The 72,089-nt window shown below is 45.5% G+C and overlaps 2 protein-coding genes and 1 pseudogene across 2 annotated transcripts; 1 reads left to right on the top strand and 2 right to left on the bottom strand.

Moving 5' to 3' along the window:
* Positions 1–29,000: 29,000 nt before the first annotated feature.
* LOC123128716 (dehydrin DHN4) lies at positions 29,001–30,184 on the bottom strand. The gene is made up of 2 exons (XM_044548796.1): positions 29,919–30,184; positions 29,001–29,825 (listed from the first exon to the last, which is right to left on the bottom strand). Exons 1-2 carry the CDS (start codon positions 30,090–30,092, stop codon positions 29,334–29,336), a joined length of 666 nt encoding a protein of 221 aa, XP_044404731.1. The 5' UTR covers positions 30,093–30,184; the 3' UTR covers positions 29,001–29,333.
* Positions 30,185–39,961: 9,777 nt separating this feature from the next.
* Positions 39,962–46,214, bottom strand: LOC123128714 (protein DETOXIFICATION 19). The gene is made up of 7 exons (XM_044548795.1): positions 45,717–46,214; positions 41,382–41,926; positions 41,202–41,288; positions 41,059–41,115; positions 40,730–40,968; positions 40,460–40,578; positions 39,962–40,329 (listed from the first exon to the last, which is right to left on the bottom strand). Exons 1-7 carry the CDS (start codon positions 45,990–45,992, stop codon positions 40,201–40,203), a joined length of 1,452 nt encoding a protein of 483 aa, XP_044404730.1. The 5' UTR covers positions 45,993–46,214; the 3' UTR covers positions 39,962–40,200.
* A 9,861-nt stretch (positions 46,215–56,075) lies between these two features.
* LOC123132819 (uncharacterized) lies at positions 56,076–56,223 on the top strand (annotated as a pseudogene).
* The last annotated feature ends 15,866 nt before the right edge of the window (positions 56,224–72,089 follow it).

The raw sequence follows: 72,089 nt of genomic DNA, 5'->3' as shown, positions 1-72,089 counted from the left end.
GCAGCCCTTGCCCCTTCCTCCAAGGAAGGGTGTGGCCAAGGGGGGAGGAGTCCATCCTCCCCAAGGCACCTCGGAGGTGCCTTCCCCCTTTAGGACTCTCCCCTTTTTTCTCTCTCTTGGCGCATGGGCCTCTTGGGGCTGGTGCCCTTGGCCCATATAAGCCAAGGCACACCCCCTACAGCCCATGTGGCCCCCCGGGGCAGGTGGCCCCACCCGGTGGACCCCCGGGACCCTTCCGGTGGTCCCGGTACAATACCGGTGACCCCGAAACTTGTCCCGATGGCCGAAATAGCACTTCCTATATATAATTCTTTACCTCCGGACCATTCCGGAACTCCTCGTGACGTCCGGGATCTCATCCGGGACTCCGAACAACTTTCGGGTTACCGCATACTAATATCTCTATAACCCTAGCGTCACCGAACCTTAAGTGTGTAGACCCTACGGGTTCGGGAGACATGCAGACATGACCGAGACGTTCTCCGGTCAATAACCAACAGCAGGATCTGGATACCCATGTTGGATCCCACATGTTCCATGATGATCTCATCGGATGAACCACGATGTCAAGGACTTAATCAATCCCGTATTCAATTCCCTTTGTCTAGCGGTACGATACTTGCCCGAGATTCAATCGTCGGTATCCCGATACCTTGTTCAATCTCGTTACTGGCAAGTCTCTTTACTCGTTCCGTAACACATCATCCCGTGATCAACTCCTTGATCACATTGTGCACATTATGATGATGTCCTACCGAGTGGGCCCAGAGATACCTCTCCGCTTAGACAGAGTGACAAATCCCAGTCTCGATTCGTGCTAACCCAACAGACACTTTCGGAGATACCTATAGTGCACCTTTATAGTCACCCAGTTACGTTGTGACGTTTGGTACACCCAAAGCATTCCTACGGTATCCGGGAGTTGCACAATCTCATGGTCTAAGGAAATGATACTTGACATTAGAAAAGCTTTAGCATACGAACTACACGATCTTTGTGCTAGGCTTAGGATTGGGTCTTGTCCATCACATCATTCTCCTAATGATGTGATCCCGTTATCAGTGACATCCAATGTCCATGGTCAGGAAACCGTAACCATCTATTGATCAACGAGCTAGTCAACTAGAGGCTTACTAGGGACATGGTGTTGTTATGTATCCACACATGTATCTGAGTTTCCTATCAATACAATTATAGCATGGATAATAAACGATTATCATGAACAAGGAAATATAATAATAACTAATTTATTATTGCCTCTAGGGCATATTTCCAACAGTCTCCCACTTGCACTAGAGTCAATAATCTAGTTCACATCGCCATGTGATTAACACTCACAGGTCACATCACCATGTAACCAACATCGAAAGAGTTTACTAGAGTCAATAATCTAGTTCACATCACTATGTGATCAACACTCAATGAGTTCTGGGTTTGATCATGTTGCTTGTGAGAGAGGTTTTAGTCAACGGGTCTGAACCTTTTAGATCCGTGTGTGCTTTACAAATCTCTATGTCATCTCCTAGATGTAGCTACCACATTCTATTTGGAGCTATTCCAAATAACTGTTCTACTTGGAGCTATTCCAAATTGTTGCTCCATTATATGTATCCGGCATCTCTACTCAGAGCTATCCGGATAGGTGTTAAGCTTGCATCGACGTAACCCTTTACGACGAACTCTTTTACCACCTCCATAATCGAGAAAATTCCTTAGTCCACTAGTTACTAAGGATAACTTTGACTGCTGTCCTGTGATCCATTCTTGGATCACTCTTGTACCCCTGACTCATGGCAAGGCACACTTCAGGTGCGGTACACAGCATAGCATACTGTAGAGCCTATGTCTTAAGCATAGGGGACGACCTTCGTCCTTTCTCTCTATTCTGCCGTGGTCGAGCTTTAAGTCTTAACTTCATACCTTACAACTCAGGCAAGAACTCCTTCTTTGACTGATCCATCTTGAACACCTTGAAGATCATGTCAAGGTATGTGCTCATTTGAAAGTACTATTAAGCGTTTTGATCTATCCTTATAGATCTTGATGCTCAATGCTCAAGTAGCTTAATCTAGGCTTTCCATTGAAAAAATACTTTCCAAATAACCCTATATGCTTTCCAGAAATTCTAGGTCATTTCTGATCAACAATATGTCAACAACATATACTCATCAGAAATTCTATAGTGCTCCCACTCACTTCTTTGGAAATACAAGTTTCTCATAAACTTTGTATAAACCCAAAATCTTTGATCATCTCATCAAAGCATACATTCCAACTGCGAGATGCTTACTCCAGTCCTTAGAAGGATTGCTGGAGTTTTGCATACTTATTAGCATCTTTCAGGATTGACAAAACCTTCCGGTTGTATCACATACAACCTTTCTTAAAAAAAATGTCGTCGAGGAAACAATGTTTTGACATCCTATCTGCAAGATTTCATAAATAATGCAGTAATCGCTAATATAATTCCAACAGACTCTTAGCATCGCTACGAGTGAGAAATTCTCACCATAGTCAACTCCTTGAACTTGTCGGAAAACATCTTAACGACAAGTCGAGCTTTCTTAATGGTGACATTTACCATCATTGTCCGTCTTCCTTTTAAAATCCATCTCCACTCAACAGCCTTATGACCATCGAGCTGTTCTGTCAAAGTCTACACTTTGTTTCCATATATGGATCCTCTCTCGGATTATATGGCCTCGAGCCATTTATCGGAATCCAGGCCCACCATCGCTTCTCCATAGCTCGTAGGTTCATTGTTGTCTAGAAACATGACTTCCAAGACAGGATTACGTACCACTCTGAAGCAGTACGCATCCTTGTCATCCCACGAGGTTTGGTAGTGACTTGATCCGAAGTTTCATGATCACTATCATAAGCTTACACTTCAATTGGTGTAGGTGCCATAGGAACAACTTCCTGTGCCCTGCCACACACCAGTTGAAGAGACGGTTTAATAACCTTATCAAGTCTCCACCATCCTCCCACTCAATTCTTTCGAGAGAAACTTTTCCTCGATAAAGGACCCGATTCCGGAAACAATTCCTTATTGCTTTCGGATCTAAGACAGGAGGTATACCCAACTGTTTTGGGTGTCCTATGAAGATGCATTTATCCGCTTTGGGTTCGAGCTTATCAACCTGAAACTTTTTCACATAAGCATCGCAGCCCCAAACTTTTAAGAAATGACAGCTTAGGTTTCTCTAAACCATAGTTCATACGGTGTCATCTCATCGGAATTACGTGGTGCCCTATTTAAAGTGAATGTGGTTGTCTCTAATGCCTAACCCATAAACTATCATGGTAATTCGATAAGAGACATCATGGTATGCATCATATCCAATAGGGTGCAGTTATGATGTTCGGACACACCATCACACTATGGTGTTCCAGGCCGTATTAGTTGTGAAACAATTTCCACAATGTCTTAATTCTGTGCCAAACTCGTAATTCAGATATTCATCTCTATGATCATATCATAGACATTTTATCCTCTTGTCACGACGATCTTTCAACTTCACCCTGAAATTACTTGAACCTTTCAATAATTCAGACTCGTGATTCATCAAGTAAATATACTCAACATCTACTCAAATCATCTGTGAAGTAAGAACATAACGATATCCACTACACGCCTCAGCACTCATTGGACTGCACACATCAAAATGTATTACTTCCAACAAGTTGCTTTCTATTTCCATTTTACTGAAAACGAGGCTTTCAGTCATCTTGCCCATGTGGTATGATTTGCATGTCTCAAGTGATTCAAAATCAAGTGAGTCCAAATGGTCCATTTGCATGGAGTTTCTTCATGCATATACACCAATAGACATGGTTCGCATGTCTCAAACCTTCAAAAACGAGTGAGCCCAAAGATCCATCAACATGGAGCTTCTTCATGCATTTTATACCGATATGACTTACGTGGAAGTGCCACAAGTAGGTGGTACTATCATTACTATCTTTTGGCATGAACATGTGTATCACTACGATCGAGATTCAATAAACCATTCATTTTAGGTGCAATACCATTGAAGGTATTATTCAAATAAATAGAGTAACCGTTATTCTCCTTAAATGAATAACCGTATTGCGATAGACATAATCCAATCATGTCTATGCTCAACGCAAACACCAAACTCGATGGTAGAGGGAGCGTGCGATGCTTGATCATACCAACGTTGGAAACACTTCCAACACATATCGTCAGCTCACCTTTAGCTAGTCTCCGTTTATTCCGTAGCTTTTATTTCGAGTTACTAACACTTAGCAACCGAACCAGTATCTAATACCCTGGTGCTACTAGGAGTACTAGTAAAGTACACATCAACACAATGTATATCCAATATACTACTATCGACTTTGCCAGCCTTCTCATCTACCAAGTATCTAGGGTAATTCTGCTCCAGTGGCTGTTCCCCTTATTACAGAAGCACTCAGTCTCGGGTTTGGGTTCAACCTTGGGTTTCTTCACTAGAGCAGCAGCTGAATTGCCGTTTCATGAAGTGTCCCTTTTGCCCTTGCCCTCCTTGAAACTAGTGGTTTCACAAACCATCAACAATTGATGCTCCTTCTTGATTTCTACTTTTGTGGTGTCAAACATCGCGAATATCTCAAGGATCATCATATATGTCCCTGATATATTATAGTTCATCACGAAGCTCTAGCAGCTTGGTGGTAATGACTTCGGAGAACCATCACTATTTCATCTGGAAGATCAACTCCCACTCGATTCAAGCGATTGTTGTACTCAGACAATCTGAGCACAAGTTCAACAATTAAGCTTTTCTCCTTAGTTTGTAGGCTAAGAAAATCGTCGGAGGTCTTATACCTTTTGACGTGGGCACGAGCCTAAAATCCCAATTTCAGCCCTCGAAACATCTCATATGTTTCGCGACGTTTCAAAAAACCGTCTTTGGTGCCTCAATTCTAAACCGTTTAACTGAACTATCACGTAGTTATCAAAATGTGTATGTCAGATGTTCGCAACATCCACAGACAACGTTCGAGGTTCAGCACACTGAGCGGTGCATTAAGGACATCAGCCTTCTATGAAGCAATGAGTACAATCCTCAGTTTACGGACCTAGTCCGCATAATTGCTACTATCATCTTTCAACTAATTTTTCTCTAGGAACATATCTAAACAGTAGAACTAAAGCGCGAGCTACGACATAACTTGCGAAGATCTTTTGACTATGTTCAGGATAATTAAGTTCATCTTATGAACTCCCACTCAGATAGACATCCCTCTAGTCATCTAAGTGATTACATGATCCGAGTCAACTAGGCCGTGTCCGATCATCACGTGAGACGGACTAGTCATCATCGGTGAACATCTTCATGTTGATCGTATCTACCATACGACTCATGCTCGACCTTTCGGTCTTCTGTGTTCCGAGGCCATGTCTATGCACATGCTAGGCTCGTCAAGTTAACCCTAAGTGTTTTTGCATGTGTAAAACTGTCTTACACCCGTTGTATGTGAACGTAAGGATCTATCACACCCGATCATCACGTGGTGCTTCGAAACGACGAACTGTAGCAACGGTGCACAGTTAGGGGAGAACACTTCTTGAAATTTTAATGAGGGATCATCTTATTTACTACCGTCGTTCTAAGAAAATAAGATGTATAAACATGATAAACATCACATGCAATCAAATAATAGTGACATGATATGGCCAATATCATATAGCTCCTTTGATCTCCATCTTGGGGCTCCATGATCATCTATCACAAGAACATGATCAATCTCATACATCACATATATCATTCATCACATCCTTTTGGCCATATCACATCACATAGCATACCCTGCAAAAACAAGTTAGACGTCCTCTAATTGTTGTTTGCATGTTTTACAAGGCTGCTATGGGTTTCTAGCAAGAACGTTTCTTACCTACGCAAAACCACAACGTGATATGCCAATTGCTATTTACCCTTCATAAGGACCCTTTTCATCGAATCCGATCCGACTAAAGTAGGAGAGACAGACACCCACTAGCCACCTTATGCAACTAGTGCATGTCAGTCGGTGGAACCTGTCTCACGTAAGAGTACGTGTAAGGTTGGTCCGGGCCGCTTCATCCCACGATGCCGCCGAATCAAGATAAGACTAGTAATGGCAAGCATATTGAACAAAATCAACGCCCACAACTACTTTGTGTTCTACTCGTGCATAGAAACTACGCATAGACCTAGCTCATGATGCCACTGTTGAGGAACGTAGCATAAATTCAAAATTTTCCTACGTGTCACCAAGATCTATCTATGGAGTCATCTAGCAACGAGGGAGGAGTGGATCTACATACCCTTGTAGATCGCGCACGGAAGCGTTCAAGAGAACGGGGTTGATGGAGTCGTACTCGTCGTGATTCAAATCACCGATGATCCTAGTGCCGAACGGACGGCACCTCCGTGTTCAACACACGTACGGAACGGAGACGTCTCCCACGCCTTGATCCAGCAAGGAGGAGGGAGAGGTTGATGGAGATCCAGCAGCACGACGGCATGGTGGAAGTAGCGGGATTCCAATAAGGCTTCGCTAAGCGCTGCGGGAGGAGGGAGATGTGTCACGGGAGGGAGAGGGAGGCACCAGGCCTTATGTATGGTTGCTCCTCCTTTTCCCCACTATATATAGGGCCAAGGGAGAGGGGGAGGCGCAGCCCTTGCCCCTTCCTCCAAGGAAGGCTGCGGCCAAGGGGGGAGGAGTCCATCCTCCCCAAGGCACCTCGGAGGTGCCTTCCCCCATTAGGACTCTCCCCTTTTTTCTCTCTCTTGGCGCATGGGCCTCTTGGGGCTGGTGCCCTTGGCCCATATAGGCCAAGGCACACCCCCTCCAGCCCATGTGCCCCCCCGGGGCAGGTGGCCCCACCCGGTGGACCCCCGGGACCCTTCCGGTGGTCCCGGTACAATACCGTTGACCCCGAAACTTGTCCCGATGGCCGAAATAGCACTTCCTATATATAATTCTTTACCTCCGGACCATTCCGGAACTCCTCGTGACGTCCGGGATCTCATCCGGGACTCCGAACAACTTTTGTGTTACCGCATACTAATATATCTATAACCCTAGCGTCACCGAACCTTAAGTGTGTAGACCCTACGGGTTCGGGAGACATGCAGACATGACCGAGACGTTCTCCGGTCAATAACCAACAGCGGGATCTGGATACCCATGTTGGCTCCCACATGTTCCATGATGATCTCATCGGATGAACCACGATGTCAAGGACTTAATCAATCCCGTATTCAATTCCCTTTGTCTAGCGGTACGATACTTGCCCGAGATTCGATCGTCGGTATCCCGATACCTTGTTCAATCTCGTTACCGGCAAGTCTCTTTACTCGTTCCGTAACACATCATCCCGTGATCAACTCCTTGATCACATTGTGCACGTTATGATGATGTCCTACCGAGTGGGCCCAGAGATACCTCTCCGCTTACACGGAGTGACAAATCCCAGTCTCGATTCGTGCTAACCCAACAGACACTTTCGGAGATACCTATAGTGCACCTTTATAGTCACCCAGTTATGTCGTGACGTTTGGTACACCCAAAGCATTCCTACGGTATCCGGGAGTTGCACAATCTCATGGTCTAAGGAAATGATACTTGACATTAGAAAAGCTTTAGCATACGAACTACACGATCTTTGTGCTAGGCTTAGGATTGGGTCTTGTCCATCACATCATTCTCCTAATGATGTGATCTCGTTATCAATGACATCCAATGTCCATGGTCAGGAAACCGTAACCATCTATTGATCAACGAGCTAGTCAACTAGAGGCTTACTAGGGACATGGTGTTGTTATGTATCCACACATGTATCTGAGTTTCCTATCAATACAATTATAGCATGGATAATAAACGATTATCATGAACAAGGAAATATAATAATAACTAATTTATTATTGCCTCTAGGGCATATTTCCAACATAGGCTTCCCAACGGATCCCTTCGTGAGGGGCTCATGTTTTATTATGGGCAGGAATTTCACGACTTAGCTCTGGAGTCCATCCTCCATATTTCCTTATTCACCGTCGTGTGTGAAGCCTTCCTCCGTATTACTCACTTCGGACTATGGCTCAAGACCTTCAAAGTAGAGCCGAAGAGGATCGAGGGGCGGCACGTGGAGTGTGGAGGTGCTTTTATAAGCAAGAATATTGGTGCTCCATGGCCCGAGGGCTCTTTTCAAGGGGAGTCCGGCTTATGGCAACGAGAGTGGTTTTATATCACAGCTCCCAGGAGCACCGAGTGGTTGGTGCTTCCTGCTTTCCGCTCGGGTCCCCCGCCACGACTAGCGTCATGGGTCAATAAGGGGCTGGACTGGGGCCCGGCAAAGGACATGCCCCTGTTGCAGGGCCGCATCCGAGATCTCCTAGAAAGAGACATCAGTCTGGTCGTGGTGACGCAGGTTATGTTAATTCGCCGAGTTCTGCCCTGCAAACGTCACCCCCTCCGCCTGTGGGAGTTCAACCCGGAGGGACCACGAGCTCTCCAACATTTTCTTGGCATGATGCCCGTGGAGATGTACAAATTATTATTTGGACCACAAGTAGTGTGTCCGGATTCTATGGAGGACGCAGGTCTGAGCTGCAATCGTCCAGATACTCAAGTAAGTAGCCTTGTGCCCGGACTCGCTATCCGTATATTTATCATAAAATTGCCCCTAAAAGAGATGTCCTTTAAGCAGGAGTGGATAGCGAAAGCAAAGCTAATCAGGTGTCCGACCCCCATCCCCGAGACCACGCCGGGTCCTGTGCTAGTCAGGATGTTGGAGGTTGTGCCTTCAAAGGAAAGCGAGGGAGGGGACAAGGAAGCTACAGCCTCCTCGAAGGAGGTTGTCCGGAAGGGAGGAATTGAAAATTCCTCTCCTCAGGGGAAGAAGAGGACCGCCTCTGAAGACCCGGAGACCATGGCCTCAAAGCGGGGGAAGAAATCTTCGCTAGAGGGTCCTGTGCTGGGGGATACTTTGGCCGAATTATGCCCTCAAGGGGACCAGCCCTCCACCGAGCCGTAAGTAGAGAGGAGTTTTCTTTTTAAGAAACAAGGGAAATCCTTGCTTTATATCTGAGAAAAGTAATCGAAAATTTACCTTGTAGCTCGGGCCTTAGCCCTTCTCAGCAGAGCTCGTCTTCGGGGGATCTTCTTCCAAAGATGATGGAGAGCGGAACGCCTCCCCCTGCTGTACCGCCTTGTGAGGCGGGCGACCCTGAGGTATTGTCGTGGAGGGTTTCTCCCAATCCGGCAGGGCTGGAAGGTAGTCATATGGCCCCCAAAGCCCTCCGCGTCCGGCCTTCGAAAAGGGCCATCGGACGAGTCCGGCGCCATCTGGTGGGCGGTCGGAGGAGCTGAAGGATCTTCTAGGGCGAGCATCTATCTCAGAGGAGCACCGTGCATTGATGGGTACGGTAATTGAGAGGATTTCATCCGCGGAGAGCGGATTGCACGAGGCCGTCAGGAGTTTACTGATAGGTTTTGAGGTACGCGAAATAATGTACCCTTGTTGGACAGTTGCACATAAATAAGATGTGCCCTGTGTAGATAGTAGCCCCTGAGACTCTGTGTGTTGTCAAAGGTGACGGCACGCAGAGGATCATAATCCCAGGTCTAATATGCCGCCTTCATACGTAGGTGGCGAAGTGTCCGGTGTCAAGCCGGACTGATGAATTTGCCGAGCTAAAGCGGCAACTTGACATGGCAGGTGCCGACATCACGCTTGTCAACAAGCGGCTTGACGAGGCCCAAGGTATGTAATTCCTCAGCGGCACCTGGTAAGAGGAGCTTTATGCCAGTATCTTACAATGTGTGCGCTTGATGCACATGGTGCTGCTGCCATGGAGAATCTTCGGGCGGAACTTGCCCGAGCCAAGGAGCAAGCCAGGAAAAGTGATGCGGCTGCCGGAAAGGCAATTGAAGAGCTGAAAGCCGAACAGGCTGCTCACTGCCGAAGCAAGAAGGAAATGGCCGAGATGGCCGTGAAGCTGAAGAATGCTGCTGACCATTGCAAGCTTCTTGAAAAAGAAGATCAGGCGGAACAGGCGGACCTGGAGAAGGCCGTTTCCGATGCCAAGGATGCTCGCTCTGCAATGAGAGCTATGAAGGAGGAGCTGCGTCGGCCGGAGAGATCGCGGCTGGAAAGCCCTTTATGCTGCGGAGGAAGTTCTGTGATCCTAAACATGCTCCGTTAGACCGGATGTGGAGTACAGCGGACACCTATCTGGATTTGGCAGCGAGTGCCGCGGATGCGGCCGAACACTTCCGAGATCAAGAAGATCGCGAAGTGGAAAAGCTCTTTTGGTCGCAGTTCCACAATCCGGAGCGTCCACTGTCATTAGCCGATCGTTTGGCCGAATGGGCCAAGCTAAATAGGTTGTCCGGACTCGCCATGAAGTATGTCATGAGTCATCTGTGGCCAGAGAGGCCAGAGCCGAAAAGTTATTTCAACTTGGTGTAGCAGTTCCTTGGTGCGGCGCCGCATATCAATGCGATGAAGAGGTCAGCGTGCATAGAGGGTGCGCGGATGGCTCTTGCCCATGTGAAAACATACTGGGCGGAAATGGAGGCCACCGCTGTTGCAACCCCAGACTCGGATGGAAGCCGAGTACCTGCCGAGCACTATTTTTAGGAAGTTCTGCAAGGCGCTCGTTTAATAGAGACGCAGTGCTCGAAGGATACTATATTCAAATAGCATATATTATTGTAAAACAATATTTTGATAAATTGTAGAAGCTTTTTATACTTGTGCCTGCAAGTATTATAATACCTCCTGTGCGGCCGTTTAACATATATGTATATATAATCTGAAAGATAGCAGTCGTCGGCTTCAGCCCCCACGCACATAATGCGGGGGTGTTCGCAGAAGGCGCATTTTCACACTTGATCCAACGTCTTGGTCCTACAAAGGAGGTGATACCACAGCGAACTAGGCAATCGGACTATGATGCTTTATCACTTTCACTTAGCCATAGGAGTTTGACAGTGAGGCTACTTATATAGCCCCTGGTGGCGCCTGCGCTCGCCCGAACTCGGGGCGCGTATGTGCCTGGCCAGGAAGCGGCCCTTCGTTAATGCGGAGGAATCCTAAAGATTCCGGTAAGTCATCGAGTGGTTGACCAATCTCACGCTATATCATGACAGTCAGTTTTCGGCTTTCTCTACTGAGGTGCTCGCCTGGCCGAACTGGGGCACAATCGCAGTAGTTCTCCTGGTGCCGCCTTAGTCGATAGAGCGGAACGTAAGGTAGCAAAACACAGGAGCCGGGCAAACCCAACATTTGACCAAAGACATGATTCGGAGCTGATGCATATAAGGCCAAACTCGCGATGCCGAACACTCCCTAAGGTATTCGGTCTTTATGAGGGCGGGCGGGATAACACCCTTAGTAATAAGCCCCTAGTGTCCAGGTACGCGCAAAAACTCTGGCGTGGCCACATGCCAAAACGCTAGCCTCCTCCTTGGTTATACCAAGAAACCAGGGGATGTGTATCAATAAGAGACGGTAAAAAAGGTTTACGCAGGGTCTTAATCTGAAAAGAATCCTTGGAACGGGTCCCTGCTGCACGTCTGCGCCTGTGTCTCCGTTGTGCCGTGTCCTGGACGGGCGTAGCACGGTGTTCATCTGTAAAAGAGAGGAACTTAGTTTAGGAAAGATCGTGCCGAACATGAGTTATACTAAATAAATGAACTATAAATCGAAATGGGTAAAATTAAGCTTTATTGTCTCTTGTTTTATATGCGCGGAGCCCCTAGTACAGGGGTATACGGCTATTAAGCCTTTATCAATTGTATGTTTATGTCGGACTCGTCTAGCCGTGTCTGTGGTCCTGACGACCTGTTTAGGTGCTTTGGCTGGTGAAGCCGTTTTATTGTGGGGCTGTCAAGGCAGCCGCACTGTCTTCCGCGCGGGGGGAACACTCAATGTTTTCCCTTTAATGAGATGATGCCTCGTGGACCGGGCATCTTAAGCGTGAGAGATGCATAATGCGGTATTGCGTTAAAGCGGGCGAAAGCTTCGCGTCCCAGCAGTGCTTGATAGCTACTTGAGAATGCACTACAAGAAATCAGTTAATACATGACGGAACCAAACCGTCATGGCTGGGCACAAAACCATCATGGATGGCCATGCGTGACGGATTCAAAATCCGTCATGTATATTGCATCATAATTTAACCACCGTGCACTCCATGACGGAGCTACCAATACCGTCATGGATCCATGACGGCTCTTGACCGTCATGTATGTCACTTAACTGACGTGCTAACAACGACGTTAACGCGCATGCCACATCATCATCCGACATGGCAGCCAACATGAATCCAACATGGCGACCCATCTAGTAATCAGCCCATAGACAATTTCGGTCCACTGTTTTCGGCTTCGGCCTATGTGATCATCAGCCCAGTTAAAATCTCAGCCCGCTGAAGTTGTGGCCCAATTAGAATTTTGGCCCACTCATTTCCATTAGATGCAACTTTAGCCCACCAATTATAGTATAGACCAATACCTATTATTTTGTGTTTGTTAACATTTCAAGCACATAATTTTTTAAAAGATTTTTGCTCACACCATTAAATTAAAAAAATCAGACAAACATAAATTACAACCAATAATAAAAAGGACAATGAAACCCACTAAAAAATTACATAAATGCAAGTTACAGCCAAGTCATGCTCGTTGATTTTTTTTTCAGAAAATGGAAGCAAGAGTACAACATCATGATGCTGAACTTATTAGGCTAGGATCCACTGGATTCAGTACCACCATCGTCTTCCGTTTGCTAAAAAAATAAAAAAAGCCATCATTTTTCCATCACGGAAGAACGCCTAGGAGGGGATCTTGCCGCATATGGTGCCCCTAGATTCTGGCTCCTCAAGCACGCATGGGAGGGGATCACATGCACGACGCCGCCTCGGTGCCCATCGCCATCTAGCTCGCGTCCGCTCCGCCCTGCACTTTGGACGCGTGGCCGTGGAGGGCCGGTCACGAGCCCGTCGGCGCCCCAATACCCATTGTCGGGCGACCTCGAGCACGCCCGTCGGGTATTCTGCCGCGCCAGACCCATCCATGTCTGCGAGCCCGTCGCCGTTCCCGTTCGCGGCCTGCAGCGACTCAGGCACAGGCCACACCAACGGTACCAGCGCCAGGTCGGCCTTTGGGGGCGTCGCTGCTTATATGGACGAGGCAGTCGTCGAGGCGGCAAGCGCCTTGCAGCGACACGGGCACCGATCGCGGCTGAACAGGAAGCCATCCCGCTGGCGCCATAGGCCCCGTCCGCCAACGCTCGGGAAGTGGAGGCCGTCGCACCGTTCGGCCGTGCGTCTGCCAAAGCGCTGCTCCTCGTCGACCGGTGGATGCAGACCCCTCGGCGGCCCAGCACGGTACACGCAAAGGATTCGATGGCGGCATGGGCGTCGTCGACTCGTGGGGGCTGTGCTTGCCTTCGGTGAGAGGATAGTGGAATGGAGATGCTGGGAGGAGGAAGATGTGGATTAGGGGAAGGAGGAAGGAAGGCGCTGCGAGGATAGGATCTGGAAGGATCGACGGATACGTCTCGTGGGTGGAGAAGAAACACAGGAGATGGGAACCAGTCTACCACCGTTGGATTGGAGAGGATCTGACGGCTATGACCGGCGATCCGCGTGAGGGTAGAGTGAACCAATCAGATGCCACGGTTTTCTTCACGTAGGATACATGCATACTGAGCTAGGAACCTAATGGGCTCTTGTTGACTCTCGGCCCAGCTGTGAGCAAGGCAGTCCAGATTTTGAACTTTTTTTTCCATTTCGCAAATAACTAAGTAAGGCACCGTTCTAAAATAATTTACAAAAAAATTACCATATGACCCCAGCACACCTTCTACATCTACATACTACATATATTTTATTTTTAAAAGTTTCAGTATTTTTCAAAGTGGTTTAACATATTGTTATCATTTCATTGGAGTTTCAATAAACTTTGAATTTGCTTAATACTTGTTATAGTTTAAATGAATTTATGTCTCTTTATTGATTAAGTTAATTTGAGCTGCATGTAAATCAAATAAGGTTAACATAAAATCACAAACCAATAATTAGGAGCATATGTGTTGTTCTTTCTCATAGCTGAAAATAGTTGAAACATCTCCCCTGTCATAACTTAAATTATGTTGGGGTAATTCAAAATTCTATTGGCAACCAATCAAGAATAATAATAATAAAATATCTAAATGTGGTCATATACTGAAAGCTATATTTCCGATCACAACATCTTTTTGAAACAAATTTTACAAAAACAATATTGAAGGACTTATGATTTATGTTAGCTCGTAACATCAAAATAAATGAAAATATCACATGATAGTTAGGGATAATTCAATCTTTACCTAATGAACCACAAAATATTTTTGTTAAAGTTGAGAAGCACTAAATAAAACATTTATTATACATATAGTATATTAAAAAGTGTTGTTTAGTTCTCTATCCAAAATAGGTTGAACAATATTATCCAATCATTAGAATAACCAAAGAACACTTTTCAAAAATATTTTGAGTTTTTACACATATTGTTTTGAGTGAACATCAATCAATTATGTTTTTTCTAGATTTAAAGTATACCATTATAACTGGTAAATATTTTCATATATTAGTCATATTTTTAGTGAATAATTATTTAATGTATGGATTTTACTTAATGAATAAATTTTTTCAACTCACTGGTGACCTAGCCATCGTCAACGATGTGCGGTGGTAGGAAACACTTGCTAGAAATTTAGCAATTTTTGTGTATACTGCTTGTGTGTTGTTACGTGAGAGTGGAAGGTACTACATGTACTAAGTTCTCTGAAAATAGTTAATTCAAGGCTAGTGGATGAAGCATATGTCTTTTCGCCTTCAAACATGGCTCGTTCCCTCTCGAAACATAGATTCTTCTTTGGAGATGGCCTGGTTTCTAAGCAGCGTATGTCATAGCTTTTGTAAAACCTTCTCAAATATTTACCACAACCTTAGGTGTCATATGAGGGCACGAGGGCAATTTTCATGTTTTCTAGACTTCGTTTGCATTTTCAGAATTAAAAACGAAATAACCAAACTCTATGCCTGGGTCAAGTCTAGGCAACCTCAGGTTTTGAACCCCCTTTTTTTACTAGTAATTTGTATGTGATTTGCATGTTAGATTATTATGTGTCATCACAATACTAGTAAATCATGAAAATTAAAAGTAAGATATTACATGCTATAATAAAATTATCATGTTGGGAACTTGTGGACTGTTTTATTACAATTCGTATCGAATCACGGTAGCATAACAAATTTCTATATGAAGAATTCTTTTGAAAATAGACTTTTATTCCAAAAGAAATGTTATTGACGTGTTTGCGAAATCTTTTAGCTTTTTCAAATTCAAACTTGGAAATACAGATAAAGTTAGTTTGATGTTAATTTTCTCCTTTTCAAACCGTAAACTTTAAATAACTTAACATCCTATGAAGAATAAATAAATTAAATCTATCTAAATTTTCTATAGGCTGTTTGCATATTTTCTACAGGTAGTATTGTCATGCGTACAATTTTTTCAACAGCGTACTAATTCTTTTGAGAATAATAAAAAAATGCTTTCGTACATGCATTCAACAGTATTCTTTTTTTTGCGGGAGCATTCAATAGTATTCATGCGAGGGCACCATGCCAAGTTCCATTTTTTTTTCAAAATTCGTTTGCATTTTGTAGAATTAAAAAAAATCAATAAACTCCATGTTCAAGGTTGAGTCTGTCACCCTCATGTGTGTAACTCCTTTTATTTTCTTGGATAAGACGCAAATATAGACTCAGTAAAACAAGTAGGGTTTTTCAAACCAAATTGGCCAACTTTTTCATGCACTTGCAATTCAAAATTGAATTGTATTCATTAAATGCCACAAAAATGCATGAAATGACTTAATATGGCAAACAAACCCCGAAAAATCTCAATTTTTGACATGGATCATACAACGGGGTATATTAAGTGTACGGAACATTTTAAGGTCAACATATGATGCAATGGTCGCTTTACCTTCACAACTGACCTCTTCCTTCTCGTAACATAGATTCTTCCTCAAAGTGGCCAATTTGTAAGTAGCGGATACAACCACTATTGTGAAACTTTCTCAAATTTTTACCAGAGCCTCTAGGTATCATACGAGGGCACCATGCCAAGTTTCATATTTTCAAGACTTCGTTTTGATGTAGGGTGGAGACCCTAAGTGGAGATCTTTCACGAATTGGAGGGTGATCCACAAAAAACACGAAGAACACGAAGAACAAGAGGGGAAATCACAAGAGAAACACTCAAGAACAAGTCCGGGGGCACCGGGGGGTCTGGTCACTCAGGGGTGGATGGTGCGGGCACCTGGGGCGTGTCTTGGAGCTCTTCCTTCTCCCTTCTTGGTTGCTTGTGACTCCCTGCTAGCTTCCTACGGCCATCTCGTTGGTACCTATGAATACACAATATTTCTCTTTGAGGTTGAACCCAATTCTCATGTGAATTCCAATGAAGATCAAGAGGAAAGAGTTAACCTCGGTTTTGATGGCACGTGCGCGAGCTCTGGTCATTGGTCCTTCTCGAGGTGCTTGATGATTTGTAGTAGACTCCACGAGGATGATGGAGGGATGCTCCGCATCACGTTTGCATTTTACAAAATTAAAAGATTGCCAACGTGTTTGCAAAATGTTCGTCAAGCATTATTTTTTTGGCAAAGTGTATTTGAAAAAAATGTTCAACATATTTTTAGAAAATGTTCAACGTGCATTCAAATATTATTGTGTAAAATTCTTCTTAGATATTTACAAACATCTTTAACATTTTTAGTACATTTCTAAAATTTATTACTATTACACAATTATCAATGTGTTTTTAGAAATTGGTCAACGTGTTTTCAAAAAATGTTCAACGTGCATTAAAAGATTAGTGTGTAAGAAAATTACTTCATGTTTACCTCTTCAAGGTACAAAATAACAAAAATAGAATAGAGATTTAGAATACACAATAATTGTACAATAAAAATTGTTGAAACTTTTATATATAGGGAACACAAATTTAAAAATAAAAAGGGGAAATTAAACATGAACTTGCACAAAATAAAAAAGAAATCCAGTAGAAAACCACCCGCTTCGCGTACAGGGTGGCCCAAATATATGTGAGGTGAGCAATAGACAGAATTGGTATGTATAGGAGAAAGTAGTACTAAGTGTACAAAATTCGTAAAATTTTACTTGATAAACCATAGCTTAGCTAGCATCACGGGCAAGTTTTTTTTCAGTTGAGCACCGCGGGTAAGTGATTACCTCAATTTAGAGGTCAGTGTTCGAACCTGGAGTCTCAATTGTAACAAGCGACACAAGGCCCAACTAAAAAAACTAGCCATTTAAGGCTGAACTTCTATAGTACTAATATACAAGGTGTAAGGGCTTCACACATCTGCAACTATAGCTCAATGGCAAGGACTGCTCTCCCCGCTCGTGAGACAGTACACGGCAGCGTAGTTAAAAAAGAATCATGGGCTGGGCCAACCCTCTCACGCCACGTCTGCAACTATAAATCCATGACGGTTACAACATTGTAAAAATGAAAGACAAAACTCTGCATTTTAGACTAGCCACAGTAGGAGTAACTTCAGCGGTAACATCGAGTCCAACTCAGCAGATTTGCTTATGTGGCAATGAGTTAATGGAGAAAGAGGTAATTGTAGTAACTTAGCTAGTTACTATAACATCACATGTCCCAATGCAATATGAGTCTATAACCTAGTAAATGAATCTTTGCATGTTACTACACTTAAGTTACTATCCACTATGAAGGTAGTAACATAGTCTAGGGATATGTGTATGTTACTAGTGTATGTTACTATCCATTGTGGCTAGTCTTAGGACCAGTCAGCCGCTTCCAGATTCATGACGGATCCCATGACGGATCTACTTAAACCGTCATGGTCTATGACGATTTTTAGGAACGTCATCGGAAGATCGTCATGAATTAACATATTTCTTGTAGTGATGGGGCGATGTGGAAAGTTAGCTGTTCGCGACGGAAGTTATCGGGGGAGCCGAGCATAACTTCTAGTCGGAGAGAACCCATGCAACGGGCATCCGGGCTTGGCGTTACCCCTTGAAAGGAGGTTTTGCTATGGCGGATTTTTGTTGGGTCTATCCCCATGTTGCGGATTGTGTCCTGGTATAACAGGTTTAGACCACTGCTGCCGTCCATCAGGACATTTGTAAAGTGGAGTCCGCCGATTATTGGATCTAATACCAAGGCAGTCCAGCCTGCGTTCCGGATACTTCTAGAGTGATCCTGATGGTCGAAGGTGATCGGTTTTAACAACCATTAGCGAGACTCCTTTTGGATAGGTCGTATGGCGCGTATCCCTGTTGGCGTCATTCTGTTCGTCACGTGAAGTAAGTTTACTGTTTTGACTTCTTGTGGGAAATCCTTTTGTTTCCTGGTGCTCTGCTTGTGGGGTTCGTCGTCGTCCTCACTTGGTGTGTCGAGCCCCTTGTGTTCGGCGTTGAGTTTGCTGGATTGCTTAAAAACCCAACAATCTATGTGGGTATGGTTCGTAGGCTTCCCGGGAGTACTGTGTATTTCGCATATCTTGTCCAATATTTTGTTTAAGTTGGATAGCTCGTCCCTGTTATTCTTGAGGGGCGGCTTTCTCTGATTCTGCCGCGAGATTTTGAATCCGGCGTTGACCACCATGCTCTTTGGGCTGTTTCTCTTATTCCGGCGCTGGTCCTTGTTGCGTCGGGGTTTTCTGTTTCCATCCCTAACTTCGGATGTACTTGGGTCGTTGGTGTTACATCTTGCCAACCAGCTGTCCTCTCCTGCGCAAAAGCGGGTCATGAGGCTTGTTAATGCGGCCATTGTTCTTGGCTTTTCTTGGCCGAGGTGTCTGGCGAGTCATTCGTCTCGAACGTTATGCTTAAAAGCTGTTAGGGCTTCGGCGTCTAGATAGTCGACTATCTGATTCTTTTTAGTAAGAAATCTATTCCAGAATTTCCGGGCTGACTCTCCGGGCTGTTGAGTTATGTGACTGAGATCGTCTGCATCCAGAGGGTGGAAATAGGTCCCTTGAAAATTTGCCCGGAAAGCATCCTCAAGCTCTTCCCAACTTCCAATGGTGTTTTCGGGGAGGCTTTTGAGCCAATGTCGGGCTGGCCCTTTAAGCTTGAGGGGTAAGTATTTTATGGCGTGGAGGTCATCTCCTCTGGCCATGTGTATATGGAGGATATAATCCTCGATCCAGACCCCAGGGTCTGTTGTTCCGTCGTACGCCTCTATGTTTACGGGCTTGAATCCCGCTGGAAATTCATAGTCCAGCACCTCATCGGTGAAACATAGGGGGTGTGCGGCACCCCTGTATTTGGGTGTGCCGTGATGTTCGGATATTTGCTGTGTTGCATTGCTTACTAGAGCTTGCTTTCTTGGCCTGTAGATAGATCTGGCTGGGCCATCTTTTTGATGCGGATCCTTTGGAGGATCGCGTGCCGGCTTGTGTGCGTCGCCGCTTGCCGCTCCATGCTGGCCATGCGGTCGTCTATCCGACCGGGTGGCCTTCCTATTTTTTGACTGCGGGGGCTCTAAGGCCTCCTTGTCAAATTCAGGCAGTAGCTTTCGCTTCTGCTTTTTCAGGCTGCGCGCAGTAGCGACGAGCCCTTCGTGGAGGTTCTTCTGCTCCATGAGCTTATCCGGCGTAAGGTCGTCCGGACTATTGTTTTCGCCGGGGACGGGGTGTTCGGTTTGTTTATCCAAGTTGCCCTGTTCGGGTGGTTGCTCGAAGGCATGTTCGTCGTCCGCCGGCTCGTCCTGCTCTATGGCTGGGTCTGTATGGCTGTTGTCTCTATCGAGGCAGGGCTTGGAGCGGCGCTTACGTCACCGCTTTGATTGCTTTTCGAGTGAACGATCCCTCGTTGCATCCCTGTGTTCCTCGTCGTCGCTTCCTTTGGGTGTGTCCACCATGTATACATCATGAGATGAGGTGGCTGTCCAGTGCCTTATAGGCATTGGTTCATGTTCATCTCCTACATCGTCATCCATACCGTCGATGTCTTCGGAGTCGAAGTTGAGCACGTCGTTTAAATTATCGACAGTGGCTACGAAGTGGGTGGTGGGTGGGCTTTGAATTTCTTCATCATCCGCATCCCAACCTTGTTGACCATAGTCCGGCTAGGGCTCTCCTGATAAAGAGAGAGGCTTTAGTGAATTCAGAATATCGCCGAAGGGCGAGTGCTGAAAGATGTCCGCGGCGGTGAACTCCATGATCAGCGCCCAATCGGGTTCGATCGGTAGGGGCGTGGAGGGCTCAGAGTCTGGAGAGGAGTCCGGCTCCTTGGAGTCACGGGCTTCGCAGAGAATAGGGCTGGTGTTCGGCTCGATTGCCGTAGAGATTGCAGCCCCCGAGGCGGTGTCCAACCACCCATCCTCGATTGGCGCAGTTGGCTCTGAATTAAGGGTCGGAGCTGATGCGGGTGCGGCCTCCAGGGCACTGTTCGGCGGCAGAGCTAGATCATGCCCATCGTGACAGCGCAGCACGCTCGGCTACGGCTCGAATCCGTCGAAGATCAAGTCTCCGCGGAGGTCCGCTGTGTAGTTTAAACTTCCAAATCTGACCTGACGGCCAGGGGCGTAGCTTTCGATCTGCTCCAGATGGCCAAGCGAATTGGCCTGCAGTGCAAAGCCGCCAAATACGAAGATCAGTCCGGGGAGAAAAGTCTCACCCTGGATTGCATCGTCGTTGATGATCGGAGGAGCCATCGGGCCTAAAAGTGACGACACAGAGGAACTCTCAATGAAAGCACCAATGTCGGTGTCAAAACCGGCAGATCTCGGGTAGGGGGTCCCGAACTGTGCGTCTGGGCGGATGGTAACAGGAGGCAGGGGACACAATGTTTTACCCAGGTTCGGGCCCTCTTGATGGAGGTAAAACCCTACGTCCTGCTTGATTAATATTGATGATATGGGTAGTGCAAGAGTAGATCTACCACGAGATCAGAGAGGCTAAACCCTAGAAGCTAGCCAATGGTATGATTGTTGTTCTTCGTCCTACGGACTAAAACCCTCCGGTTTATATAGACACGGGAGAGGGCTAGGGTTACACAGAGTCGGTTACAATGGTAGGAGATCTATATATCCGTATCGCAAGCTTGCCTTCCACGCCAAGGAAAGTCCCTTCCGGACACGGGACGAAGTCTTCAATCTTGTATCTTCATAGTCCAGGAGTCCGGCTGAAGGTATAGTCCGGCTATCCGGACACCCCCTAATCCAGGACTCCCTCAACCACCCAGGCTCAAAGGGATCTGAGATATTTTCATGCTAGAAACTTCCGTGTGCAGCCACAAGCTATTATGGGCTCTAGCATAGTTGAGTAAGTTGTGTGAAGCTCCCGAAGAGGTGGATCAGCAGGTAGAGGGATGTAGGTTGGTATGGTCTTCCCGGAGTAAGGGGTTAATGCTTCTGAAAGACTGTGTCTCGGTTATCCATTTCTCAAACACCCTGTAGTGCGAGAAATCCAACGGAGGAGATCGATTCTTGTGGGGAAAAGTGCGCAAACCTCCGCAGAGTGTATAAACTAATCATGGTTAGTCGTGTCCCCGGTTATGAATATATTGAGTATCTAGTACTTGGAGTATCATAAGTATCTCATCACTCTAAACTAATATTGTTGGGTTGTTAATTACTTTAATTGGGATTGAGTTGGAGGAACCTTCTCAATGATGTTTCAACTACCATGATAGTTAAATAAAATATATTCCTTTATTGTAGGGAAAAATTGGCTTTTCGCAAAAACTATAACCATGGAGCTTTCCACCAGCCAAATAAGCATGTAGTGATAGCATTATTCTGTTCTTGCTCTACTGTGTTACTTTGCCAGCATATTCCATGTGCTGACCCGTTTTCGGGCTGCAACGTATTATGTTGCAGACTTTTCAGACGAGGAGTAAGGTTCGCTAGGTCGTTGTCGTGCAGCTCAGCTATGCTGTTGGAGTTGATGGACTCACTTTATCTTCCAAGCCTTCCGCTGTTATCGTATTAGATGGCCTTAAGCCATATTTATTGTAATAAGTTCTCTTTTGAGACATTCGATGTAATAAGTGTGTGATTGCTACTCTGTTATAAATCCTCGAGTACTGTGTGTGTCAGCATTACCGATCCAGGGATGGCACTGAAGCACGGAGACTTGACCGTTTGAGATCGGGTCGCTACAAGTTGCTGCCTGAGTCCACTAGAGCAATGCCTTGTTTTCCCCCAATTTGGACCAATATAGATATGGTGTTGACATTATCGGCTTGCATAGCTTGTGCAGAAATTGTCATACAGCGCTCCTCTGACTGTTGTTGTTCTTCCATTTCTTGTTCATCCATCTCTTCTTGTTCTTTTGGTTGTTCTGTGGGATCTTCACCAGTGAGCACATTTAGTATAGGAGCTAATTTGCATTTGTGGCCATGGAACCATGCATCACCACACCTCCAACATTTACCAGGCTCTTTTGCTCTTTGGTTCACCACAACTGGTTTAGGATCTGTTGGTCTCTCTCACACATGAGGATAGGTTTTTTGAAAGCTTTTGCTTGTACCAAAATAAGACTGATATGTTTTCTTCTCTGTTGTGCCCTTTTCCAGATCAACTGCTAACCAGTAGGCGTCTATGAGATGTAGGTCTGAGTGATCTCACCTTATACTTGATGTGTGCACGAAGCCCATTAACATAGCATCTGATAAACCAGTTTTCATCAATAATCGGATTGTTAGGTTGTATTTCTGCCATCAGGTCTTCAAATTGGGCAGTGTAATCTGATACTGTTGAAGTTCCTTGTTTCAGGTTATTAAACTTCTCAGTCATCTTATAAGAACTTGCTGAGGAGAATCGACACATAATTTCTTCACTGAACCGTGCCCATGTTAACTGTTTTTAAGATACCTGAATGGCGTAGCCACACATCAGTTCTGCCAACAACATAACACTGTGCCAGGTTGACCCTGTATTCCGTAGGTGCACCAGCCATTTGAAAATATTTCTCGCATTGGCGAATCCATCCTGCTGGATTGTCCCCAAGGAAACGTGGGAAATCCATGAGTGGCCCTTTGGTGATGCTTTTGAGAAATTGAAAGTGCATCTCTTGTTCGTACTGTTTCTGAAAATCATCCCAACTGTGACGAACTCCAGGTAGCTGAAAACTATGAAATCCAGGGGTACGAGCAGTCTTGTATGCTATTGTTGGACTCACATTGCTTGAGTGTACATCCAGCATTGTATTGGCACCATATCCAGGAGGAACAGAGGGTCTAGGAACTTGGATGGGTGCCAAGTGAGGAGGAATTTGTGAAGCAACGTGCCTAGTCTTCTCTTGTTCAAGGGCCAATCGCTTCCTCAATTCTTTGGTTAGATGTCTGCCCCCTTCAGCAACCGTTTCCTTGTTCACTGGTGGTGGAGGGGGGAACTGGTGCTTGTTCAAAAGATGGTTTGCCCGGTTGCGCCGAAGTGGATGCACCTGTGATACTGACTGATTTTAACACATCGGACATTGCTGACAATTGCGAGTTTAGGGAAGAAACTGCTTTCTGAACCCCACTAAGTACTGAAACCATAGTATCCTATTTGGTGTTGATGTCATGCACATCCTTACGAAATTCGTCCACTTCACCCCACAACTCTGTTGTTTCTTCTTGATGTTGCCACATCGGACTCATCGAGACTAGCCTTCGAACGGCCCTTTGTATTTAAGTGATTCAGAGGGGAATTTTACCTCCAGAATGTGCTGGAAACCATATCTGAACACTTAACTCTGCCGTCGTCGTCGTAGATCGCCATTGGAACAGCACCACCACCGCTCGACCTGGGATTTTCCTGTGAGAGCGATGTTCTCAAACAACCAGTCTTGCTCGGCGAGTTGTCGTCGAATTTGTGTATCGCCGCCAGCGCCGCCCGGAACTCCGCCACCAACCGCCTCCACTCACCGCCGCTGCTAACGAAAATAGGAAGGGAAGGGTGGGCAATCACCGTCGCAGCTCCGATCTATCTCGCCGCCGAGGAAACCCTATGCTCATGATACAAATTGTCATGCCCCAATGGGGAATTCAGGGATGAACTCGAACTAGATCTCACGAACAAAGAAAAGTGAAAGTCGGAGCCCGCTAGGGTTTGTATTACTATGAGATATATGTTTGTATAATGAAACGATTCTCATAATAAGCGATGCCATTACAAGACAGGGCCGCTCGCTTTATAGCTCAGCAGGCACTTGGGTGATGGCAACAGTGCCAGGAATGAAACGCTACAGGAACGGCAATAACGGTACAGTAGGGTGGTGAGCTCTGCGAGCCGTTAGATCGTTGGTTCAGTCGTAAATCTCGACCACTCGTTAACTAAAGGTGGAGAACACTTGTTAACTGAAGATGTAGGCCTGACAGTGCAGGCGGAAGCGATAGCAGGGGCGCGAGCCAGGGCGGCCAGAAGGGCGGGGCGAGCACCGGACGGCGGCAACGAGTGGCTGCGAGGCAGCAGTGGCACAACAGAGCAACGGCGAGCAAGCGTCAGACAAGCGGGTTAGCAGGCAGCGGGGGTGTGTGTGGCATGTGTGAGCGCGCAGCCAGCGAGGCATGGGCGTGCCGGGACGGCCAAGGGTGCGGCGAGGAGTGGTTGAGTATGCACGCGGGCGGAGCTCCAGAGGTCCGGCCATGGCGGCAACAGGCGGCGCGGGTCTACAGTGCCGAATCAAAGAGGGGGCATGGAAGGATCGGGGGAGATGCTCACCGCGAGCATGAAGGCGAGGTCGGGGAGGCCGGGGGTGGACCGTAGAGATGGCGGCGATGGCGAGATTGCGATGGCCAGACGAAGCCGGTCTAAACCGTTCCCCTCCCTTCTCCAATGCCTGGAACGGACGAAGCCGGTCGCGACGAACCTCCTGGACGTGTCCCCACACATTGGCGGTGATGGTGGCCTCGGTAATGATGGTGAGGTAGCGGTGACCATGAGTTTTCTGAGCTCGATTTCGAGCCACGGAGGAAGGGGACGAAGGGGGTCGAGAGGGGGCTGAGCGAAGTGGGGGCTAGGGTTTCTGTGGACATAGTTATAGGACGTGGGGGCGTGGAGGCCATCCATGACCATGGCCGTCATGGATGTGCGCCACGCACCTCCTCTGCCTCTTGTAGCGGGAGGTAAGGGAAAGGCCGGTGGTGGGCTGGGCTAGGTGCACTGTGGCCACTTTCGGCCCATTAGCATAGTAGGTCTTTAGTCTTTTTCTTTTTCTGTCATTTATTTTCTATCTGCTTTGTATTTCTTTTTAGTGCCAAGTGAATTTTGTTAAATGTGGAACTTGTCGCAAAAATACTTTGCAATATTATGGGCTTGTCCACAAAGTTTGGGGTCATCTTGAATTTAATTAAATTATATTTGCATTTAAATGGTGTGGTTAAAGGTTGTTGTTCCACCAATGACAGGGCCAAATTGGACATCCAAATATAGTTGAAATTATTTTTACCAATGCCTTGGGATTTTATGACATATCGTAAACATTTTTGTTTCTCCGTTTGAAGAAGTAAAAAATTTGGCCTGCAATTTAAATTGGAATTTGACGTTGATTTTTAGGACAAACGGCAATTTGCATAGTAATCATGATGACTTGACCACCATTAGGGGAAGATTATTGTAGCATGGTTCCCGGGGTGTTACAAAAGCCTGCTCATATGTACCCTTGATCAGGACGAGGGTGTCTTCTGCGCATTGCAACACCGGGAAGGGGCCACACGCCGCGAGTGGATGCTCCAGGTTGCCCTGGTTGTGTTCTGCAACACATAATTGCTGTAGGAGATCAGCCACGAGGATATTATAAGTATGGTGATAGGGCGTTCCCTTGGTGTATCCCACTCAGCATCGTGATCTTCTCCCCCAGGCGGCCATTAATGAGAACCCTTGAGGAGTTGGAGGAGAGTAAACACTTGATCCAGCCAATCAACTTGTCGCCAAACTCCTTGCAGCGAGGATTTTGAGAAGGGCTTCCCAACTAACACTATCAAAGGCTTCTCTTAAATCAAGCTTCAGGACAATCATGGGCATGCGTCTCTTCCTTGCTTGTTGCACGAGCTCGGCTACCAGCAGGAAATTATCAATAATGCTTCCTCCAGGAAGGAAACCTGATTGCAGTGAATGTACTAGAGACGGAATCAAATGCTTCGGTTTGTTAGGGAGGACTTTGGAAACCACCATGAGCAGGCTATGAACGAGAGAAATGGGCCTGAAGTCCTTGATCTCAACAGGTGCCTCCTTTTTCGGTATGAGCGCGATATGCGCTATATTGATTCCTTGGAAATTAGCTCGGTTGTAGTAGAAATCGTGCAATAGCTGGAGGAGATCCTCCTTGAGCACTTCCTTTAAAGCCTTATAAATTTCGTTTGTCTATCCATCCAGGCCAGGACTTCTATGATTAGGTGATTTTTCAATGGCTCTGACGATCTCTCCCTTTGAAAAAGCTTCTTCTAAGGCTTCCAAGTTAACCTGCTCGTATATGGAACTTGCATCAATGGTTGGGAGGGAGAGTGATTGCTGCCTAAAGATTGAAGTGAAGTAAACTGTTGCAATATCCAACTTGTGACGGTCGTCAAAGAACTCAATATTTTTTCCGATGATGACAATTTGCAGCGGCGTAGAAGAAGCTATTATTCTCATCTCCTAGCACACAATTTCTGATTTTTGCACGCCTCCTCCATCCTTCAGTTTGCCATATTATGATCCGCTATGCTTTGGCAGTGGCGAATTTTCTCAAAGAGAATTCTATAGCTGTGAGGTTTCTTCTTTCTTCTACAGCGTCTAGATATTGCATGACATGCTTGCAATTCTGTAGAAGTAATTACAAACTGGACTTGGACCTTGCGCCCACTTCCTAATTGCTGCTCGGGTTCACCTGAGCTTGAAATTCAACGAGGGTGTAATGGATGCAAAGTGTCTGGTGCCCTTAGTGAGCCCACTGTGAATAACATCTCGTGGTTCCTGAGTGTGTAGCCAGTGATTCTCAAACCGGAAACATTTACTTCTGCTAAAGTCAATTGCAATGGGGATGTGATGTGAAGTTGTTGCAAAGACGGTTGTCGCCTCCGTGTTCAGAAAACCCAGGTTCCAGTCCGCGTTCACAAGGACTCTGTCAAGCTTAACCAAGGTGGGATCCCTTCTCTTATTTGACCATATATATGTTCTGTTGGTAATGTCTATGTCATCAAGGGCATTCTCTCTAATCCAGTCGTTAAAGCTGTCCATCATAGCCCAGTTTTTATGTCCCTTCGATTTTTCATGTGTAAACCTGTACATATTAAAATCTTCAAGAAGAATCCATGGTCCCGTAGCTGATTCAGCAGCTTGTTTAACCGTGTGGAAGAAATCGGGCCTCTCTGTATCATCACATGGGGCATAGACAGTTGTCAGGCAGAATGAGTTGTTGTCACTGAATGAACTTAAGTTTACTGAAATGCAGTATTGGCTTCTGAAGATCTCAATGGCAGACACACAATCTTTGTCCCAAGCGACAAGAAGGCCATCAACAGAGCCAATAGCCGGGATGAAGTAGAAAGCTTTGAGGTTGGAGGGAAGAAAAGAGCTTGCTTTTGTTGCTTCCGCCACCTGAAGTTTGGTTTCCTGCAAGCATATAACATTCGTGTGGCAAGACAGAATTGCATCCTTAACTAACTTGCATTTGTCAGAGTCACACATTTCAGTTTAAAATCCTCATGAAAACATTGAGCCAAACAAATATGAAGATTTCAGTTTGAAATCCTCATGGAAACATTGAGCCAAACAAATATGAAGAAAAGACAGGCAAAACGCTGCGATGAGGCAGATGCAAATGCTTGTGATTTAATAAAATTCTTCACATATTATAAAAAATCATGACTTAAAAAATATTCAGGAAATAAAATTATATTCATGATTTTGAAATAATGATCGTGTATTCAAAACATATTCAAGAATTCTTCCCCAATTTCAAAGAAGTTCATTGATTCAAAATGTTCGTTGAGTCAAAAAATGTTCATGAATTCAGAAACTGTTCATCCATTTCTAGAAATGTTCGTCTAAAATAAACAAATATTCATGAATTTCATTTTCTAGGGGTATTTAGGGTTATACATGATCTATTGCCAACTTGGAGTAAACATGCCGATAATTAGAACTATTCTTAATGTATACGCCAAGTATTCGACAGTGTCCGTCTTGATCACACCTGGGTTCGAGGCTTCCGGTGCCTTTTCTTGCTGAGATTGGCGGGCCGCAAGCTCGGCACAGGGACTATGGGCCAACTAGATTGGTACCTCTAGTCCAGAACACCATCAATGTGAGCGAAGACATTGAGCGAAGACGGACTCAAAAAAAAAAAATCAATGTGAGCGAAGACAGAAGGCGTCACCTACTGGTTTTGCAAAATTACGTGTTAGCGGCAATTAGAGACCAAGGTAACTACTTGGGGACTTCATCGTTGAAGATACATGGCATCCGTGATTCAACAATACTGGAAGCCATTGCGTACAGGGAGACACTCTCTAGCAGACGATCTGCTCTGCAAAACTTTATTGTTGCTGTAGATTCCAAGCAAGTTGTAGAAGACATCCAGAAGGGCACATAAGGGAGATATGATAGTGTCATTAGTGAGATTAAGCTTCGTTCGTGCTACTAGTTTTATTTTTGAAGATAAGAGAGACAAATAAAGAGGCTCACAATCTGGCTAAGTTTTTACATTCGTTAGGTCAGGGACGCCACGTGTGGGGCTGGTTCAATCCGAGATGTATTCCACTGTGGCATTTGATCAATAAAGCTTAGCTTTACCTTTAAAAAATATACTGTGCTCTAAATTTAGAGTTGATATTGTTTCCTGGTATTGTGTATTCACTGGTCTTATATGCCCTGTATGTATTTTCTTCTTTTTGTAGAACCTTCCGAAATTTCCAAATACGGAAACCAAGGCACGGACCCAGTGCACCGGTTTCATCACAAGGCCGAAATACATATGATGCTCTTAAGCTATTATAGGAGTATATATTTTTGATAAAATAACTTACCTGTACGCGAAGCATACATACACGGTTTAACCAGAAGGAAATTTACAAGATTATACAGTGTAAACAGACGAGAAACTCAAAACAAACAACACTGGTTGTTCACGTAAACTTGAGCCTAGATACGGTGGCTCCTCCAACACGCAAGTGAGCTCGGTGAACCAGGCTCACGTTGTATGGTGGAATTTTATTGTATCGCCATGTTATTATTGATTCTGCAAAGGTGGTCGACCGGCACCTCCACTCTCAGAAGTGGCGGCCGCGGGCTCTGCTCAGCGCTCAATGCTGGCCTGGGAGCTTCTCCTTGATCTTGTCCATGATGCCCTTCTTCTCGCCGGTGTCAGTGCCGTGCTGCCCGTAGCCGCCGCCGGTGCCGTGCGCCCCTGTGCCTGTCATCCCGGCGTGACCCTGCTGCCCGTAGGTGCCGCCGGTGGCCGTGGTGCCATGTGCCCCGGTGCCGGCCATCCCAGTGTGGCCTTGCTGTCCGTAGGTGCCGCCGGTGCCGGTCATCCCAGTGTGACCCTGCTGCCCGTAGGCGCCGCCGGTGCCGGCCATCCCAGTGTGGCCTTGCTGTCCGTAGGTGCCACCGGTGCCGGTCATCCCAGTGTGACCCTGCTGCCCGTAGGTGCCGCCGGTGCCGGCCATGCCGGTACCCTGCTGTCCGTAGGTGCCACCGGTGTTCTGCTGGTCACCGTGGCCACCAGGGAGCTTCTCCTTGATCTTCTCCTTGATGCCCTTCTTCCTCCTCCCGCCCATGCCATCGTCCTCGGACTATCACGAAGAACGAGAGAAATCAGTACACAAAACACTAACCATAGATGCAAGTGGTGTCAGCAAGAAGTACTGTGTACTGTGTATACGCACCGAGCTGGAGCTGGAGCTGCCGGAGCGGTGCAGGATCCCACGGCCAGTCTGGTGCTCGTCCCTCATGGGCTGGAAATGCCCACCGGCGGCCGCGCCGGTGCCGACGCCATGTCCGGCCACCGGGTTGCCGTACTCGTCGACGCGGCCGCGCTGCTGCTGTCCCTGGTACTCCATCTTGCGCTGCGCTGAACTTGTCACACGGGGAATCAAGATCTAGTATGCTGCTGTTTACTTCTCTTGGTCTCGGTACACTTTGTTGTGTAAGCAGGTGCAGCACGAGGCACCATTTTATAAAGCCGTTTGCGGCGAGGGATAAGGATCGTCGGTCGGGTCGGATGGATCTCGGTGTGTGCCACGGTAGGGCGATACGTGTGCTCGCGGTGGGGCGGGTGGCGGTGACTGGTGACTAGCCCATGAAGCGAGGCCGGACGTGTGCAGGCGCTGTGCGCGGCCGGGTTGCCACGTCTCAGCTCCTTCTGGAAGCAGAAGTGATGACACACAGGGAAGAGGATGACAGCTATCTTTCGTCCGGGAAGAAGACAATCTGGGAAGAGAAAATTCCTTATTTGACATTATCTTAAAATTTGCTTCCTTATTTGATACTGAAAAGTTTTTTTTTATTTGACACAAATTCTAAATTTTATTTCTTATATGACATTTTCATCCATTTTAAGCCTAAATGACACCTGAAAAAACTCTTTTGCCCCTTATGTGGTATGTGTGTGGGAATAATAGCGCACGCACCAGCATTAGTGCGAGGGCAAGAGCACACACGCAACAACACATACACATGCACCAACATACACGCAACAACACGCACGCACGCGCGTGCGCGCGCACACACACACGCAGCAACACACATGCTCGCGCACACACGCACGCAGCACACACACAGCATCAGCACACATGCAGGCAGCACATAGGCACGCAACAGCACACACACGTACACACGGAGAAGCAAACACACACGCAGCAGCCCACATGCACATACACACATGCAGCAGCAGCACACATGTGTGCGTGCACCCACACACGCACCAGCACACACGCGCGCACATACATACCGCATGAGGGCAAAATCGTCTTTTTAAGTCATTTAGGTTTAAAATGGACGGGAATAAAATTTATAACTAGTGTCAAATAAGGAAGAAAAACTTTTTCAGTGTCAAATAAGAAAATAGATTTTAAGATAGTGTCAAATAAAGAATTTTTTCATATGGAAAACTCATCGGATACATCTTTTGGCTCGCAAAGGTCGACTTGTTTGCTTCGAGCAAATGACAGCTCGCAACTCTCGGTCGGCGTGTAACACGAACGAAAATAACTGCTCCTCCGTTCCGGTGCATCAATTTAACTCGCTAGTATTATATGTAACAAAATATATATTAAACACATTCGCATATGAACGCAATGATATGCTTTGCATGGACAAATTATGAAGTAGGCAATTCGAGAAGACAGTAGAATAAAGCTATGTCATTGAAATTTCAGCATCAGGAGAACTTGATTTACCCAAAAAGACTCGCGTCCCACTTTATAAAGGATCATTATACAAACGACACATACAACTCACACTCACAACACACATTCAAGGCAAAGATACAAGGGTGTATAAGAACAGCTGGATCACCCCATCCACTCCAAGCAACTACATGTAGGCAGAGAGAGCACCACTTGGAGTCTCCGAAGAGCTCAACCGTGAGCGAGTCACCGCGAAGAGAGAAAGATGTGCATGACAAGCCGAACACTTCAAGGCGGTGCCTTCAAGAAGGGTATGACATCCCCTCAAAAAAAAAGGGTATGACACAGGCGTATCGCCACCGCCCGATCCCACGATCAAGGTTTCCCTCGGAGCAATCAGAGCATGTAGAGGAACCGCGACGACGCCTTCAAAAAGGAGGCGACACCCATAGGCGCCATCGCCGTCGGCTTGGCAGAGCCAAAGCAGGTTTTCACCCCGGGAAATCCTCAAAGCCATCGAGGTGAGGCACATCAAGCCAGGCCCACCGCACGCACCCCTCCGGTTGTCGCACCCTGACCACACACCGCCCGCACAATCATGGCAGCCAGCTCACACCCGAGCCTTGAGCTCCGCCCATGAGCCCATGCCTCCCACCTCCACTGCCGCCGCCCCGACACCATCCCCAACCAAATTTTGCAGCCATGATCGGCAAAGAGATGAGCGGGAAGGCACCTCCTTCTGTGCCCCTGGACGACCCCCAGGTCCGAGGCCCACCCCCGGGACGGCCGCACTCGGCTGGCACAGCCCCATCCTACCAGGTCGTGCAAGGACGAGCTCCTCGGTGCGCCACCTGACGGAAGGCAAGGATGGTTCTGTGGCCCTCCCGACCTCGGATCCAACCCTCAATGGTGGCCATCACTGGGAAAGGTCCAGCTCTATGCCGCGACATGTGCAAGCTCAACATGGGTTGGATTGGAGCCGCACTCAGACCGCCGTCGCGGCTGGAGAAGACCTCACCAGCGGCCGCCATCCACCACCAGCATCCACACAGCCAGACGACGAGGTGCAACGGCAACCCGAGCCGTCGGCGGCCGAGCTCCCGCGCTCGCCGAGCCACCCAGGCCGCCGCTGAGCCCGCGCCACCTGTGGCGCAGCTACCACCGGATCAGGGCATGCCCAAACGCAGCCGCCAGCAACACCGCAGCCACCTCAGCCGCCCCGCGTCCGGATGCCACGCCGCCGCGCCTCCGCCGGCCACGCCGTCCCGCGCCACACGCGACCACACGGAGAGGGGAAGATGCCCCCCCCACCGCTGGAACCGACCAGGCTTCGCCTGCCTGAGCTCGCAAGCAGCGGCCAGGGAGGGGAGAAGGGGAGGAGGTCCCGGAGGCGGGGCGCTAGGGTTTCTCCCATGACGCACGTCGCGGGAGGAGGAGATCAATCTGGAGAACTTGATTTACTAGGCTAGATAGCTTGAGTATTTGTACACGGGTTGAAGATTCACATTAGATGGATGCTACCAAGTCAAAACAGAAGAAGTGAAAAGATGACCCAAAAGGAGTAAAAGGGTTCATCTCAATGATTTGGTGTCCACAGAAAAAGACAAAGTGTAAGTGCATCTAGTGCCCCTTGTGGGTTTTGGATGATCAACGATAAAATTGTCAAGGGACTAATGTGTTCGTGAGTACACATAGGTGAAGTCCCCGATGATTTGGTTAAAATAGTGGGTTATGACCCCTAAAAATGTTCTGATAACATTTAACAATTCATAGTGCCCTCAAAAGAATTGAAGTTTGAAGAATAGTGATTCTTTGTTAGTTTTTTTTGAGTCGTAGGAAAAACCGTACTATTAGGGGGGTGAAAGTGAAGCAAGATAGAAAGTCTTTGAGTGTGATCAATCAAACCTATCTATGCTACTGAGCGAAGAGATGTGAATCTCCTTTTAGAAAAAGTCTTCGAGCTCTTGTGTTGCAGGTGATACTTTGAAACACCTGAGTTCGACTTCCTTGCTAAGGAGTTAGGAAAGTTGTTGTTGAGGTTGTCCTAAGTTTTAAGGAACCGGTGAATATGAGAGTTCAAATTTTTTTACTATTATGACAGCTCGCAACAACATGTTGGTGGGAGCCCCCTGTCCAACAGTCATATCGCTAGCCAACTATGAGATGCAACTATAAATAGAAACCTAACCCCACAGATAGCGGGAGATTGCTCGAGAGAAATTTCTGCCCAATGTTACGCAAAGAGCATCCATGCCCGCACTAATTTTGAGATATCTAAGTGAGGAAAAACCATCCAAATCGTAAAGCAAAGTGATTGAGCATCACAAAGAAGTTGATCTAAGTCTAATGAGACGTGTTCCTCTTGAAGACTATGCATCTTCTAGACAGTTAGGAGTCATTCATAGCTTCCAGTGTGCAACGGCCGAAAAATGATTTTTTGATGGTCTGAAGATCATCGCAATATCTACCCCGAGTAATTGGGTGAGTTCCAAGGAACTTATCTCAAGGATAAGAAGGCGGAGACTTGTGTGTCCTCAGAGTTGTGGCTCGACCTCTCTAATCCATACGTAAATGTGCCAACAAATTGAACTGGGGTATTGAAATATTTGTGTCTTCATTGAGCACTCTGACTCTTATTCTTTGCACCTTACATTCAGAAATTTGTGTCTATATCCTCTCGGATGAGATGCTAGCATGTGAAATAAAACCTCGCCGAGAAACCATCATGTCCCATCACCTTGTCCATCTGTTGTGTTTTAACCACATTACACACCTCCTCCTCCGAGAATCCCACCTCAAGATGATGTAGGTTGAAAATGGGGACTTGGAGGTAATTTGGTGATGAACCCAACATATCAAAGATTAAGGAATACACCGGTGTAGCGTTCTTGTCATGATCAGATGTAAGTGAGCAATTAATCTTGAGATAAGAGATGAAGGCTTTCTTTCTCCGGTGAATAGCATGCAAGTGTAGGAAACATGTGCATCTTACACTCTCCTTAAATCCCCAATACCCTCTAACGCTTCCTCGCAATTGTCCTCTCGAGGGGCGCCAAACCTAGCAGCTTCATCTTCAGAGGCTAATGCAAATGTCACTCCTCGCAGACAGTTGTCGTGTCTCCATGGACACATCCATGGCACTAGTGTAACTTTGGCATTCTTGAGGAATAGGAAGGTCTTTCTTTAAGCAGCTAGTTTGGATTATTGTTTTTGCCATGGTATAATTGTAGTAACTTTTTTTTACATTATGTTAATTAGGAAAGCAAGAAATCGAAAGGAGAAACATCCTACTTGTGTGAGAGCCCATGATGATGCATGGGCCTGCTTGCCTAGCTATGCGGGCTGTTATCCGTGAGCAAGTCTATATGTCCAACTACAAGGAAACAAACAGTCTGATACACATTGTTATGGTAACATTCACCTCTCTATCTTTTTTTGACATGGGAAATATCCTCCATCCTTTCTTTGAGTTTTTTCATTTCTTTATAGGGGAATCTATCCCAAATGATAAACGAATAGGTGTTGAAGTTATAATTTTAAATAAACCACGATCAACTCCACGGCCGCCGCCCCGACACCATCCCCAACCAAAGCTTTAAGCCATGACCGGCAAAGAGACAAGCGGGAAGGCACCTACTCCCGTGCCCCTGGACGGCCCCCAGGTCCAAGCCCCCCCCCCCCCCGGCCTGCCGCACTCGGCTGCCACCGCCCCGTCCTGCCAGGTTGCGCAAGGACGAGCTCCCCGGTGCGCCACCTGACGGGAGGCAAGGATGGTTAAGTGGCCCTCCCGACCTCGGATCCAACCCTAAACGGTGGCCATCACTAGGAAAGGTCCAGCTCTATGCCGCGACATGTGCAAGTTCAACATGGGTTGGATTGGAGCCGCACTCAGACCGGCGTCGCGGCTGGAGAAGACCTCACCAGCAGCCGCCATCCACCACCAGCATCCACATAGCCAGACAACGAGGTGCAACGGCGACCCAAGCCACCACCGGCCGAGCTCCCACGCGCGCCGAGCCACCCAGGCCGCCGATGAGCCCGTGCCACCTGTGGCGCAGCTGCCACCGGATCAGGGCATGCCCAAACGCAGCCGCCATCAACACCGCAACCACCTCCGCCGCCCCGCGTCCGGATGCCACGCCGTCGCGCCTCCGCCGGCCACGCCGTCCCGCGCCACACGCGACCACACGGAGAGGGGTAGATGCCCCCCCATCGCCGGAACCGACCAGGCTTCGCCTGGCTGAGCTCACAGGCAGCGGCCAGGGAGGGGAGAAGGGGAGGAGGAGGTCCTGGAGGCGGGGCGCTAGGGTTTCTCTCGTGACGCACGTCGCGGGAGGAGGAGAGCAATCTGGAGAACTTGATTTGCCAGGCTAGATACCTTGAGTATTTGTACGCGGGTTGAAGATTCACATTAGATGGATGCTACCAAGTCAAAACAGAAGAAGTGAAAAGATGACCCAAAAGGAGTAAAAGGGTTCATCTCAATGATTTTGTGTCCACAGAAAAAGACAAAGTGTAAGTGCATCTAGTGCCCCTTGTGGGTTTTGGATGATTAACGATAAAATTGTCAAGGGACTAATGTGTTCGTGAGTACACATAGGTGAAGTCCTCGATGATTTGGTTAAAATAGTGGGTTATGACCCCTAAAAATGTTCTGATAACATTTAACAATTCATAGTGCCCTCTAAAGAATTGAATTTTGAAGAATAGTGATTCTTTGTTAGTTTTTTTGAGTCGTAGGAAAAACCGTACTATTAGGGGGGTGAAAGTGAAGCAAGATAGAAAGTCTTTGAGTGTGATCAATCAAACCTATCTATGCTACTGAGCGAAGAGATGTGAATCTCCTTTCAGAAAAAGTCTTTGAGCTCTTTGTGTTGAAGGTGATACTTTGAAACACCTGAGTTCGACTTACTCGCTAAGGAGTTAGGAAAGTTGTTGTTGAGGTTGTCCTAAGTTTTAAGGAACCGGTGAATATGAGAGTTCAAAATTTTTACTATTATGACAGCTCGCAACAACATGTTGGTGTGAGCCCCCTGTCCAACAGTCATATCGCTAGCCAACCATGAGATGCAACTATAAATAGAAACCTAACCCCGCAGATAGCAGGAGATTGCTCGAGAGAAATTTCTGCCCAGTGTTACGCAAAGAGCATCCCTGCCCGCACTAATTTTGAGATATCTAAGTGAGGAAAAACCATCCAAATAGTAAAGCAAAGAGATTGAGCATCACAAAGAAGTTGATCTAAGTCTACTGAGACTTGTTCCTCTTGAAGACTATGCATCTTCTAGAAAGTTAGGAGTCATTCATAGCTTCCAGTGTACAACGGCTGAAGAATGATTTTTTGATGGTCTGAAGATCATCGCAATATCGACCCCGAGTAATTGGGTGAGTTCCAAGGAACTTATCTCAAGGATAAGAAGGTGGAAACTTGTGTGTCCTCAGAGTTGTGGCTCGATCTCTCTAATCCATACGTAAAATGTGCCACCAAATTGAACTAGGGTATTAAAATATCCGTGTCTTCACTGAGCACTCCGATTCTTATTCTTTGCACCTTACATTCAGAAATTTGTGTCTATATCCTCTCAGATGAGATGGCAACATGTGAAATAAAGCCTCGCCGAGAAACCATCAGGTCCCATCACCTTGTCCATCTGTTGCGTTTTAACCACATTACACACCTCCTCCTCTGAGAATCCCACCTCAAGATGATGTAGGTTGAAAATGGGGACTTGGAGGTAATTTGGTGATGAACCCAGCATACCAAAGATTAAGGGATACACCGATGTAGCCTTCTCGTCATGATCAGATGTAAGTGAGCAATTAATCTTGAGATAAGAGATGAAGGCTTTCTTTCTCCGGTGAACAGCATGCGAGTGTAGGAAACATGTGCATCTTACACTCTCCTTAAATCCCCAATACCCTCTAACGCTTCCTCCCAATTGTCCTCTCAAGGGGCGCCAAACCTAGCAGCTTCATCTTCAGAGGCTAATGCAAATATCACTCCTCGCAGACAGTTGTCGTGTCTCCATGGACACATCCATGGCACTAGTGTAACTTTGGCATTCTCGAGGAATAGGAAGGTCTTTCTTTAAGCAGCTACTTTGGATTATTGTTTTTGCCATGGTATAATTGTAGTAACTTTTTTTACATTATGTTAATTTGGAAAGCAAGAAATCGAAAGGATAAACATCCTACTAGTGTGAGAGCCCATGACGATGCACGGGCCTGCTTGCCTAGTTACGTGAGATGTTATCCGCAAGCAAGTCTATATGTCCAACTACAAGGAAACAACCAGTCTGATACACATTGTTATGGTATCATTCACCTCTCTCTCTCTCTCTTGACATAGGAAATATCCCCCATCCTTTCTTTGAGTTTTTCCATTTCTTTATATGGGAAACTATCCTAAATGATAAATGAATAGGTGAAGAAGTTATAATTTTAAATAAACCACGATCAAATCTATGGAAGCAATGGCTTATGGGTTCCTTTTAGTTCCGACTTCAGAATAAAATTTTTTATATCTTCTTTGGAGAACCACCTAAGGTCCCACCAACTCCAGCTAAAAGAATAAAACAATTCCATTCAAGCAAGAAGCCTCGTTTAGCGAGACAGAAGCCGAGCTCACCTACAGGAACCGAAAGTGGCCAGCCCAGTAGCCATATGGTTTCGTCATGTTGACTTCACACATATCGTTTTTTTACTTTGTTTATAGTTACAAAAATAATGAATTCATATATTATGAAAAATTAGTTACTTCATTGCACATTAAAAAATATCCATGTAGCTAAAACAATGTTAGCTCAACTTTTAGAAAATATTTGTACCATTGAAAAGAATGTAAGTGAAATTTTTAAAAATATTCATACAATTTAAAATGTTTTTGGTACCATTCAGAAAAATACGTTGCATTTTAATAAAGCATGCATTTCAAAAAAATATTTTGAGGTTAAAAAAGTTTATACAATGTAAAGAAATGTTCGCATAGCCTAAAAATTGTTTTGTATCATTCGAGAAAATGTTTCAACGTTTATTTGAAAATATTGAACACATATATAAAAAAATGTTAATGATGTATTTGAGAAAATGTTGAACTTGTATAAAAAAAGTTTCTGATGTATATGAAAAATGTAACACATTTGAATAAATTAGACATGTGTTGGAGAAAAGAAAGTAAAAAAAGAAGAAAAACAAAGAAACCCGAAGAAAAAAAGATCAACATTTATACCCAAATATATCATAGTCTTAGTCATTGTCGTAGTTGTCTTCTTCCAATTCATCTTCCTCCTCATCAAGGTGGCTGTGGTAGTCTATATGTCCATGACGATGCACGAGCCTGCTTCCCTAGCTATGCGGGATGTTATCCGCAAGCAAGTCTATATGTCCAACTACAAGGAAACAAGCAGTCCGATACACATTATTATGGTATCATTCACCTCTTTTTCTTTTTGACATGGGAAATACCCCCCATCCTTTCTTTGAGTTTTTTTATTTCTTTATATGGGAAATTATCCCAACTGATAAATGAATAGTTGTGGAAGTTATAATTGTAAATAAACCACGATCAAATCTATGGAAGCATTGGCTTATACATTCCTTTTAGTTCCGACTTCAGAATATTTTTGTTGATTTCGTCTTCCGAGAACCACCTAAGGTTCCACCAACTCCAGCTAAACGAATAAAATAATTCCATTCAAGCAAGAAGTCTCCTTTAGCGAGACAGAAGCCGAGCTCACCTACAGGAACCGAAAGTGGCCAGCCCAGTAGCATATGGTTTCGTCATGTTGACTTCACGCATGTTGTTTCTTTACTTTGTTTATATTTACAAAAATAATAAATTCATATATTATGAAAGAATAGTTACTTAAAAAAAATAATTGCACACTAAAAAATATCCATGTAGCGTAAAACAATGTTTGCTCAACTTTTTTTTAAAAACTGTACCATTGAAAACAATGTAAGTGAAATTTTTAAAAATATTCATACAATTTACAAATATTGTTTAGTACCATTCAAAAAAGTATGTTGCATTTTCATAAAGCATGCATTTCAAAAAATATGTTTGTGACGTCAAAAAAGATTGTACAATGTAAAGAAATGTTTGCATAGCCTAAAAAATGTTTTGTATCATTCGAGAAAATGTTTCAACGTTTATTTGAAAAGATTTAACACATATATAAAAATATTAATCATGTATTTGATTTTTTTTAAGTTGTATAAAAAAAGTTTCTGATGTATATGAAAAATGTAGAACACATTTGAATAAATTAGACATGTGTTGGAGAAAAGAAAGTAAAAAAAGAATAAAAACAAAGAAGCCGGAAAAAAAGGAAACTAAACAAAAACTGAAGAAAACCCAAAGAACACCGATGCAAACACAGTGAAAAAACTAATAAGAAACCACAGGAAAAAAACTGGCGTGCAGCTACAGTATTCGGCTTGCCCAGTAGCCCCGCCCTGTAGGTGAGAAGTGGCATTTGCGGTTTCGCGCTCGATACTTTGCGCGCAGGGCCTCAACGCTAACAACTTCGCATTGACGGCCTTGATATATTTGCGTCCTTGAAAATATGAACATCCATGGGTTCGGTTGGGAGGATGAAACATCCACGTCCCGGTATGTACGTTTCTCCTGCACTCTCTGGTTAATTGCCATTACAGGATCGATTTTCTGTTTTTTTTAGGGTACATCTTTCTATTTCTGAGACATATGTTCCCTGAAAGTACACGGTCAAAAAGCTAGCTTTCTGTTCAAACATCGTACGCCCTGGCCATCTCACAAAAACCCCTACAACAGGTGCAAGCCATGAACGATATTTATCGATCAAGCAATATAGTTGGCCTTCTCTTGCTGCATCGCATCCACGATCTTGGACCATTTCGTGCGGGCGGTGATCACCACCAGCGTGCTGGTCTGGCAAGTAAGCCCGCAGATCAGACCCGACCATAAACCCTGCAAACAAAGTACATGGTCTGTTGAGTGTTCCATCTCATTAATTATATTTCAGAAAGAATGGAGTTCGAGCTGCTTGCTATCCACATTCCGCAGTGGCAAGGGTGAGAGCTCTCAGTAGGGTAATTACCGTGGTGTAGAAATTGAGCTTGAAGGCAAAGAGCATGGCCAACGGCATGCCGATGAAGTAGAACGCCACAAGGTTCGTCATCGCCGCCAGGTGCTGCCATCCGCAGCCCCTCGCCACCCCTGCACATGCCAATTTATTCGATTGTTAATTTGCGGAATCGTTTAGCGCGCACTAACAGCGGCATTCCAGTACGTGGTACTACGAAATTATCTATCTGTTCAGTAGTGCAGGTAAGTGATTCTTGGAGATTGGTTTAGGTAGCTGCCGCACCTGACAGTACGCCCTGCGCGGAGTCGAGCACAATCGAGATCATCAAGAGCGGGGTGATGGCTGCGAATTCTGCCACAATCACCTTGCTCCCGCTGAAGAGTCTCGCCCAAAGGCCGTGGCCGAAGCCCAGCAGCAGGATGAAGGAGAAAGCGAGGAACACCGACAACTTAAGCGTCACCGCGACCGCATTCTTCGCCATATCCACGTTCCCGGCTCCGATCTCATTCGACACCCGGGTGCTGCAAAAGGTGCAAACAGTTAATGAAACAACAGGTCGTTGTGCTTAATTACAGCGTCAAATTAAATGAAGAACCTGAGATCGTACATACCTTACAGCGGCACTGAATCCGTAGGTGATCATGTAGGCAATCGCCTCCGTGCTTGAGCTGCATTTACAAGTTGAAGAAGTCAACATGATGGAACAATGCTTCTGAAGCTCCATCGGACAGACAGTATTCGAGAATGAACTTACCACATGGCGATCAACGACGTGCTCACTGTGGAATTTGGTAGCAATCCCGCGATAAGAACCAGAAGCTCAAATGCCCAATACTCCAAGCTGCATGCATTCAACAAACTCAAAATCAATAATGAGAAAAAACAACATGTGGCTGACAATGGTATCTGTATATCCAACTATATATTTACCGACCAAACCATGATGGCGGAGGGCGTCGCGAGCTTGAGGGTCGGCAACACGTAGTTCAACGCGTCGGCGGAGAAGCCCTTCCATGTCTCGCTAAACTCCTTGGACTGCATCACGTACCCAAGCAGCATCAGGCAGGAGAACCATAAGGTGATGGAGATGGCGGTAGACGCGCCGATGAGGCCGAACCCAAGCACGTTCACCAGCAGGTGGTTCAGCGCAATGTGGAGCATGAATGGCACCACGGAGCAGACGACGAGCGGTAGGACGATGGACTGTGTCTGCAGGTACCGTATAAGGCACTGCAGGAAGGAGAAGGCGAACAGACCGGGGATCTGGTACCGAATGAACACCGCAGCGGCGCGGGACACCTCGGGTTCTTGACGCAGGCACAGAAGCAGGGGCTCCGTGAACAGCCACAGGACGGCGATGACCATAGACACCACCGCCGACATGATGAGCGACGACTGCAGGTATAGTCCTAGCATGCGGTATAATCGTGCCCCGTAGGCTTGCCCGCATAGCGTCTCCAGGGCGCCGCTCATGCCGGTCTGAAATGTTCAGCATTTTTTGCATATGAGTTACTCCGTTGGATTAATTCTGAGGAGTTAGCCCCTTTGTTCCGGAATATAAAGTGCATCAATTTTCGTGAAAAATCAAATATAAATATATGTGATCAAGATTATGAAATAAAATATCAACATCCACAATACTACAAAGTATGAAAATAATTTTAATGATGGACCTAATGATACAAATTTGGTATTATAGATATATCATTTTTTTAAACTCGATCAAACATGCAGACGTTTGATTTTGAAAAAACCTAATAAACCTTATATTTTGGAAGGATGGAAGTAGGATGTAAATGGAAGTAAGATGCAATGCGACAATGTTCCACAGCACAACAAGTTCTTTTTTTTAGAACAACTGCAGAACAAGTTATGGACTTAATGGGACTGTCTATTCGTAAGTCACCTGAATTTCTTTTTCACCTAAGTCATCTTGGTTCGCTGTGTTCTACTGTAGCTTTTTCTATATTCACCATTTTACCCACATTATGTTCAGGTGCCGTTTCTCCATCCGCATTGGGAAGAATGAAGATGGTTTGGGATTGGCTTGGCCTCAATTTTTTTTAATGTTGAGAATCGGCCAACTACAGCTCGGTCTCGGGGTGGTGGTTCGCAGCAGTCACTCTCACCCATGGGGCAGCCGGAGTAAACCATGATCATCCTTATCATGCTAGTCTAATGGGAGATATGCAATGAAGGGAATGCGTACGACTTCCGCAACCATTTCTCAATGCATCTAGCATATCATTGTTTCTAAGATTAGAAAAGAAGCCGAGGATCGCTCAACCACCGGGGCTAAACACATGGAATGATGGAATTAATAATTACTGCGAGAGTAGTCGTCTTTTGTTTCGTATATCAACTTTGAGCAACGGACATATAATCTTATAAGTTATAACTCTCTTCTTAATCATTCATAAGTGTTAAAGCTTTTTGCCCTCGTTTTATAAGAAAAAGTTTAAAGCGCTCTATAATCCGGACAGATGGAAGTACATACCTCTCGAAACGAAAATTCACTATTTCTAGAAACCCACATTAGTATTTACCGCAAAACACACGCCCACTATCGGCAGACGCAGCGGCCATGATTCGGCGGACTCGTGGCCACACATGTACTGAAAAGTCCTGGATCCCGACTCTGGAGAAACTTGGCTGATTTACGTCATTGACCATGTCACCCAGCAGGAGTTGATCGGTTATTTTACTTGCAGCACGGCATCGAATTAGACAAACAAGTGGTTAAGCGCATCAAGCGCAAGAAGGGTGGGTGGATCGAGGCTCGTGAGTCGTGAGACTTGTGACTGATTGCTTGAGAACACCGTCGCCGTTTCCCAGGGAGACGGAGATATTCGCTTTGTACCAGATCGAGACGACCCCTTCCTTCCTAGCTCAAGACTCGGCCTCCCCTGTGTATATATGTTTACCACTTTTCAGAATTTATTTGACCTCGCTCGATCCCCTAGTCGACGCATGTAGTGATGTACTCCAGTGCATACACGTCGACCATGCACGCACGCATTCATGCAGCCAGACCGGATGGCGTACGTGAGGACCAGCCGAGCCGAGCCACGGCAGTCATGCAGACACGACACGTCGTCGATCGACTCCCACAGAAACAGAATACTTTCTCCATTTCACAATGTAGTGCTTTCTCTATCCCCGTGCTTCAATTTTGACCGTAAATTTAACTATCAAGACCGATTACGGCGGGAGCAAAAGTTATATCAGTGAATTCGTATTCGAAAGAAGTTTTCAATTATATAATTTTTTCTCCCGCCGCAGTTGGTCTCATTGATTAAATTTATGGTCAAAGTTGGACCTCGGGAAGCACGGGTGCACTATACCCTCCATTCCAAAATATAGTGCGCCAGCGCTTTCCGAGGTTCAACTTTGACCATAAATTTAACCAACGAGACCAACTGCGGCGGGAGAAAAAAATTATATAATTAAAAACTTCTTTCGAATACGAATTCATTGATATATTTTTTGCTCCCGTCGCAATCGGTCTTGATAGTTAAATTTACGGTCAAAGTTGAAACACGTGGACAGAGAAAGCACTATATTGTGAAATGGAGGAAGTATTTGGAATGGAGGGAGTACAGTCGTACCGACGTTTGTGTCAGTCCAGCTATGCCCGGCAGCTATAGGCTATCTATAACTCTCCCAGTCTCCCTCTCCCTCTGCGGGCCACGCAAACGACGTATAACTCCGCGTGTCAGTTTCTTGTTGGCAGCTACACGAATTCAATGCGTGTGTAAGACAGCTACAGTTTCTGCGAATAGCTAGCGCCTCCTGGGCCAAGAAGAAAGCAAGGAAAATGTTGGCTTCTTGTGCGTTTTCTGGTTTTGGGTCGTGTAGATTGAGACTTGGAGAGATGATGGCCGATCGATTTGTTTCATTTCCTGAGCAAACCAAAAAAAGAAGCATCCCTTCCATTTTCCGAGCAAACAAATTGTACTACACTAGTACTACTTAATTATTCCAATGTTCAGCCGTATTATTTGGTGTGCCCTTAATCCTTATCACTGCTTGCTAATGGAGTGTGAGATCAATGGAGTACGAGAGTGGAGCTGAAATGATATGGTACTGTACGTAAGGTCAACAGGCCATCTAGCACGAGCGTTGATAATATCTCATCTGATCTGATCGCTCCGGCTAGGGCTAGTGCCACGTTAACTAGTAAACATATATCTATCTGAACGCAAAAAACATATATCTATCTTTAAAGATGTCACCTCATCAAGTCCACTCTCTTCTCTTCTCTCCGCCTAAAAAACAATTCAGTACAAAGTTGATTTCATGTGGACGTCCGATATTTATCCAGCGGCTCCGTGTCATCTTCCTCCTGATCTAGCCCTCTTTCCACACCGCTCCGATCTATGATGCAGCGCCCACCAAAAGCGCCGCCGTTTCCACCAACGGCCGGCGGTGCTTCGCCCTGGCCCTCCCTCCCTCGTCCCTCCACCATCCTTTCTTTCTGGCGCCGGCAGTCCACCCCACCCCACACCCCAACGGTTAAGCCCCGGCCTCCCCTCACTGGTGAAGCCGCTGCCACATCGTCGGTCTCCAACTCCGTGCCGTTCATGGCTTGAACCCTCGCCTCGCTGCCGTCCATCGCGGTGTCCCCGTGCTCGCCTGGGAGCTTTTGAAACCCGCTGATCGAAATGCATTTTCAGGCAGCTTGCATAGGACGTGGATTTTTAGAACAGCTGCACCCCGGCCCTTTATCCTGGTTGTCCAATATTGCTTTAAGATCTGTGCAACACAACTAACTTTTCGTATGAAAATTTCTCTTTTTTGTTTCTCTCACATAAAAGATGTCTTGAAGTTCAAACCTTTGCAGCGTGGCAAAGCTTTCCATCTAGAATCTAGGATAAATCTTTCAGAATTTTTTGTCAAACATAAATATACAAAAAAATGATTTTTTACATTAAAAAAATCGTTTTTGTATATTTATATTTGACAAAAAAATCTAAAAGATTTATCCTAGATTCTAGATAGAAAACTTTGCTACGCTGCAAAGGTTTGAACTTCAAAATATGTTTTATGTGAGAGAAACAAAAAAAAATGTGTTTGCACGAATCGCGATGCGCAGAATGGATGGCTAGATAGAGAGGGCCCGGGTGCAGCTGTGCTATTTTATATTTTCGAGCTTGCATATACGCGTCGCGGTACTCCGTCTCAAAATTTCGGCAGAGCTACGCAGGCGATCTAACCGAACTTGGACGAATTAAATCAAGAGTGTGTGGTAGCAGCATGCAGCACGTACCACGAAGGCGTAGCCGGTGACGGTGGCCCAGGAGTTGCCGAGCGTGGCGCCGGCGAGGTGGACGTCGCCGAGGTGGCCGGAGAACATGACGGACACCAGCGGGATGCCGTAGTAGGACATGTTGGTGAGGACCATGGGCACCGCGAACTGCAGCTGCGCCCACGCCTCCTCCGTGTTGATCAGGCGGCGCAGCCACGCCGGCGGGCAGCCGCAGGGCCTCTTCGCCTCGCCGCCCTTGCCGTCGGCGGGCTCGAGCAGCGGAGCCGCCGAGGACATGTCGGCCCCGCGAGCGCGCCGCAAGAGAGGGAAGGAGAAGAAGCTGCGTTAGTTTTGTGGGGGGTGTGTGGTGCCGCCGCCGCCGATGGCGATCAAGAAGATAGCGAGCGATGTGGAGATTGACCCCGTTTTTCTGTGCGGCGTGGGAAACGGGTGGTGGCGTGGAGAACTGGAGAAGATCGCACTACACATTGATTTTGTAATTTTTTCTACTCACCCGTCATACGAGATGTGCGCATGTGCGGGTACAGGAAGATTTCAAGGTGCGTGCGCATAGCACGGTCGGGGTAGGGATGGTCTCTTGGTGGGTTGATGTTCCTAATTAATGCTAGTTTGAGTTGTCAAATTTTATTTTTTTGCTACTACGTACTAGGTTGAGTTGTAAAAAGAAAGGGAAACGTTCGTACCCGGTGCGCCGGACGCACGCGGGCCTTGCGATCAATCCGGATCGTGCGTCGCTCGGGCCTACCTCTTTCATCTACGAACCGTTTTTTCATCTTCTCTCTCTTCTACCTCGCGACACGCAGTATACGCTGCTGGACCGCTCGGTTCCTCCATCTCTGTAGCTCACGCGCAGCACAACGGCATGAACGAGGCCTTGCTCATAGGGCGAGCCATTGCGGGGCGGAGAAGACATCGACGACCAATGCCTCCTCCCTCCCCTTTTTCCCCTCTCCAGTCCCCTGCGAACCCTCACCTTCCTGTAGACGAGCTTCAACCAGCAGTCATCGGAGCTAGAACCAGTTGTACAAAATGCTACGAACGGCTTCTTTTTTGCTGGAACCATCAAACCGATGGCGGTGGAGCTGCAACCAGTGATACAAAATGCTACGACTGACCCTTTTTTTGCTGGAACCAGAGAAAGAGTGAAGGATACAAATGGTGCAGGAGGAGCTGCAAACAGTACCCAAAAATGCCACAACTGTCGTGTAAGAAAGCTACCACCGGCTTCTAATAAAGCTTCAAACAAAGACGAAAAAGTTGTGGGCGCCCACCGTGCAAACTGAAAAGCTACAACCGGCCGCGAGATAGCTACTACAGGTCTTTTGAAAAGTTTCAACCGAGGGAACGGCGAACTGATGATGGCGAGCGGCGGCGATGGAAGCTGCGCGGTGGGGCAACTCGTGACGTAAGAGAAATGATGAGTTTTGATGGACATGCATCAGAGCTACAACCGGTGCACATAGGAGCTACAACCGTCAAAGCCAAATGCTACGAATGGTGACAATTTTGCTGGAACCAGAGAAAGAATGAGTTTCGATGGACATGCATCAGAGCTGCAACCAGTACTGAAAAATGCTACATCCAGCAATCAAAAAAGCTACATCCTGCTTTAGAAAAAGCTTCAACTAGATACGGGGTAGCACGAGGTCGGCCACCGCGTAGCGCAAAAAGCTGCAACCCGCTTCTAGAAAAGCTTCAAACAGAAAACGGCTAACTAGCAACAGCGGCCGGCGAAGATGAAGCTGTGTGGCGGTGCTACAATGGGCGCATGGCGAGCTACGACACGGCCGGTGGTGATGCTGGAACCATCACCTAGATATGCTACATTGTTTTTGTGTTGGAACATACATTTTTCTTTTTGCTACGTCCGTGTGACATTTTTGCTTCAATCATGTGGTTTTTTGCTACCACTACAAGAAATATGTTAATTCATGACGAACTTCCGATGACGTTCCTAAAAATCGTCATAGACCATGACGGTTTAAGTAGATCCGTCATGGGATCCGTCATGAATCTGGGAGCGGCTGACTGGTCCTAAGACTAGCCACAATGGATAGTAACATACACTAGTAACATACACATATCCCTAGACTATATTACTACCTTTATAGTGGGTAGTAACTTAAGTGTGGTAACATGCAAAGATTCATTTATTAGGTTATAGACTCACATTGCATTGGGACATGTGATGTTATAGTAACTAGCTAAGTTACTACAATTACCTCTTTCTTCATTAACTCATTGTCACATAAGCAAATCTGCTGAGTTGGACTCGATGTTACCGCTGAAGTTACTCCCATTGTGGCTAGTCTAAAATGCAGAGTTTTGTCTTTCATTTTTACAATGTTGTAACCGTCATGGATTTATAGTTGTAGACGTGGCGTGAGAGGGTTGGCCCAGCCCATGATTCTTTTTTAACTACGCTGCCGTGTACTGTCTCACGAGCGGGGAGAGCAGTCCTTGCCATTGAGCTACAGTTGCAGATGTGTGAAGCCCTTACACCTTGTATATTAGTACTATAGAAGTTCAGCCTTAAATGGCTAGTTTTTTTAGTTGGGCCTTGTGTCGCTTGTTACAATTGAGACTCCAGGTTCGAACACTGACCTCTAAATTGAGGTAATCACTTACCCGCGGTGCTCAACTGAAAAAAAACTTGCCCGTGATGCTAGCTAAGCTATGGTTTATCAAGTAAAATTTTACAAATTTTGTACACTTAGTACTACTTTCTCCTATACATACCAATTCTGTCTATTGCTCACCTCACATATATTTGGGCCACCCTGTACGCGAAGCGGGTGGTTTTCTACTGGATTTCTTTTTATTTTGTGCAAGTTCATGTTTAATTTCCCCTTTTTATTTTTAAATTTGTGTTCCCTATATATAAAAGTTTCAACAATTTTATTGTACAATTATTGTGTATTCTAAATCTCTATTCTATTTTTGTTATTTTGTACCTTGAAGAGGTAAACATGAACTAATTTTCTTACACACTAATCTTTTAATGCACGTTGAACATTTTTTGAAAACACGTTGACCAATTTCTAAAAACACATTGATAATTGTGTAATAGTAATAAATTTTAGAAATGTACTAAAAATGTTAAAGATGTTTGTAAATATCTAAGAAGAATTTTACACAATAATATTTGAATGCACGTTGAACATTTTCTAAAAATATGTTGAACATTTTTTTCAAATACACTTTGCCAAAAAAATAATGCTTGACGAACATTTTGCAAACACGTTGGCAATCTTTTAATTTTGTAAAATGCAAACGTGATGCGGAGCATCCCTCCATCATCCCCGTGGAGTCTACTACAAATCATCAAGCACCTCGAGAAGGACCAATGACCAGAGCTCGCGCACGTGCCATCGAAACCGAGGTTAACTCTTTCCTCTTTGATCTTCATTGGAATTCACATGAGAATTGGGTTCAACCTCAAAGAGAAACATTGTGTATTCATAGGTACCAACGAGATGGCCGTAGGAAGCTAGCAAGGAGTCACAAGCAACCAAGAAGGGAGAAGGAAGAGCTCCAAGACACGAAGCACCAGAGGCTCTCTGGACACCCCAGGTGCCCGCACCATCCACCCCTGAGTGAGCAGACCCCCCGGTGCCCCCGGACTTGTTCTTGAGTGTTTCTCTTGTGATTTCCCCTCTTGTTCTTCGTGTTCTTCGTGTTTTTTGTGGATCACCCTCCAATTCGTGAAAGATCTCCACTTAGGGTGTCCACCCTACATCAAAACGAAGTCTTGAAAATATGAAACTTGGCATGGTGCCCTCGTATGATACCTAGAGGCTCTGGTAAAAATTTGAGAAAGTTTCACAATAGTGGTGGTATCCGCTACTTAGAAATTGGCCACTTTGAGGAAGAATCTATGTTACGAGAAGGAAGAGGTCAGTTGTGAAGGTAAAGCGACCATTGCATCATATGTTGACCTTAAAATGTTCGTACACTTAATATACACCGTTGTATGACCCATGTCAAAATTGAGATTTTTCGGGGTTCGTTTGCCATATTTAAGTCATTTCATGCATTTTCGTGGCATTTAATGAATACAATTCAATTTGAATTGCAAGTGCATGAAAATTTTGGCCAATTTGGTTTGAAAAACCCTACTTGTTTTGCTGAGTCTATATTTGCGTCTTATCCAAGAAAATAAAAGGAGTTACACACATGAGGGTGACAGACTCGACCTTGAACATGGAGTTTATTGTTTTTTTAATTCTACAAAATGCAAACGAATTTTGAAAAAAATGGAACTTGGCATGGTGCCCTCGCATGAATACTGTTGAATGCTCCCACAAAAAAAATACTGTTGAATGCATGCACGAAAGCATTTTTTATTATTCTCAAAAGAATTAGTACGCTGTTGAAAAAATTGTACGCATGGCAATACTACCTGTACAAAATATGCAAACAGCCTATAGAAAATTTAGATAGATTTAATTTATTTATTCTTCATAGGATGTTAAGTTATTTAAAGTTTACGGTTTGAAAAGGTGAAAATTAACATCAAACCAACTTTATCTGTATTTTCAAGTTTGAATTTGAAAAAGCTAAAAGATTTCACAAACACGTCAATAACATTTCTTTTGGAATAAAAGTCTATTTTTTAAAAGCATTCTTCATATAGAAATTTGTTGTGCTACCGTGATTCGATACGAATTGTAAAAAACAGTCCACAAGTTCCCAACATGATAATTTTATTATAGCATATAATATCTTACTTTTAATTTACATGATTTACTAGTATTGTGATGACACATAATAATCTAACGTGCAAAGCACAGAAAAATTACTAGTAAAAAAAAGGGGGTTCAAAACCTGAGGTTGCCTAGACTTGACCCAGGCATAGAGTTTGGTTATTTCGTTTTTAATTCTGAAAATGCAAACAAAGTCTAGAAAACATGAAATTGCCCTCGTGCCCTCATATGACACCTAAGGTTGTGGTAAATATTTGAGAAGGTTTTGCAAAAGCTATGACGTACGCTGCTTAGAAACCAGGCCATCTCCAAAGAAGAATCTATGTTTCGAGAGGGAACGAGCCATGTTTGAAGGTGAAAAGACATATGCTTCATCCACTAGCCTTGAATTAATTATTTTCAGAGAACTTAGTACATTTAGTACCTTCCACTCTCACGTAAAAACACACAAGCAGTATACACGAAAATTGCTAAATTTCTAGCAAGTGTTTCCTACCACCGCACATTGTTGACGATGGCTAGGTCACCTGTGAGTTGAAAATATTTATTCATTAAGTAAAATCCATACATTAAATAATTATTCACTAAAAATATGACTAATATATGAAAATATTTACCAGTTATAATGGTATACTTTAAATCTAGAAAAAACATAATTGATTGATGTTCACTCAAAACAATATGTATAAAAACTCAAAATATTTTTGAAAGTATTCTTTGGTTATTCTAATGATTAGATAATATTGTTCAACCTATTTTGGATAGAGAACTAAATAACACTTTTTAATATACTATACGTATAATAAATGTTTATATTTAGTGCTTCTCAACTTCAACAAAAATATTTTGTGGTTCATCAGGTAAAGATTGAATTATCCCTAACTATCATGTGATCTTTTCATCTATTTTGAGGTTACGAGCTAACATAAATCATAAGTCCTACAATATTGTTTTTGTAAAATTTGTTTCAAAAAGATGTTGTGATCGGAAATATAGCTTCCATATCTGACCACATTTAGATATTTTATTATTATTATTATTCTTGATTGGTTGCCAATAGAATTTTGAATTATCCCCAACATAATTTAAGTTATGACAGGGGAGATGTTTCAACTATTTTAAGCTATGAGAAAGAACAACACATATGTCCCTAATTATTGGTTTGTGATTTTATGTTAACCTTATTTGATTTACATGCAGCTCAAATTAACTTAATCAATAAGGATACATAAATTCATTTAAACTATAATAAGTATTAAAGAAATTCAAAGTTTATTGAAACTCCAATGAAATGATAACAATATGTTAAACTAGTTTGAAAAATATTGAAACTTTTAAAAATAAAATATATGTAGTATGTAGATGTAGAAGGTGTGCTGGGGTCATATGGTAATTTTTTTGCAAATTGTTTTAGAACGGTGCCTTACTTAGTTATTTGCGGAATGGAAAAAAAAATTCAAAATCTGGACTGCCTTGCTCACAGCTGGGCCGAGAGTCAACAAGAGCCCATTAGGTTCCTCGCTGAGTATGCATGTATCCTGCGCGAAGAAAACCGTGGCATCTGATTGGTTCACTCTACCCTCACGCGGATCGCCGGTCATAGCCGTCAGATCCTCTCCAATCCAACGGTGGTAGACTGGTTCCCATCTCCTGTGTTTCTTCTCCACCCACGAGACGTATCCATCGATCCTTCCAGATCCTATCCTCACAGTGCCTTCCTTCCTCCTTCCCCTAATCCACATCTTCCTCCTCCCAGCATCTCCATTCCACTATCCTCTCACCGAAGGCAAGCACAGCCCTCACGAGTCGACGACGCCCATGCCGCCATCGAATCCTTTGCGTGTACCGTGCTGGGCCGCCGAGGGGTCTGCATCCACCGGTCGACGAGGAGCAGCGCTTTGGCAGACGCATGACCGAACGGTGCGACGGCCTCCACTTCCCGAGCGTTGGCGGACGGGGCCTATGGCGCCAGCGGGATGGCTTCCCGTTCAGCCGCGACCGGTGCCCATGTCGCTACAAGGCGCTTGCCGCCTCGACGACTGCCTCGTCCATATAAGCAGCGACGCCCCCAAAGGCCGACCTGGCGCTGGTACCGTTGGTGTGGCCTGTGCCTGAGTCGTTGCAGGCCGCGAACGGGAACGGCGACGGGCTCGCAGACATGGATGGGTCTGGCGCGGCAGAATACCCGACGGGCGTGCTCGAGGTCGCCCGACAATGGGTACTGGGGCGCCGACGGGCTCGTGACCGGCCCTCCACGGCCACGCGTCCAAAGTGCAGGGCGGAGCGGACGCGAGCTAGATGGCGATGGGCACCGAGGCGGCGTCGTGCATGTGATCCCCTCCCATGCGTGCTTGAGGAGCCAGAATCTAGGGGCACCATATGCGGCAGATCCCCTCCTAGGCGTTCTTCCGTGGTGGAAAAATGATGGCTTTTTTTATTTTTTTAGCAAACAGAAGACGATGGTGGTACTGAATCCAGTGGATCCTAGCCTAATAAGTTCAGCGTCATGATGTTGTACTCTTGCTTCCATTTTCTCAAAAAAAAAATCAACGAGCATGACTTGGCTGTAACTTGCATTTATATAATTTTTTAGTGGGTTTCATTTTCCTTTTTATTATTGGTTGTAATTTATGTTTGTCTGATTTTTTTAATTTAATGGTGTGAGCAAAAATCTTTTAAAAAATTATGTGCTTGAAATGTTAACAAACACAAAATAATAGGTATTGGTCTATACTATAATTGGTGGGCTAAAGTTGCATCTAATGGAAATGAGTGGGCCAAAATTCTAATTGGGCCACAACTTCAGCGGGCTGAGATTTTAACTGGGCTGATGATCACATGGGCCGAAGCCGAAAACAGTGGACCGAAATTGTCTATGGGCTAATTACTAGATGGGCCGCCATGTTGGATTCATGTTGGCTGCCATGTCGGATGATGATGTGGCATGCGCGTTAACGTCGTTGTTAGCACGTCAGTTAAGTGCCATACATGACGGTCAAGAGCCGTCATGGATCCATGACGGTATTGGTAGCTCCGTCATGGAGTGCATGGTGGTCATTATGACGCGATATACATGACGGATTTTGAATCCGTCACGCATGGCCATCCATGATGGTTTGGTGCCCAGCCATGACGGTTTGGTTCCGTCATGTGTTAACTGATTTCTTGTAGTGTACTACCATCCACAGTTTTTGCTACATCCATTTTCTCACGACGGCCAGATGCCGGTGGTGGGTTTCTGTGAATTCGATCCAGCACGGGGGGGGGGGGGGGGGGGGGGGGGGGGGGGCAGGGGCAGATGCTGCAACCGGTCGCCGGCGAGCTGCTACGGGCTCGCGGCGGGCTGCAACCTCGACTGGCCGTAACCATGGCCGCACACTGCTGCATCCATGGAGGTTTCAGAAACACACAAATACGACATAGGTGAGGGCGGGGGACTAGCGGCGAGGGCGGCGACCGTAGGCGACCGACGGCGAGGGCGACCGGCGGTGAGGAGGCGAGGTGAGGCGGTCGGCGCGTGCTGGGGCATCGACGCACACGAGGGGGCCCCGTCCTTTTCCCATGCGGGAGGTTGAAGAAGAAGGTGGGGGGAGGAACGGATCGGACGATGCAGGGGACCAGATCTGACGGCTGGGGCTGGACCGGCCCAACCGTTGGGCCGGTGCGCCGGCGCAGATCACTGCCCAAAAAGAAATACTATATGCTAGGTTGTTCCTCTGGTAATAAGTTACAATACGGTGGCCATCTCGAACGCACAGATGCTTGTTCGTAGAGTCTTGAACTCCAACGCTGGTCACGAATTATAAGCGGTACTGTACACAGAAACGCTAGCGCCTGCCCCTCCACCGCAAAAAAGTCTTGAGTTATTAGTTAGGGCAACTCCAATTAATGCAGTGTTCATCGGCCTATAGTGACGCATTTCAGATTGCGACCGAATTTTATTGAAAATAGAAACATATATAAAGTGCCATCAAAAGTCCTTTCATCCATTAATTAAACATAGAAATGTTAATCAAAAACATAAATAAAGTCTAGGACTAGTGGCTGTCGCACCGTCACCATTATCCTTGTCGGTGAGGTCAACGTAGACCGGCACCCGCCAAGGATACGACCACGGTACTACCACCGGTGTCGGTGCGTGTAGTGGTGCATCGTGCGCCTCCTTCTACTATCGCGTCAGCTGCATGCACCCACATGGGAACATGGATGTCCACGACCACGAATGCCCCACTAGTGGCCACGGCTACTGCTCTGGCTCGGGCGCGAACCCGGGCGAGGGCACGACAACCTATACTCTGACCAAATCGGACAACGCCAGAGACAGGTCAAGCCAGGCCGGCCAGCTAGGGAGATCCTAGAGCACGAAGGCTTCGACGACCCTTCCGTAGGACTCTACAACCTCCTCATCCTCCTCCTCCACCACCAGCTATGGTGCTGGAGCGCGCATGGTGCATGAGGTGCACCCTCGAAGCACAACGGCAGCGTTGGTCGTGATTGTCGGTGAACAACGTGACCCAATGCACGGAGTCCACTGCGAACGCTGGGGCGTCGCGGTGGTCGGCCGGGAGCTGAGCGTGACAATGGTGGATTTCCGCCTCCCACGCGGAACCTCTGGTCAGCAACAGCTGCAGCAGCACTGGGACCCTATTTGGGTTCAAATGCCCGACAGGTTGACATCTGGCCAGGGCACGGGGATGGCATTCTTCCAGTGGTGCCGGTGCTGGTGGACAAGTGCGTAGATGCGGTTGAGCGCCGAAATCAAGGTGAAGGTCATCATGCGGCGGCACCCCAAGGAGGACCAGGCCTCGTGGTCGTGCTCTCCGTGCATGCGCTTCCAGAATGACACGTGTCAATTCATGCGAATACCGCCTCCTCGGCCAGGAAGAAAACAAGGAAAACGTTGGAATACTTGTAATCCTGTACGTGTAGGGCAAGGACTTGTTGTATTTACGTATTGTAATTATGTACGTCAGGTTGGATCGATATGGCTTCGTCTCTGTATAGTTTCTTACGAGCCAAGTCAATTTAAACCAACGTACGCCTCCTGTACTCCTGATCGTCCATATATACACATACGAGTCCCTGCTGGCCGATACAGCAAACTCTTCCACCCAGATTTACATGGTATACAGAGCCTAAAACCTCTTCCCGCACATCCCCAGCCATGGCGTCGTCTTCCTCCTCTAGTCTGCCTTCCAATCCCTTTAGCCAGCAAGTCACCGAGCGCCTCACCAGGGAAAATTTTCTTCTCTGGAAAGCCCAAGTTCCTCCCCAAATTAGAGGCGCTCGCCTGTTTGGTTACATGGACGGCACCACCGTCGCACCCTTGGAATTCATCGAGGTCCAGAAGGCTGACAAGAGCGGCCTGGAGCAAGTAGCCAATCCCCTGTATGATCTATGGGTCTATCAAGATCAACAGGTGTTGGCGTATGTGATGGGATCTCTCTCACGGGAGGTCCTGGCGTAGGTCTCGGACATCACGTCCTTGGCTCCTCTCTAGAAGGCAATCACGGAGATGTACTCATCCCAATCCCGGGCGCGAGCAATCTAGCTCCGCGGCCAACTCTCCAACACAAAGAAGGGCGAGATGACGGCATCGGCCTACTTCACGAAGATGAAGGGGATTGCTGATGAGATGGTTGCAATTGGTAAGAAGATTGATGATGATGATTTAATCTTGCAGATTCTTTCTGGACTCGACAACGACTACAACCCGTTCGTGTCTGCAATCTCGGCCACAACTGCTCGAGGGCACCCCATCTCTCTCGGTGACCTGTACGGGCAGCTTCTGGCGGCTGAGAGTTGCCTCGAGGCCCTGGCTCATGGCGGATATTATTCTGCCAACCTCGCTAACAAAGGAGGGCGTGGCCCCTCCAACAGCGGCAACCGCAGGAATAACGACGGGAACAGCGGCTATGGTGGTCGCAGCGGTTATGATGGCCGCGGGAGTAGCAACGGTGGTGGCTACCAGAACAAGCCACCAAAATAAGGAGGAGGCGGCGGCTACCAAGGAGGCAGCAGCTACCAAGGCGGTGACGGCTACCAAGGCGGCGACGGCGGCTACCAAGGCGGCGGCGGCAATGCTTCTGAAGAGCAGTGCCAAATTTGTCGTCGTGAAGGTCACAAAGCTTACAACTGCTGGAAGAGGCATGACAAACGTTTTCGCACACCACCGGCAACACCGAAGAAGACGGTGAACATGGTGACAAACTCCTATGGTGTTGACACCAATTGGTACGTCGACACCGGAGCTACCGACCACATTACGGGTTAGCTAAGCAAGCTCACGGTCCATGATCGCTACCATGGCAACGAGCAAGTTCATGCAGCAAATGGAGCAGGTATGGAAATAGAACATATTGGTCAAACGCAAATTCATACCCATGATCGTCCTTTACATCTTAAGAATGTCCTACATGTTCCATCTGCAACAACAAAAAATCTTATTTTAGCTCACAAACTTGCTCATGACAATCTTACTTACATTGAGTTTTGGCTTGAATTTATTTCTGTTAAGGACCAAGTAACATGCAAGGTTCTACTCCACGCTCAGAGTAGGGGTGGCCTTTATCCCCTACAGTCCAAGCCGTTAATTCATGGATGGCAAGCTTTTTCAGCAAGCAAACCATCTTCCTCTCGGTGGCATAGGCGTCTAGGACATCCCTCATTTGTGGTGGTCGACAAAGTTCTTAAGGAAAATCGTCTCCCTTTCTCCAGTAAAAACAACGAGTCAGTTTGTGATGCCTGTCAAAAGGCGAAAAGCCATCAACTTCCGTATCCTAGTTCAACGAGTGTGCCTAGTGCTCCTTTAGAGCTTATTTTCTCCGATGTATGGGGTCCTGCTACACCTTCAGTGAGCAGAAATAAATATTATGTAAGCTTTGTCGATGATTTCAGTAAGTTTACTTGGATTTATGTGCTCAAAAATAGATCTGAGGTGTTTCAGAAATTTCATGATTTTTAGCATCATGTAGAACGTCTATTTGATAAAAAAAACCTTGCTTTGCAAACTGACTGGGGGGGGGGGGGGGGTGGTATTTCCCATCATGTATCATGTCCCCATGCTCATCAGCAAAATGGTTCAGCTGAACATAAGCATCGTCATATAGTTGAAGTTGGTCTATCACTCCTTGCTCATGCATCCATGCCACTTAAATTCTGGGATGAAGCCTTTCTTACCACTGTCTATCTTATAAATAGACTTCCTAGCAAGGTCATTAATTTCCAAACACCCATGGAGCGACTTCTACATGAGAAACCCAATTATTCTTTCTTACGCATTTTTGGGTGTGTGGTATGGCCCAATCTTCATCCCTACAATCAACACAAACTTTAATTTCGTTTCAAACAGTGTGTTTTCTAGGCTATAGTGGCCTTCATAAAGGGTATAAGTGTCTTGATGTCACCACTGGTCGAGTTTATATATCCAGAGATGTTGTTTTTGATGAATCCATTTTCCTTTTTCGAATCTTCATCCTAATGCCGGCGCACAACTTCGAGCAGAAATCCTTCTATTACCACAAAATCTCCTCAATCCATTCACTCCTTTAGATCATGGGAATAATGAGCGTAATGACCATTTGTCAATTTCCAATACTGTTGATGCTCACAGTTTCGAAAACAATGCTTTTGGAGATGATTTTATGCAGGATGAAATAGCCACAGCAGATCAGGGCACGGCAAGCCAGGCGGACTCACCTGCCCACACGGGATCCGGCGCTTCCCTGGATGGCAGCGAATCTGCCACGGGATCTGTACCTGGCACCCTGACACGGCGGGAGCCCCTGGAAACCGCTCCTCGCGCCTCGTGCGGGTCGGCCCAGGAGCGCGCCTCGTGCGGGTCGGCCCAGGAGCGAACGGCTCCCGCTTCGCCAAGTGGGTGCCCCCGAGTGGAGGACGCGGTCGATTCCGCGTGCGCTCCTGGTGGCTCGCCAAGTGGCGGCCTATCAACGGAAGTGGGCCGCCCCGGTTCACCCGCCGCATCGGTCCATGATGCTCCTGCGGATTCACGATCCGAGACGGATCGATCGGCCCCTGATGCTGCAGCGGGCGTCGGATCTTCTGCGAATTTTGTGCCACAGCCACGCCAACCTTCCCAGCCGCCTTCACAAGCACATACACGGTCAAAAAGTGGTATTTTTCGCCCTAAAGAATATAAGGACGGCTGTATTCGTTGGGATGGTTTCTGCAGTACAGGAGAACCTGACACTCTGCAAGAGGCTTTTGGTGATGCAAAGTGGATAGAGGCCATGGATGCTGAATATCTTGCTCTCATGAAAAATAAGACATGGCATCTTGTTCCGTTTCAAAGAGGACTTAACATTATTGACTGTAAGTGGGTATATAAAGTTAAGCACAAATCTGATGATACTATTGACAGGTACAAAGCCCGCTTAGTTGCTAAAGGCTTCAAGCAATGTTATGGCATTGACTACGAGGACACCTTTAGTCCTGTAGTGAAGGCAGCGACGATCAGGTTAATTCTGTCTGTTGCTGTGTCAAAAGGGTGGTGTATGCGACAATTGAATGTGCAGAATGCGTTTCTTCATGGTGTTCTGGAAGAGGAGGTCTATATGAGGCAATCACCAGGGTATGGGGATCCCAAGAAACCTGGTCTTTTGTGTAAGTTAGACAAAGCACTATATGGGTTGAAACAGGCACCACGTGCATGGTACTCTCATCTATCCACCAAACTACAATCACTTGGTTTTACTCCTTCAAAGGCAGATACCTCTCTATTCTTCTATAGCAGAAATGGAATAACCATATTTATGCTTATTTATGTTGATGGTATTATTGTCACAAGCTCATGCTCAGAGGCAGTCGAAGCACTACTCCGTGATCTGCGTGGAGATTTCTCACTGAAGGATCTGGGAGACTTGCATTACTTCTTGGGAATAGAGGTAACATCAGTACACAATGGAATTATTTTGTCTCAAGGAAAATATATTGTAGACATAATAAAGAGAGCTGGCATGAAGGATTTTAAGCTACTCGGGGGAGAAGATTCTACCAGATACAGGAGCATAGTTGGTGCGCTGCAATATTTAACACTAACTAGACCTGATATATCATTCTCAGTAAATAAGGTGTGTCAGTTTTTGCATGCTCCCACTATGGTTTATTGGTCAGCAGTGAAGAGAATTATTCGGTATCTCAGATATACATCTTCTGTTGGGCTAAAACTTGTGAAGTCAGATTCATCTCTTGTTAGTGCTTTTTCTGATGCTGATTGGGCAGGCTGTCCTGACGACAGAAGGTCCACCGGAGGTTTTGCTATATTTTTTGGATGCAATCTTGTTTCATGGACTGCACGGAAGCAACCCACAGTATCTAGATCTAGCACAGAAGCAGAACATAAGTCCCTTGCAAATGCAACAACAGAGGTAATTTGGGTACAATCATTGCTAAAGGAACTTGGTATTTGCCAATCACGAGCAGTAACATTGTGGTGTGATAATCTTGGTGCCACTTATCTGTCAGCAAATCCTGTTTTTCATGCTAGAACTAAACATATTGAAGTGGACTATCACTTTGTCAGAGAAAGAGTAGCAAATAAGTTACTAAACATTCGGTTTATACCGACAGGAGATCAAGTTGCAGATGGGTTTACGAAACCTTTGACAGTGAGGCAGCAAGAAGCTTTTCGGCGCAATCTCAACTTAGATAAGTTGTGATTGAGAGAAGATGTTGGAATACTTGTAATCCTGTACGTGTAGGGCAAGGACTTGTTGTATTTACGTATTGTAATTATGTACGTCAGGTTGGATCGATATGGCTTCGTCTTTGTATAGTTTCTTACGAGCCAAGTCAATCTAAACCAACGTACGCCTTCTGTACTCCTGATCGTCCATATATACACGTACGAGTCTCTGCTGGCCGATACAACAAACTCTTCCACCCAGATTTACATGCCTGCTTGCTAATATGAAACTAATGGAATACGAGTGGAGCTAAAATGATATTGTACTGCACGCGCGTATGGTCAACATTGGTAATATCTTATCTCATCTGATCATTCCAACTAGGGCTCTAGTGCCACGTTAACTACGCTCTTATCTCTCTCTCTCCGCCTAAAAAGCAATTCAGTGCTACTCCCTTGAATCCGAGGGAGTAGTTGATTTCATGTGGACGTCCGATATCCATCCAACGGCTCCATGCCATCTTCCTCTTGTAGCCCTCATTTCACACCGGTCCGATCTCTGAAAGCATCTCCAACAGCCGCGCTAAATAAACGCCATGCCGTAAATTTGTCTTTTTAGCGCGCGCACAATCGATATCGGGGCTCCAGCGGACGCGTAATAAGCGCGCGTGTGGCATATAGAGTACAGCGCGCGGTCCGAATCGTCATCGCGCGTTGTGTATTTGGTGCGCCCGTTTCGCGCGCCGCACACTCGAGCGCTCGCGCCGCACTCTCTCCGCCGCGCCACCTTCACCCCGCCCCGCGCCGCCGCCGGTGAATTGACCCGATGGGGACGCCCGCGCCGGCACCCCCCTCACCCCTTCCTACTCCCGCGACCCCTCCGCCGCCGCCACAAACCCTACTGCTGGAGCTTTGAACTTGTGGGCATGAACTTTTATGTCATCATGAACTTGTTTGGGTGATTTAAATTATGCCATGTCTTTGTTTTGATATTTGAAATTCATTTCGCGTCCAAAATGCAACATATGGAAAGCGCCGGCTGGTTGCACGCGCTGCTTTTTAAACGTTCCTGCTGGAGCTACACGTGCGCTAAAGTTTACAGCGGCCGCTGGAGCCGGCGCTCCTCGCTGCATCAAAACAGACAATCTGCACGCTGCAAACTCTTTTTCAGCGCGCCGCACGTTGGATATGCTCTGATGCACCGCCCACCAAATCGCCTGCTGCATGCATGCCACCAACGACTCCTCTACCAAAGCCGTCCTCCCTCGTCGCTCCACCATCCTTCTTTTCTGGCGCCGGCAGTCCACCACACGCCGCGCCCCAACGGTTAAGCCTCGGACTCCACACGCTGCCGCATCGTCGATCTCTAACTCCGTGTCATTCACAGGTTGACCCCGCGCCTCGCTGCTGTCCATCGCGGCATCCGTGTTCTCGCCTGTGAGGTTTTGAAATCGGCTGACCGATGTGCATTTTCAGGTAACTTGCATATGGCTGTGTGTGTTGGTTGCTGCACATCCATCTCTGTCGTACCCGAGCTGTCGCTGTCCTCTCGAAGCTACAGAAGGAGCACCGTGACAGGCGTACTGCTGCCTGTCGCATCGCCGGCCTCCATCCGGTGCGGCTGCACATACATCCCGTGCAGAAACTGGATGCTTGTGCTGGTCCGCCAGGAAATTACTTCCTGATGCTGCGTCGCCCATGTCCAAGCAGTAAGCTGGCTTGCTAGATGTCCGACTCTGGACAATTGTGATTAGTGTTGACGGAAAGTTCGTTCTGCTTGGTGGCCGGATTAAAATACTCTGCTCGTGCTGTCTGTGTGCATTTGAGAGCAACTGGTAGGAGTACATCTACTTGCCATCAGCATTTGTACGCGTGTATTGTTGCTAGTGGAGTGCTGCAAAATCAAGTCCGGTGTGACTAGCTCTTGTTTAGGTTGCAGTGTCATGGCAGATCCAAGCAAGGAGAAACCAGGTGATTCTAGTCTGGATAAGTTGTATGAAATTTTAAGAAAGTATTTGAGCAGCAGCAACAACAACTCAAAATGGTTCATGAAACTGTCAAGTGGACGGGCATTCTCTCACTCAAGCACACTACACAGTTCTACAAAATTACACCTTGGTAGCTTCATATATCGAGGAGCACAAGAATATTCTACGCTCCAAACACCCGAAGCAGTCTGACGACTGGATTACACGTGAACAAACAGGGACTTTCGCCGGTTGGTTGCAGACACATGCCATGCATAACGACGCTGTTGAAGATGACATGTACTTGCTGTCCCAGTTACCATCTTCGAATATAATGACTTTCAAAGGATACGAGATAAATGTGAATACATTTTACACTATCGCCCAAGATAAAAAAAACACCAACCAAAACAGTGGAGTCCGCTTTGATGCAGCAACCAAGAGGGGAAAGGACACATATTATGGTTACATAGAGAAGATATAGGAACTTGACTATGGACGTGGTTTGAATGTCCCTTTGTTTCGGTGCAAATGGGTCAGTCTGACTCGAGGCGGGGTAACGGAAGACCCGTAGTATAGAATGACAACAGTGGATCTCAACAATCTTGCATACGCAGACGAACCATTCGTCCTAGCCAATGATGTGGCCCAGGTTTTCTATGTGAAGGACATGTCTATCAAGCCGACAAAAAGAAAAGATAAGGAAGCGAACACATCCTACGATGAGCCAAAGCGTCACATAGTTCTTTTAGGGAAAATAATCATCATGGGAGTGGATGACAAGATAGACATGTCAGAAAATTATGAAAAGTTTCATGAAATTGCTCCCTTCATAGTGCGTATCTATAATTTTTTTATTGTGCCATGCTGTTATATTATCAATCTTGGATGTTTTATAATCATTTTATAGTCATTTTTTGGTACTAACCTGTTGACATAGTGCCAAGTGTCAGTTCTTGTTTTTTCTGTGTTTTTTACAATGCAAAAAATCAATATCAGACGGAGTCCAAATGCCACGAAACATTACGGAGAATTTTTATGGGCCAGAAGGAACACAACGACCCTGGCTGCGCCTGGGGGTGCCCCGAGGGGGGCATAACTCACCAGGGCGCGCTAGGAGGCCCAGGCGCGCCCTGGTGGGTTGTGCCCACCTCGGGTGCCCCTTGGACCACCTCAGGGAAAAGAAACATCGTGGGAGTGGATGACAAGACAGACATATCAGAAGATTATGAAAAGTTTGATGAAATTGCTTCCTTCACAGTGAATATTGACCCTATCATCAAGTTAAATGATGAAGATTGTCCATGGTTAGGGCGCAAAGGGACACACGTGAAGAAAAAGTTTCACACCCAAAGATCTCACTCTGGGATGTGACCGGCTTCACTGTCATCACTTTCTTCTCTAGTGAGTTTCCGGACTTATATATCTGGAAAGTTCCACTTTGGACAAACTATAGGGAATCCTTGTAATAGTTAGGGTGCTTATGTGTTTTGGTATTTGAAACATGTACTTTTGTGCTTCGGACAAATGTCATCAATTTTCAACCCTTTCTGACTTCATTTGCTATTTTTCAGCTTATTTACTGATTTTTTGAGCTAAATGACTCTAAAATTGAAAAGCACTACAAATGAACTCTGAAAAGGTTGAAAGCTGGCATGATATCATCATTTCACCCACAAAGCATGTGCTAACAAGTTGAGAGGGTTACGGCAAAAATAGGATGCACTTCGTGTACAAAATGGACAATCTCTTTCGAAGTATCAGGGTTTCAAACGAAAACTCATCTGCTACAAAGGCATTTCATTTTTTTAAAATTATTTCATCTCCAGACTTTTTGTGCATTTAGTATGCACCATTCAAAGCCACATCATCAATTTTCAACCCTTTCTAACTTCATTTGCTATTTTTCATGCATTTACTGATTTTTTTGAGCTAAATGACCCTGAAATTGAAAAACACTACAAATGAACTCTGAAAAGGTTGAAAGTTGGCATGGTATCATCATTTCACCCATATAGCATGTGCTAAAAAGTTGAGAGGGTTACTAAGGGAGTCCTGGACTAAGGGGTCCTCGGGCGTCCGGCCTATTGGACATGGGCCAAAGTATTGTTCCGTGAAGATACAAGATAGAAGACTTCCTCCCGTGTCCGAGTAGGACTCTCCTTTGCGTGGATGGCAAGCTAGGCGGCTGGATGTACTATTTCCTTTCTATGTAACTGACTTTGTACAACCCTAGTTCTCTCCGGTGTCTATATAAACCGGAGGGTTTAGTCCATAGCGACAACCATAATCATATAGGCTAGACTTCTAGGGTTTTAGCCATTACGATCTCGTGGTAGATCAACTCTTGTAACCCCTATACCGATCAATATTAATCTAGTAGGACGCAGGGTTTTACCTCCATCGAGAGGTCCCGAACCTGGGTAAACATTGTGTGCCCTGTCTCCTGTTACCATCAACCTCAGACGCACAGTTCGGGACCCCCTACCCGAGACCCGCCGGTTTTGACACCGACGTTGGTGTTTTCATTGAGAGTTCCACTGTGACGTCGAAGTCAGGGTTGATGGCTCGCCTTGTGATCAAGGACAATAACACCGCTGATGGAGCCCTGGCCTCAGGCCAAACCCTCCGGTTGGGTGGCTTTATCATGACCGCCCATTCGGCCGATGAGCCGACGATGACTTCTCGGGTCATCGAAAAATGCCTCCGAATTGACTCCGAATACTCCAAACAGATGGATCCAATGGAATTATCGTCCTTGAACGAACTCTTGGATTGCATTGCCGCCTTGGGGCTCCCTACAGACTACGGTCGAATTGGGCTTAAACCCGATCAAAGAGAAATCAAATCTCCATCGATCACCCATCAGATAGCGACAGTGGAGGAGTAAAACAACAACTATCCCTCTATACTGAGGATGAACTATGTTTGGATCTCTTAGCTCGAAGAGCCGGATACCTGTCCACGGAATGACATGACATGTCCTCCGAACTTGGAATCAGACGGTAGACCTGAAAAATCGGTCGATCTCCCAGAGCCCGAACTATTAAGCTCGGAAATTTCTCAAACTCCGGATCCCAAATTGAGTCGGGGTTCGGATTTAAATCTACCCACCCACCCAGATATACGCGATCTCACATACCTACGGCAGCAGTCTCAGGAAACAGTCCATCACTTTTGGGCCAGATTCCTCCTTGTCAAGAACAAGATCAAAGATTGCCGCGGCGAAGACGCGATCTCAATATTCCGCAGTAATTGTGCGGATGAAGGAATCCTCAACGCTATCAACCACCGTCACGTATTACCCTTCGCCGACTTGGCAACCATAGTACAAAAGTACTGTGAAATGGAAAGCGCCCGGAAAACTCAAGCAGCTCGTTGGGAACTGATACTCTCCAACGTATCTATAATTTTTGATTGCTCCATGCTATATTATCTTTTGGTTTGGACATTATTGGGCTTTATTATTCACTTTTATATTATTTTTGGAACTAACCTATTAACCGGAGGCCCATCCCAGAATTGTTGTTTTTTTTGCCTATTTTAGGGTTTCGAAGAAAAGGAATATCAAACGGAGTCCAAACGGAATGAAACCTTCGGGAACGTGATTTTTTGAACGAACAAGATCCAGGAGACTTGGACCCTACGTCAAGCAACCAACAGGGAGGCCACGAGGTAGGGGGCGCGCCTACCCCCCCCCCCCCAGGCGTGCCCTCCACCCTCGTGGGCCCCCTGTTGCTCCACCGATGTACTTCTTCCTCCTATATATACCTACGTATCCCCAAACGATCAGATACGGAGCCAAAACCCTAATTCCACCGCCGTAACTTTCTGTATCCACGAGATCCATCTTGGGGCCTTTTCCGGAACTCCGCCGGAGGGGGCATCGATCACGGAGGGCTTCTACGTCAACACCATAGCCTCTCTGATGAAGTGTGAGTACTTTACCTCAGACCTTCGGGTCCATAGTTATTAGCTAGATGGCTTCTTCTCTCTTTTTGGATCTCAATACAAAGTTCTCCCCCTCTCTTGTGGAGATCTATTCGATGTAATCTTCTTTTGCGGTGTGTTTGTTGAGACCGATGAATTGTGGGTTTATGATCAAGTTTATCTATGAACAATATTTGAATCTTCTCTGAATTCTTTTATGTATGATTGATTATCTTTGCAAGTCTCCTCGAATTATCAGTTTGGTTTGGCCTACTAGATTGATCTTTCTTGCAATGGGAGAAGTGCTTAGCTTTGGGTTCAATCTTGCGGTGTCCTTTCCCAGTGACAGTAGGGGCAGCAAGGCACGTATTGTATTGTTGCCATCGAGGATAACAAGATGGGGTTTTCATCATATGCATGAGTTTATCCCTCTACATCATGTCATCTTGCTTAAAGAGTTACTCTGTTCTCTTGAACTTAATACTCTAGATGCATGCTGGATAGCGATCGATGTGTGGAGTAATAGTAGTAGATGTAGGCAGGAGTCGGTCTACTTGTCTCAGACGTGATGCTTATATACATGATCATACCTAGATATTCTCATAACTATGCTCAATTCTGTCAATTGCTCAACAGTAATTTTTTCACCCACCGTAAAATACTTATGGTCTTGAGAGAAGCCACTAGTGAAACCTATGGCCCCCGGGTCTATCTTCATCATATTAACCTTCCAATACTTTGCTTTTATTTTACTTTGCATATTTATCATAAAAAGACCAAAAATATTATCTTATCATATCTATCAGATCTCACTCTCGTAAGTGACCATGTAGGGATTGACAACCCCTTATCGCGTTGGTTGCGAGGATTTATTTGTTTGTGTAGGTGCGAGGGACTGGCGTGTAGTCTCCTACTGGATTGATACCTTGGTTCTCCAAAACTGAGGGAAATACTTACGCTACTTTGCTGCACCACCCTTTCCTCTTCAAGGAAAAACCAACACAAGTGCTCAAGAGGTAGCAAGAAGGACTTCAAGTGCCGTTGCCGGGGAGGTCTACGCAAAAGTCAACATACCAAGTACCCATCAGAAACCCTTATCTCCCGCATTACATTATTTGCCATTTGCCTCTCGTTTTCCTCTCCCCCACTTCACCCTTGCCATTTTATTCGCCCTCTCTCTCTCTCTATATATATATCCTCCCTGTCTTTTTCTTGCTCGCCTTTCTTCCGCCATGTCTGAATCAAAAAGGGTTGGGGGTTCTCTCTCGAGTTTTAGTACTTTTGACAACCCTTCTATTGCCGCTAAGCTCATAAATAAGGATACTATGGAAAAACCTACCGGAGTTATCAATGAGAATCTTAATAATTTTGATGAAGATGATTTTGGAATTTTTCGTTATTTACTTGATGAATCTTTGAAAGATGCTTGGTATAGACTATTAAGGATCAAGGCTAGCTATGTACCTCAATACCAAATTGAATTTTACTTAAAAAGCTTTTATATTGCCCTTCCTTCTTCTTTGAAGCATGTCTTAGATTCTATATTTGAAGAAGGCTTTATTTAAGGGGATGCCGTCGACACTTATGAGAAGATGAAAACCATATTTGGTCACCCCATGAATGAGAAAGTTGAATCTACATCTCTTTTGCTCTCTTACCAAAACGAATCTATCAAAGAGATGAAGGCTAGCTTAGATACAAATTTCTGTAACATACTTAATATTTCTTCTACAATTAATAGCCATGTGCTTTATCAAAATAGAAAGATTAATTCCATAGATATCAAGTTTGCTCTTTTCTTCCCTAAAACCAAGGATGGCAATACCTAGATCTATCCTTGCTTTTTATGCCTAGCTAGGGGCGTTAAACGATAGCGCTTGTTGGGAGGCAACCCAATTTTATTTTTATTCCTTGCTTTTTGCTCCTGTTTAGTAATAAATAATTTATCCAGCCTATGTTTTGGTTGTGTTTTTTGTGTTTAATTAGTATTTGTGCCAACTAGAACCATTGGGAAGACTTGGGGAAGTCCTGTTAATCTTGCTGTAAAAAAAGAAACTTTAGCGCTCACGAGAACTGCTGCCATTTTTATTTGGAAAGTGCTATTTAGTTAATTATTTTTGCACATGATTAATAGATAAATTCCTCACGTCCATCAATTTATTTTAGAATTTTTGGGGTTCCAGATCTTGCGCTAGCTACAGAGTACTACAGACTATTCTGTTTTTCACAGATTCTGTTTTTCGTGTGTTGTTTGCTTATTTTGATGAATCTATGGCTAGGAAAATAGTTTATAAACCATAGAGAAGTTAGAATACAGTAGGTTTAACACCAATATAAATAAACAATGAGTTCATTACAGTACCTTGAAGTGGCCTTTTGTTTTCTTTCGCTAACGGAGCTCACGAGACTTTCTACTTTAAGTTTTGTGTTGTGAAGTTTTCAAGTTTTGGGTAAAGATTTGATGGATTATGGAACAAGGAGTGGCAAGAACCTAAGCTTTGGGATGCACATGGCACCCCCAAGATAATCTAAGGACACCTAAAAGCCAAAGCTTGGGGATGCCCCGGAAGGCATCCCCTCTTTCGTCTACTTCTATCGGTAACTTTACTTGGAGCTATATTTTTATTCACCACATGATATGTGTTTTCCTTGGAGCATCTTGCATGATTTGAGTCTTTATTTGTTAGTTTACCACAATCATCCTTTCTGTAAACACCTTTTGAGAGATACACACATGATTCGGAAATTATTAGAATACTCTATGTGCTTCACTTATATCTTTTGAGTTATATAGTTTTGCTCTAGTGCTTCACTTATATTTTTTTAGAGCACGGTGGTGGATTTGTTTTATAGAAACTATTGATCTCTCATTCTTCACTTAGATTATTTTGAGAGTCTTAAATAGCATGATAATTTGCTTAAATAATCCTAATATGCTAGGTATACAAGATTAATAATAAAATTCTCTTATGAGTGTGTTGAATACTAAGAGAAGTTTGATACTTGATGATTGTTTTGAGATATGGAGATGGTGATATTAAAGTTGTGCTAGTTGAGTAGTTGTGAATTTGAGAAATACTTGTGTTAAAGTTTGTGATTCCCGTAGCATGCACGTATGGTGAACCGTTATGTGATGAAGTCGGAGCATGATTTATTTATTGATTGTCTTCCTTATGAGTGGCGGTCGGGGATGAGCGATGGTCTTTTCCTACCAATCTATCCCCCTAGGAGAATGCGCGTAATACTTTGCTTTGATAACTTGTAGATTTTTGCAATAAGTATATTAGTTCTTTATGACTAATGTTGAGTCCATGGATTATACGCACTCTCACCCTTTCACCATTGATATCCTCTCTAATACCGCGCACCTTTCGCCGGTATCATACACCCACCATATACCTTCCACAAAACAGCCACCATACCTACCTATCATGGCATTTCCATAGCCATTCCGAGATATATTGCCATGCAACTTTCCACCATTCCGTTTACTATGACATGCTCCATCATTGTCATATTGCTTTGCATGATCATGTAGTTGACATTGTGGCAAAGCCACCGTTCATAATTATTTCATACATGTCACTCATGAGTCATTGCAAATCCCGGTACACCGCCGGAGGCATTGACATATAGTCATATCTTGTTCTAAGTATTGAGTTGTAATTCTTGAGTTGTAAGAAAATAAAAGTGTGATGATCATTTATTAGAGCATTGTCCCAGTGAGGAAAGGATGATGGAGATTATGATTCCCCCACAAGTCAGGATGAGAATCTGGACGAAAAAAGAGGCCATAAAAATAAATAAAAAAGGCCCAAATAAAAAAATGAGAGAAAAAGAGAGAAGGACAATGCTACTATCCTTTTAACACACTTGTGCTTCAAAGTAGCACAATGATCTTCATGATAGAGAGTCTCCTATGTTATCACTTTCATATACTAGTGGGAATTTTTCATTATAGAACTTGGCTTGCATATTCCAATGATGGGCTTCCTCAAAATGCCCTAGGTATTCATGAGCAAGCAAGTTGGATGCACACTCACTTAGTTTCTTTTTGAGCTTTCATATACTTATAGCTCTAGTGCATCCGTTGCATGGCAATCCCTACTCACTCACATTGATATCTCTTAATGGGCATCTCCATAGCCCATTGATACGTCTAGTTAATGTGAGACTATCTTCTCCCTTTTTGTCTTCTCCACAACCACCACTCTATTCCACCTAAAGTGCTATGTCCATGGCTCATGCTCATATATTGCGTGAAGATTGAAAAAGTTTTGAGAATGTCAAAAGTATGAAACAATTGCTTGGCTTGTCATCGGGGTTGTGCATGATTTAAATACTTTGTGTGGTGAAGATAGAGCATAGCCAGACTATATGATTTTGTAGGGATAACTTTATTTGGCCATGTTATTTTGAGAAGACATAATTGCTTAGTTAGTATGCTTGAAGTATTATTATTTTTATGTCAATATAAAACTTTTGTCTTGAATATTTCGGATCTAAATATTCATACCACAATTAAAAATAATTACATTGAAAATTATGCCAAGTAGAATTCCACATAAAAAAAATCTATTTTTACCATTTACCTACTCGAGGACGAGCAGGAATTAAGCTTGGGGATGCTTGATACGTCTCCAACGTATCTATAATTTTTGATTGCTCCATGCTATATTATCTTCTGTTTTGGACATTATTGGGCTTTATTATTCACTTTTATATTATTTTTGGGACTAACCTATTAACCGGAGGCCCAGCCCAGAATTGTTGTTTTTGCCTATTGTAGGGTTTCGAAGAAAAGGAATATCAAACGGAGTCCAAACGGAATGAAACCTTCGGGAACGTGAATTTTGGAATGAACAAGATCTAGGAGACTTGGACCCTATGTCAAGCAACCAACAGGGAGGCCACGAGGTAGGGGGCACGCCTACCTCCCCCCCAGGCGCGCCCTCCACCCTCGTGGGCCCCCTGTTGCTCCACCGACGTACTTCTTCCTCCTATATATACCCACGTACCCCCAAACGATCAGATACGGAGCCAAAACCTTAATTCCACCGCCGTAACTTTCTGTATCCACGAGATCCCATCTTGGGGCCTGTTCCGGAGCTCCGCCGGAGGGGGCATCGATCACGGAGGGCTTCCACAGCAACACCATAGCCTCTCTGATGAAGTGTGAGTAGTTCACCTCAGACCTTCGGGTCCATAGTTATTAGCTAGATGGCTTCTTCTCTCTTTTTGGATCTCAATACAAAGTTCTCCCCCTCTCTTGTGGAGATCTATTCGATATAATTTTTTTGTGGTGTGTTTGTTGAGACCGATGAATTGTGGGTTTATGATCAAGTTTATCTATGAACAATATTTGAATCTTCTTTGAATTCTTTTATGTATGATTGGTTATCTTTGCAAGTCTCTTCGAATTATCAGTTTGGTTTGGCCTACTAGATTGATCTTTCTTGCAATGGGAGAAGTGCTTAGCTTTGGGTTCAATCTTGCCATGTCCTTTCCCAGTGACAGTAGGGGCAGCAAGGCACGTATTGTATTGTTGCCATCGAGGATAACAAGATGGGGTTTTTGTTGGGTAACGTAGTAATTTCAAAAAAATCCTACACACACGCAAGATCATGGTGATGCATAGCAACGAGAGGGGAGAGTGTTGTCTATGTACCCTCGTAGACCAAAAGTGGAAGCGTTAGCACAACGCGGTTGATGTAGTCGTACGTCTTCATGATCCGACCGATCAAGTACCGAACGTACGACACCTCCGAGTTCAGCACATGTTCAGCCCGATGACGTCCCTCGAACTCCGATCCAGCTGAGTGTTGAGGGAGAGTTTCGTCAGCACAACGGTGTGGTGACGATGTTGTTCTACCGATGCAGGGCTTCGCCTAAGCACCGCTACAGTATTGTCGAGGTGGACTATGGTAGAGGGGGGCACCGCACACGGCTAAAAGATCAACTTGATCAATTGTTGTGTCTATGGGGTGCCCCTGCCCCTGTATATAAAGGAGCAAGGGGGGGGGGGGGGTGTGGCCGGCCAGGGAGAGGGCGCGCCAGGAGGAGTCCTACTCCCACCGGGAGTAGGACTCCCCCCTTTCCTAGTTGGAATAGGATTCGGGAGAAGGAA

Source organism: Triticum aestivum, chromosome 6A, assembly GCF_018294505.1.
Source record: "Triticum aestivum cultivar Chinese Spring chromosome 6A, IWGSC CS RefSeq v2.1, whole genome shotgun sequence".
In the NCBI taxonomy this organism is placed as follows: domain Eukaryota; kingdom Viridiplantae; phylum Streptophyta; class Magnoliopsida; order Poales; family Poaceae; genus Triticum; species Triticum aestivum.
The sequence above is the reverse complement of the archived record's forward strand: the minus strand, read 5'-3'. Positions and strand labels throughout refer to the sequence as shown.

What these genes read in the sequence shown, in the direction of transcription:
- LOC123128716 (XM_044548796.1), bottom strand. Translation starts at nt 30,092, where the DNA reads ATGGAGTACCAGGGACAGCAGCAGCGCGGCCGCGTCGACGAGTACGGC. An exon ending in GCAGCTCCAGCTCCAGCTCG is followed by an intron (nt 29,826 to 29,918) that starts GTGCGTATACAC and finishes TCTTCGTGATAG; the next exon opens with TCCGAGGACGATGGCATGGG.
- LOC123128714 (XM_044548795.1), bottom strand. Translation starts at nt 45,992, where the DNA reads ATGTCCTCGGCGGCTCCGCTGCTCGAGCCCGCCGACGGCAAGGGCGGC. An exon ending in GGATTCAGTGCCGCTGTAAG is followed by an intron (nt 40,969 to 41,058) that starts GTATGTACGATC and finishes CACCTTTTGCAG; the next exon opens with CACCCGGGTGTCGAATGAGA. An exon ending in AGCTCAATTTCTACACCACG is followed by an intron (nt 40,330 to 40,459) that starts GTAATTACCCTA and finishes CTTTGTTTGCAG; the next exon opens with GGTTTATGGTCGGGTCTGAT.